At 42.4% G+C, this 65,223-nt stretch overlaps 1 long non-coding RNA gene and 81 other non-coding genes across 82 annotated transcripts; all 82 read right to left on the bottom strand.

Annotated features, from left to right (window-relative positions):
- Positions 1–562: 562 nt before the first annotated feature.
- trnac-gca lies at positions 563–634 on the bottom strand. Its single transcript has one exon. It is a non-coding gene; the product is annotated as a tRNA-Cys (tRNA).
- Positions 635–956: 322 nt separating this feature from the next.
- Positions 957–1,029, bottom strand: trnar-acg. The gene has a single exon. It is a non-coding gene; the product is annotated as a tRNA-Arg (tRNA).
- Positions 1,030–1,128: 99 nt separating this feature from the next.
- trnah-gug lies at positions 1,129–1,200 on the bottom strand. The gene has a single exon. It is a non-coding gene; the product is annotated as a tRNA-His (tRNA).
- Positions 1,201–1,257: 57 nt separating this feature from the next.
- On the bottom strand, positions 1,258–1,329 carry trnac-gca. The gene has a single exon. It is a non-coding gene; the product is annotated as a tRNA-Cys (tRNA).
- Positions 1,330–1,651: 322 nt separating this feature from the next.
- trnar-acg lies at positions 1,652–1,724 on the bottom strand. The gene has a single exon. It is a non-coding gene; the product is annotated as a tRNA-Arg (tRNA).
- Positions 1,725–1,823: 99 nt separating this feature from the next.
- On the bottom strand, positions 1,824–1,895 carry trnah-gug. The gene has a single exon. It is a non-coding gene; the product is annotated as a tRNA-His (tRNA).
- Positions 1,896–2,346: 451 nt separating this feature from the next.
- On the bottom strand, positions 2,347–2,419 carry trnar-acg. Its single transcript has one exon. It is a non-coding gene; the product is annotated as a tRNA-Arg (tRNA).
- Positions 2,420–3,203: 784 nt separating this feature from the next.
- trnah-gug lies at positions 3,204–3,275 on the bottom strand. The gene has a single exon. It is a non-coding gene; the product is annotated as a tRNA-His (tRNA).
- A 57-nt stretch (positions 3,276–3,332) lies between these two features.
- trnac-gca lies at positions 3,333–3,404 on the bottom strand. The gene has a single exon. It is a non-coding gene; the product is annotated as a tRNA-Cys (tRNA).
- A 494-nt stretch (positions 3,405–3,898) lies between these two features.
- On the bottom strand, positions 3,899–3,970 carry trnah-gug. Its single transcript has one exon. It is a non-coding gene; the product is annotated as a tRNA-His (tRNA).
- Positions 3,971–4,027: 57 nt separating this feature from the next.
- trnac-gca lies at positions 4,028–4,099 on the bottom strand. Its single transcript has one exon. It is a non-coding gene; the product is annotated as a tRNA-Cys (tRNA).
- Positions 4,100–4,592: 493 nt separating this feature from the next.
- On the bottom strand, positions 4,593–4,663 carry trnah-gug. The gene has a single exon. It is a non-coding gene; the product is annotated as a tRNA-His (tRNA).
- Positions 4,664–5,287: 624 nt separating this feature from the next.
- trnah-gug lies at positions 5,288–5,359 on the bottom strand. Its single transcript has one exon. It is a non-coding gene; the product is annotated as a tRNA-His (tRNA).
- A 57-nt stretch (positions 5,360–5,416) lies between these two features.
- Positions 5,417–5,488, bottom strand: trnac-gca. The gene has a single exon. It is a non-coding gene; the product is annotated as a tRNA-Cys (tRNA).
- A 323-nt stretch (positions 5,489–5,811) lies between these two features.
- trnar-acg lies at positions 5,812–5,884 on the bottom strand. The gene has a single exon. It is a non-coding gene; the product is annotated as a tRNA-Arg (tRNA).
- Positions 5,885–5,983: 99 nt separating this feature from the next.
- Positions 5,984–6,055, bottom strand: trnah-gug. Its single transcript has one exon. It is a non-coding gene; the product is annotated as a tRNA-His (tRNA).
- A 57-nt stretch (positions 6,056–6,112) lies between these two features.
- Positions 6,113–6,184, bottom strand: trnac-gca. Its single transcript has one exon. It is a non-coding gene; the product is annotated as a tRNA-Cys (tRNA).
- Positions 6,185–6,506: 322 nt separating this feature from the next.
- trnar-acg lies at positions 6,507–6,579 on the bottom strand. The gene has a single exon. It is a non-coding gene; the product is annotated as a tRNA-Arg (tRNA).
- A 99-nt stretch (positions 6,580–6,678) lies between these two features.
- trnah-gug lies at positions 6,679–6,750 on the bottom strand. Its single transcript has one exon. It is a non-coding gene; the product is annotated as a tRNA-His (tRNA).
- A 57-nt stretch (positions 6,751–6,807) lies between these two features.
- On the bottom strand, positions 6,808–6,879 carry trnac-gca. The gene has a single exon. It is a non-coding gene; the product is annotated as a tRNA-Cys (tRNA).
- A 322-nt stretch (positions 6,880–7,201) lies between these two features.
- Positions 7,202–7,274, bottom strand: trnar-acg. Its single transcript has one exon. It is a non-coding gene; the product is annotated as a tRNA-Arg (tRNA).
- Positions 7,275–7,373: 99 nt separating this feature from the next.
- Positions 7,374–7,445, bottom strand: trnah-gug. The gene has a single exon. It is a non-coding gene; the product is annotated as a tRNA-His (tRNA).
- Positions 7,446–7,896: 451 nt separating this feature from the next.
- Positions 7,897–7,969, bottom strand: trnar-acg. The gene has a single exon. It is a non-coding gene; the product is annotated as a tRNA-Arg (tRNA).
- Positions 7,970–8,068: 99 nt separating this feature from the next.
- On the bottom strand, positions 8,069–8,140 carry trnah-gug. Its single transcript has one exon. It is a non-coding gene; the product is annotated as a tRNA-His (tRNA).
- A 451-nt stretch (positions 8,141–8,591) lies between these two features.
- On the bottom strand, positions 8,592–8,664 carry trnar-acg. Its single transcript has one exon. It is a non-coding gene; the product is annotated as a tRNA-Arg (tRNA).
- Positions 8,665–8,763: 99 nt separating this feature from the next.
- On the bottom strand, positions 8,764–8,835 carry trnah-gug. Its single transcript has one exon. It is a non-coding gene; the product is annotated as a tRNA-His (tRNA).
- A 452-nt stretch (positions 8,836–9,287) lies between these two features.
- Positions 9,288–9,360, bottom strand: trnar-acg. Its single transcript has one exon. It is a non-coding gene; the product is annotated as a tRNA-Arg (tRNA).
- A 99-nt stretch (positions 9,361–9,459) lies between these two features.
- Positions 9,460–9,531, bottom strand: trnah-gug. The gene has a single exon. It is a non-coding gene; the product is annotated as a tRNA-His (tRNA).
- A 622-nt stretch (positions 9,532–10,153) lies between these two features.
- On the bottom strand, positions 10,154–10,225 carry trnah-gug. The gene has a single exon. It is a non-coding gene; the product is annotated as a tRNA-His (tRNA).
- A 451-nt stretch (positions 10,226–10,676) lies between these two features.
- On the bottom strand, positions 10,677–10,749 carry trnar-acg. Its single transcript has one exon. It is a non-coding gene; the product is annotated as a tRNA-Arg (tRNA).
- A 99-nt stretch (positions 10,750–10,848) lies between these two features.
- Positions 10,849–10,920, bottom strand: trnah-gug. The gene has a single exon. It is a non-coding gene; the product is annotated as a tRNA-His (tRNA).
- A 57-nt stretch (positions 10,921–10,977) lies between these two features.
- On the bottom strand, positions 10,978–11,049 carry trnac-gca. The gene has a single exon. It is a non-coding gene; the product is annotated as a tRNA-Cys (tRNA).
- Positions 11,050–11,542: 493 nt separating this feature from the next.
- Positions 11,543–11,614, bottom strand: trnah-gug. The gene has a single exon. It is a non-coding gene; the product is annotated as a tRNA-His (tRNA).
- Positions 11,615–11,671: 57 nt separating this feature from the next.
- On the bottom strand, positions 11,672–11,743 carry trnac-gca. Its single transcript has one exon. It is a non-coding gene; the product is annotated as a tRNA-Cys (tRNA).
- A 323-nt stretch (positions 11,744–12,066) lies between these two features.
- On the bottom strand, positions 12,067–12,139 carry trnar-acg. The gene has a single exon. It is a non-coding gene; the product is annotated as a tRNA-Arg (tRNA).
- Positions 12,140–12,238: 99 nt separating this feature from the next.
- On the bottom strand, positions 12,239–12,310 carry trnah-gug. The gene has a single exon. It is a non-coding gene; the product is annotated as a tRNA-His (tRNA).
- A 57-nt stretch (positions 12,311–12,367) lies between these two features.
- trnac-gca lies at positions 12,368–12,439 on the bottom strand. Its single transcript has one exon. It is a non-coding gene; the product is annotated as a tRNA-Cys (tRNA).
- A 322-nt stretch (positions 12,440–12,761) lies between these two features.
- On the bottom strand, positions 12,762–12,834 carry trnar-acg. The gene has a single exon. It is a non-coding gene; the product is annotated as a tRNA-Arg (tRNA).
- A 99-nt stretch (positions 12,835–12,933) lies between these two features.
- On the bottom strand, positions 12,934–13,005 carry trnah-gug. The gene has a single exon. It is a non-coding gene; the product is annotated as a tRNA-His (tRNA).
- Positions 13,006–13,062: 57 nt separating this feature from the next.
- Positions 13,063–13,134, bottom strand: trnac-gca. The gene has a single exon. It is a non-coding gene; the product is annotated as a tRNA-Cys (tRNA).
- A 323-nt stretch (positions 13,135–13,457) lies between these two features.
- On the bottom strand, positions 13,458–13,530 carry trnar-acg. Its single transcript has one exon. It is a non-coding gene; the product is annotated as a tRNA-Arg (tRNA).
- A 99-nt stretch (positions 13,531–13,629) lies between these two features.
- trnah-gug lies at positions 13,630–13,701 on the bottom strand. The gene has a single exon. It is a non-coding gene; the product is annotated as a tRNA-His (tRNA).
- A 57-nt stretch (positions 13,702–13,758) lies between these two features.
- trnac-gca lies at positions 13,759–13,830 on the bottom strand. Its single transcript has one exon. It is a non-coding gene; the product is annotated as a tRNA-Cys (tRNA).
- Positions 13,831–14,152: 322 nt separating this feature from the next.
- trnar-acg lies at positions 14,153–14,225 on the bottom strand. Its single transcript has one exon. It is a non-coding gene; the product is annotated as a tRNA-Arg (tRNA).
- A 99-nt stretch (positions 14,226–14,324) lies between these two features.
- Positions 14,325–14,396, bottom strand: trnah-gug. Its single transcript has one exon. It is a non-coding gene; the product is annotated as a tRNA-His (tRNA).
- Positions 14,397–15,136: 740 nt separating this feature from the next.
- On the bottom strand, positions 15,137–15,208 carry trnac-gca. The gene has a single exon. It is a non-coding gene; the product is annotated as a tRNA-Cys (tRNA).
- A 323-nt stretch (positions 15,209–15,531) lies between these two features.
- Positions 15,532–15,604, bottom strand: trnar-acg. Its single transcript has one exon. It is a non-coding gene; the product is annotated as a tRNA-Arg (tRNA).
- Positions 15,605–15,704: 100 nt separating this feature from the next.
- trnah-gug lies at positions 15,705–15,776 on the bottom strand. Its single transcript has one exon. It is a non-coding gene; the product is annotated as a tRNA-His (tRNA).
- Positions 15,777–15,833: 57 nt separating this feature from the next.
- trnac-gca lies at positions 15,834–15,905 on the bottom strand. Its single transcript has one exon. It is a non-coding gene; the product is annotated as a tRNA-Cys (tRNA).
- Positions 15,906–16,227: 322 nt separating this feature from the next.
- Positions 16,228–16,300, bottom strand: trnar-acg. Its single transcript has one exon. It is a non-coding gene; the product is annotated as a tRNA-Arg (tRNA).
- Positions 16,301–16,399: 99 nt separating this feature from the next.
- Positions 16,400–16,471, bottom strand: trnah-gug. The gene has a single exon. It is a non-coding gene; the product is annotated as a tRNA-His (tRNA).
- Positions 16,472–16,528: 57 nt separating this feature from the next.
- trnac-gca lies at positions 16,529–16,600 on the bottom strand. Its single transcript has one exon. It is a non-coding gene; the product is annotated as a tRNA-Cys (tRNA).
- Positions 16,601–16,923: 323 nt separating this feature from the next.
- trnar-acg lies at positions 16,924–16,996 on the bottom strand. The gene has a single exon. It is a non-coding gene; the product is annotated as a tRNA-Arg (tRNA).
- A 98-nt stretch (positions 16,997–17,094) lies between these two features.
- trnah-gug lies at positions 17,095–17,166 on the bottom strand. The gene has a single exon. It is a non-coding gene; the product is annotated as a tRNA-His (tRNA).
- Positions 17,167–17,223: 57 nt separating this feature from the next.
- trnac-gca lies at positions 17,224–17,295 on the bottom strand. Its single transcript has one exon. It is a non-coding gene; the product is annotated as a tRNA-Cys (tRNA).
- Positions 17,296–17,617: 322 nt separating this feature from the next.
- trnar-acg lies at positions 17,618–17,690 on the bottom strand. The gene has a single exon. It is a non-coding gene; the product is annotated as a tRNA-Arg (tRNA).
- A 99-nt stretch (positions 17,691–17,789) lies between these two features.
- trnah-gug lies at positions 17,790–17,861 on the bottom strand. The gene has a single exon. It is a non-coding gene; the product is annotated as a tRNA-His (tRNA).
- Positions 17,862–17,918: 57 nt separating this feature from the next.
- Positions 17,919–17,990, bottom strand: trnac-gca. Its single transcript has one exon. It is a non-coding gene; the product is annotated as a tRNA-Cys (tRNA).
- Positions 17,991–18,483: 493 nt separating this feature from the next.
- On the bottom strand, positions 18,484–18,555 carry trnah-gug. The gene has a single exon. It is a non-coding gene; the product is annotated as a tRNA-His (tRNA).
- Positions 18,556–18,612: 57 nt separating this feature from the next.
- Positions 18,613–18,684, bottom strand: trnac-gca. Its single transcript has one exon. It is a non-coding gene; the product is annotated as a tRNA-Cys (tRNA).
- A 495-nt stretch (positions 18,685–19,179) lies between these two features.
- trnah-gug lies at positions 19,180–19,251 on the bottom strand. The gene has a single exon. It is a non-coding gene; the product is annotated as a tRNA-His (tRNA).
- A 452-nt stretch (positions 19,252–19,703) lies between these two features.
- On the bottom strand, positions 19,704–19,776 carry trnar-acg. Its single transcript has one exon. It is a non-coding gene; the product is annotated as a tRNA-Arg (tRNA).
- Positions 19,777–19,875: 99 nt separating this feature from the next.
- On the bottom strand, positions 19,876–19,946 carry trnah-gug. The gene has a single exon. It is a non-coding gene; the product is annotated as a tRNA-His (tRNA).
- A 57-nt stretch (positions 19,947–20,003) lies between these two features.
- Positions 20,004–20,075, bottom strand: trnac-gca. The gene has a single exon. It is a non-coding gene; the product is annotated as a tRNA-Cys (tRNA).
- Positions 20,076–20,568: 493 nt separating this feature from the next.
- On the bottom strand, positions 20,569–20,640 carry trnah-gug. Its single transcript has one exon. It is a non-coding gene; the product is annotated as a tRNA-His (tRNA).
- A 451-nt stretch (positions 20,641–21,091) lies between these two features.
- trnar-acg lies at positions 21,092–21,164 on the bottom strand. Its single transcript has one exon. It is a non-coding gene; the product is annotated as a tRNA-Arg (tRNA).
- A 99-nt stretch (positions 21,165–21,263) lies between these two features.
- trnah-gug lies at positions 21,264–21,335 on the bottom strand. Its single transcript has one exon. It is a non-coding gene; the product is annotated as a tRNA-His (tRNA).
- A 57-nt stretch (positions 21,336–21,392) lies between these two features.
- Positions 21,393–21,464, bottom strand: trnac-gca. The gene has a single exon. It is a non-coding gene; the product is annotated as a tRNA-Cys (tRNA).
- A 322-nt stretch (positions 21,465–21,786) lies between these two features.
- trnar-acg lies at positions 21,787–21,859 on the bottom strand. The gene has a single exon. It is a non-coding gene; the product is annotated as a tRNA-Arg (tRNA).
- Positions 21,860–21,957: 98 nt separating this feature from the next.
- Positions 21,958–22,029, bottom strand: trnah-gug. Its single transcript has one exon. It is a non-coding gene; the product is annotated as a tRNA-His (tRNA).
- Positions 22,030–22,086: 57 nt separating this feature from the next.
- On the bottom strand, positions 22,087–22,158 carry trnac-gca. Its single transcript has one exon. It is a non-coding gene; the product is annotated as a tRNA-Cys (tRNA).
- Positions 22,159–22,480: 322 nt separating this feature from the next.
- Positions 22,481–22,553, bottom strand: trnar-acg. Its single transcript has one exon. It is a non-coding gene; the product is annotated as a tRNA-Arg (tRNA).
- A 99-nt stretch (positions 22,554–22,652) lies between these two features.
- On the bottom strand, positions 22,653–22,724 carry trnah-gug. The gene has a single exon. It is a non-coding gene; the product is annotated as a tRNA-His (tRNA).
- Positions 22,725–22,781: 57 nt separating this feature from the next.
- trnac-gca lies at positions 22,782–22,853 on the bottom strand. Its single transcript has one exon. It is a non-coding gene; the product is annotated as a tRNA-Cys (tRNA).
- A 493-nt stretch (positions 22,854–23,346) lies between these two features.
- On the bottom strand, positions 23,347–23,418 carry trnah-gug. The gene has a single exon. It is a non-coding gene; the product is annotated as a tRNA-His (tRNA).
- Positions 23,419–23,475: 57 nt separating this feature from the next.
- Positions 23,476–23,547, bottom strand: trnac-gca. The gene has a single exon. It is a non-coding gene; the product is annotated as a tRNA-Cys (tRNA).
- A 322-nt stretch (positions 23,548–23,869) lies between these two features.
- On the bottom strand, positions 23,870–23,942 carry trnar-acg. Its single transcript has one exon. It is a non-coding gene; the product is annotated as a tRNA-Arg (tRNA).
- Positions 23,943–24,041: 99 nt separating this feature from the next.
- On the bottom strand, positions 24,042–24,113 carry trnah-gug. Its single transcript has one exon. It is a non-coding gene; the product is annotated as a tRNA-His (tRNA).
- A 57-nt stretch (positions 24,114–24,170) lies between these two features.
- Positions 24,171–24,242, bottom strand: trnac-gca. The gene has a single exon. It is a non-coding gene; the product is annotated as a tRNA-Cys (tRNA).
- A 494-nt stretch (positions 24,243–24,736) lies between these two features.
- On the bottom strand, positions 24,737–24,808 carry trnah-gug. Its single transcript has one exon. It is a non-coding gene; the product is annotated as a tRNA-His (tRNA).
- A 57-nt stretch (positions 24,809–24,865) lies between these two features.
- Positions 24,866–24,937, bottom strand: trnac-gca. Its single transcript has one exon. It is a non-coding gene; the product is annotated as a tRNA-Cys (tRNA).
- Positions 24,938–37,562: 12,625 nt separating this feature from the next.
- Positions 37,563–38,129, bottom strand: LOC117541606. Its single transcript, XR_004568331.1, has 3 exons — positions 38,117–38,129; positions 37,891–38,005; positions 37,563–37,680 (listed from the first exon to the last, which is right to left on the bottom strand). It is a non-coding gene; the product is annotated as an uncharacterized LOC117541606 (long non-coding RNA).
- Positions 38,130–65,223: the final 27,094 nt, after the last annotated feature.

The raw sequence follows: 65,223 nt of genomic DNA on the forward strand, positions 1-65,223 counted from the left end.
AAGCTCAAATGACCAGAAGTCAAAAGCCCACGTAGGCTAAAAACGAAATATTTCACATTAGCTTGGTTTCATGTTGAAGGGCCATAATAGTGTTGTTCCTCGTTTCAAATGTTCATTGACTTTGATGGACTGTTTGTTGAGAAGTACTGTTGGAAATGTTGAAAGCCCATTGACCCATCATTATGTCAATCCCTCATTCCAGGTGTACTTTGACGGACAGATTTTTGAGAAGTACATTAGGAAATGAGGAACAATTGATTTACTAAAGCGAGACGAGCTAGCCAGGAGTCGATCCTGGAATCTTCTGATCCGTAGTCAGACGCGTTATCCATTGCCCCACTAACCCTTTGTTTTTGCTTTCGTAGCAGCTTTTAAACTGTTGAAAATGAACTAAAAATGCAGTAGGTAGGTTGAAGCAAAAACATAAAAGCAGACTGCAACTGCTGCCGTGACCCGGATTCAAACCGGCCACAACGCAGAGTACTAACCACTATACGATCACGGCCACTGTAGTTCTCACAGTATTGCAAACATACCATTCTGAAGGAAAGTACACTTACAAAGGGGGCACCCAGATTTGAACTGGGGACCTCTTGATCTGCAGTCAAATGCTCTACCACTGAGCTATACCCCCAATGACTGACAGAGTTCAGACACATACTCATAGGCTGGGAATTACTGTAAAGCTCAAATGACCAGAAGTCAAAAGCCCACGTAGGCTAAAAACGAAATATTTCACATTAGCTTGGTTTCATGTTGAAGGGCCATAATAGTGTTGTTCCTCGTTTCAAATGTTCATTGACTTTGATGGACTGTTTGTTGAGAGGTACTGTTGGAAATGTTGAAAGCCCATTGACCCATCATTATGTCAATCCCTCATTCCAGGTGTACTTTGACGGACAGATTTTTGAGAAGTACATTAGGAAATGAGGAACAATTGATTTACTAAAGCGAGACGAGCTAGCCAGGAGTCGAACCTGGAATCTTCTGATCCGTAGTCAGACGCGTTATCCATTGCGCCACTAACCCTTTGTTTTCTCCTTTCGTAGCAGCTTTTAAACTGTAGAAAATGAACTAAAAATGCAGTAGGTAGGTTGAAGCAAAAACATAAAAGCAGACTGCAACTGCTGCCGTGACCCGGATTCGAACCGGGGTTGCTGCGGCCACAACGCAGAGTACTAACCACTATACGATCACGGCCACTGTAGTTCTCACAGTATTGCAAACATACCATTCTGAAGGCAAGTACACTTACAAAGGGGGCACCCAGATTTGAACTGGGGACCTCTTGATCTGCAGTCAAATGCTCTACCACTGAGCTATACCCCCAATGACTGACAGAGTTCAGACACATACTCATAGGCTGGGAATTACTGTAAAGCTCAAATGACCAGAAGTCAAAAGCCCACGTAGGCTAAAAACGAAATATTTCACATTAGCTTGGTTTCATGTTGAAGGGCCATAATAGTGTTGTTCCTCGTTTCAAATGTTCATTGACTTTGATGGACTGTTTGTTGAGAAGTACTGTTGGAAATGTTGAAAGCCCATTGACCCATCATTATGTCAATCCCTCATTCCAGGTGTACTTTGACGGACAGATTTTTGAGAAGTACATTAGGAAATGAGGAACAATTGATTTACTAAAGCGAGACGAGCTAGCCAGGAGTCGAACCTGGAATCTTCTGATCCGTAGTCAGACGCGTTATCCATTGCGCCACTAACCCTTTGTTTTCTCCTTTCGTAGCAGCTTTTAAACTGTTGAAAATGAACTAAAAATGCAGTAGGTAGGTTGAAGCAAAAACATAAAAGCAGACTGCAACTGCTGCCGTGACCCGGATTCGAACCGGGGTTGCTGCGGCCACAACGCAGAGTACTAACCACTATACGATCACGGCCACTGTAGTTCTCACAGTATTGCAAACATACCATTCTGAAGGAAAGTACACTTACAAAGGGGGCACCCAGATTTGAACTGTGGACCTCTTGATTTGCAGTCAAATGCTCTACCACTGAGCTATACCCCCTATGACTGACAGAGTTCAGACACATACTCATAGGCTGGGAATTACTGTAAAGCTCAAATGACCAGAAGTCAAAAGCCCACGTAGGCTAAAAACGAAATATTTCACATTAGCTTGGTTTTATGTTGAAGGGCCATAATAGTGTTGTTCCTCGTTTCAAATGTTCATTGACTTTGATGGACTGTTTGTTGAGAGGTACTGTTGGAAATGTTGAAAGCCCATTGACCCATCATTATGTCAATCCCTCATTCCAGGTGTACTTTGACGGACAGATTTTTGAGAAGTACATTAGGAAATGAGGAACAATTGATTTACTAAAGCGAGACGAGCTAGCCAGGAGTCGAACCTGGAATCTTCTGATCCGTAGTCAGACGCGTTATCCATTGCGCCACTAACCCTTTGTTTTTCTCCTTTCGTAGCAGCTTTTAAACTGTAGAAAATGAACTAAAAATGCAGTAGGTAGGTTGAAGCAAAAACATAAAAGCAGACTGCAACTGCTGCCGTGACCCGGATTCAAACCGGCCACAACGCAGAGTACTAACCACTATACGATCACGGCCACTGTAGTTCTCACAGTATTGCAAACATACCATTCTGAAGGCAAGTACACTTACAAAGGGGGCACCCAGATTTGAACTGTGGACCTCTTGATTTGCAGTCAAATGCTCTACCACTGAGCTATACCCCCTAATGACTGACAGAGTTCAGACACATACTCATAGGCTGGGAATTACTGTAAAGCTCAAATGACCAGAAGTCAAAAGCCCACGTAGGCTAAAAACGAAATATTTCACATTCGCTTGGTTTTATGTTGAAGGGCCATAATAGTGTTGTTCCTCGTTTCAAATGTTCATTGACTTTGATGGACTGTTTGTTGAGAGGTACTGTTGGAAATGTTGAAAGCCCATTGACCCATCATTATGTCAATCCCTCATTCCAGGTGTACTTTGACGGACAGATTTTTGAGAAGTACATTAGGAAATGAGGAACAATTGATTTACTAAAGCGAGACGAGCTAGCCAGGAGTCGAACCTGGAATCTTCTGATCCGTAGTCAGACGCGTTATCCATTGCCCCACTAACCCTTTGTTTTTGCTTTCGTAGCAGCTTTTAAACTGTTGAAAATGAACTAAAAATGCAGTAGGTAGGTTGAAGCAAAAACATAAAAGCAGACTGCAACTGCTGCCGTGACCCGGATTCGAACCGGGGTTGCTGCGGCCACAACGCAGAGTACTAACCACTATACGATCACGGCCACTGTAGTTCTCACAGTATTGCAAACATACCATTCTGAAGGAAAGTACACTTACAAAGGGGGCACCCAGATTTGAACTGGGGACCTCTTGATCTGCAGTCAAATGCTCTACCACTGAGCTATACCCCCCAATGACTGACAGAGTTCAGACACATACTCATAGGCTGGGAATTACTGTAAAGCTCAAATGACCAGAAGTCAAAAGCCCACGTAGGCTAAAAACGAAATATTTCACATTAGCTTGGTTTCATGTTGAAGGGCCATAATAGTGTTGTTCCTCGTTTCAAATGTTCATTGACTTTGATGGACTGTTTGTTGAGAGGTACTGTTGGAAATGTTGAAAGCCCATTGACCCATCATTATGTCGATCCCTCATTCCAGGTGTACTTTGACGGACAGATTTTTGAGAAGTACATTAGGAAATGAGGAACAATTGATTTACTAAAGCGAGACGAGCTAGCCAGGAGTCGAACCTGGAATCTTCTGATCCGTAGTCAGACGCGTTATCCATTGCCCCACTAACCCTTTGTTTTTGCTTTCGTAGCAGCTTTTAAACTGTAGAAAATGAACTAAAAATGCAGTAGGTAGGTTGAAGCAAAAACATAAAAGCAGACTGCAACTGCTGCCGTGACCCGGATTCGAACCGGGGTTGCTGCGGCCACAACGCAGAGTACTAACCACTATACGATCACGGCCACTGTAGTTCTCACAGTATTGCAAACATACCATTCTGAAGGAAAGTACACTTACAAAGGGGGCACCCAGATTTGAACTGGGGACCTCTTGATCTGCAGTCAAATGCTCTACCACTGAGCTATACCCCCTATGACTGACAGAGTTCAGACACATACTCATAGGCTGGGAATTACTGTAAAGCTCAAATGACCAGAAGTCAAAAGCCCACGTAGGCTAAAAACGAAATATTTCACATTCGCTTGGTTTTATGTTGAAGGGCCATAATAGTGTTGTTCCTCGTTTCAAATGTTCATTGACTTTGATGGACTGTTTGTTGAGAGGTACTGTTGGAAATGTTGAAAGCCCATTGACCCATCATTATGTCAATCCCTCATTCCAGGTGTACTTTGACGGACAGATTTTTGAGAAGTACATTAGGAAATGAGGAACAATTGATTTACTAAAGCGAGACGAGCTAGCCAGGAGTCGAACCTGGAATCTTCTGATCCGTAGTCAGACGCGTTATCCATTGCCCCACTAACCCTTTGTTTTTGCTTTCGTAGCAGCTTTTAAACTGTTGAAAATGAACTAAAAATGCAGTAGGTAGGTTGAAGCAAAAACATAAAAGCAGACTGCAACTGCTGCCGTGACCCGGATTCGAACCGGGTTGCTGCGGCCACAACGCAGAGTACTAACCACTATACGATCACGGCCACTGTAGTTCTCACAGTATTGCAAACATACCATTCTGAAGGCAAGTACACTTACAAAGGGGGCACCCAGATTTGAACTGTGGACCTCTTGATCTGCAGTCAAATGCTCTACCACTGAGCTATACCCCCTATGACTGACAGAGTTCAGACACATACTCATAGGCTGGGAATTACTGTAAAGCTCAAATGACCAGAAGTCAAAAGCCCACGTAGGCTAAAAACGAAATATTTCACATTAGCTTGGTTTCATGTTGAAGGGCCATAATAGTGTTGTTCCTCGTTTCAAATGTTCATTGACTTTGATGGACTGTTTGTTGAGAAGGTACTGTTGGAAATGTTGAAAGCCCATTGACCCATCATTATGTCGATCCCTCATTCCAGGTGTACTTTGACGGACAGATTTTTGAGAAGTACATTAGGAAATGAGGAACAATTGATTTACTAAAGCGAGACGAGCTAGCCAGGAGTCGAACCTGGAATCTTCTGATACGTAGTCAGACGCGTTATCCATTGCGCCACTAACCCTTTGTTTTCTCCTTTCGTAGCAGCTTTTAAACTGTAGAAAATGAACTAAAAATGCAGTAGGTAGGTTGAAGCAAAAACATAAAAGCAGACTGCAACTGCTGCCGTGACCCGGATTCGAACCGGGGTTGCTGCGGCCACAACGCAGAGTACTAACCACTATACGATCACGGCCACTGTAGTTCTCACAGTATTGCAAACATACCATTCTGAAGGAAAGTACACTTACAAAGGGGGCACCCAGATTTGAACTGGGGACCTCTTGATCTGCAGTCAAATGCTCTACCACTGAGCTATACCCCCTAATGACTGACAGAGTTCAGACACATACTCATAGGCTGGGAATTACTGTAAAGCTCAAATGACCAGAAGTCAAAAGCCCACGTAGGCTAAAAACGAAATATTTCACATTAGCTTGGTTTCATGTTGAAGGGCCATAATAGTGTTGTTCCTCGTTTCAAATGTTCATTGACTTTGATGGACTGTTTGTTGAGAGGTACTGTTGGAAATGTTGAAAGCCCATTGACCCATCATTATGTCAATCCCTCATTCCAGGTGTACTTTGACGGACAGATTTTTGAGAAGTACATTAGGAAATGAGGAACAATTGATTTACTAAAGCGAGACGAGCTAGCCAGGAGTCGAACCTGGAATCTTCTGATCCGTAGTCAGACGCGTTATCCATTGCGCCACTAACCCTTTGTTTTTGCCTTTCGTAGCAGCTTTTAAACTGTAGAAAATGAACTAAAAATGCAGTAGGTAGGTTGAAGCAAAAACATAAAAGCAGACTGCAACTGCTGCCGTGACCCGGATTCGAACCGGGGTTGCTGCGGCCACAACGCAGAGTACTAACCACTATACGATCACGGCCACTGTAGTTCTCACAGTATTGCAAACATACCATTCTGAAGGAAAGTACACTTACAAAGGGGGCACCCAGATTTGAACTGGGGACCTCTTGATCTGCAGTCAAATGCTCTACCACTGAGCTATACCCCCAATGACTGACAGAGTTCAGACACATACTCATAGGCTGGGAATTACTGTAAAGCTCAAATGACCAGAAGTCAAAAGCCCACGTAGGCTAAAAACGAAATATTTCACATTAGCTTGGTTTCATGTTGAAGGGCCATAATAGTGTTGTTCCTCGTTTCAAATGTTCATTGACTTTGATGGACTGTTTGTTGAGAGGTACTGTTGGAAATGTTGAAAGCCCATTGACCCATCATTATGTCAATCCCTCATTCCAGGTGTACTTTGACGGACAGATTTTTGAGAAGTACATTAGGAAATGAGGAACAATTGATTTACTAAAGCGAGACGAGCTAGCCAGGAGTCGATCCTGGAATCTTCTGATCCGTAGTCAGACGCGTTATCCATTGCGCCACTAACCCTTTGTTTTCTCCTTTCGTAGCAGCTTTTAAACTGTTGAAAATGAACTAAAAATGCAGTAGGTAGGTTGAAGCAAAAACATAAAAGCAGACTGCAACTGCTGCCGTGACCCGGATTCGAACCGGGGTTGCTGCGGCCACAACGCAGAGTACTAACCACTATACGATCACGGCCACTGTAGTTCTCACAGTATTGCAAACATACCATTCTGAAGGAAAGTACACTTACAAAGGGGGCACCCAGATTTGAACTGGGGACCTCTTGATCTGCAGTCAAATGCTCTACCACTGAGCTATACCCCCTATGACTGACAGAGTTCAGACACATACTCATAGGCTGGGAATTACTGTAAAGCTCAAATGACCAGAAGTCAAAAGCCCACGTAGGCTAAAAACGAAATATTTCACATTCGCTTGGTTTTATGTTGAAGGGCCATAATAGTGTTGTTCCTCGTTTCAAATGTTCATTGACTTTGATGGACTGTTTGTTGAGAGGTACTGTTGGAAATGTTGAAAGCCCATTGACCCATCATTATGTCAATCCCTCATTCCAGGTGTACTTTGACGGACAGATTTTTGAGAAGTACATTAGGAAATGAGGAACAATTGATTTACTAAAGCGAGACGAGCTAGCCAGGAGTCGAACCTGGAATCTTCTGATCCGTAGTCAGACGCGTTATCCATTGCGCCACTAACCCTTTGTTTTCTCCTTTCGTAGCAGCTTTTAAACTGTAGAAAATGAACTAAAAATGCAGTAGGTAGGTTGAAGCAAAAACATAAAAGCAGACTGCAACTGCTGCCGTGACCCGGATTCGAACCGGGGTTGCTGCGGCCACAACGCAGAGTACTAACCACTATACGATCACGGCCACTGTAGTTCTCACAGTATTGCAAACATACCATTCTGAAGGAAAGTACACTTACAAAGGGGGCACCCAGATTTGAACTGTGGACCTCTTGATTTGCAGTCAAATGCTCTACCACTGAGCTATACCCCCTATGACTGACAGAGTTCAGACACATACTCATAGGCTGGGAATTACTGTAAAGCTCAAATGACCAGAAGTCAAAAGCCCACGTAGGCTAAAAACGAAATATTTCACATTAGCTTGGTTTCATGTTGAAGGGCCATAATAGTGTTGTTCCTCGTTTCAAATGTTCATTGACTTTGATGGACTGTTTGTTGAGAGGTACTGTTGGAAATGTTGAAAGCCCATTGACCCATCATTATGTCGATCCCTCATTCCAGGTGTACTTTGACGGACAGATTTTTGAGAAGTACATTAGGAAATGAGGAACAATTGATTTACTAAAGCGAGACGAGCTAGCCAGGAGTCGAACCTGGAATCTTCTGATCCGTAGTCAGACGCGTTATCCATTGCGCCACTAACCCTTTGTTTTCTCCTTTCGTAGCAGCTTTTAAACTGTAGAAAATGAACTAAAAATGCAGTAGGTAGGTTGAAGCAAAAACATAAAAGCAGACTGCAACTGCTGCCGTGACCCGGATTCGAACCGGGGTTGCTGCGGCCACAACGCAGAGTACTAACCACTATACGATCACGGCCACTGTAGTTCTCACAGTATTGCAAACATACCATTCTGAAGGCAAGTACACTTACAAAGGGGGCACCCAGATTTGAACTGTGGACCTCTTGATTTGCAGTCAAATGCTCTACCACTGAGCTATACCCCCTATGACTGACAGAGTTCAGACACATACTCATAGGCTGGGAATTACTGTAAAGCTCAAATGACCAGAAGTCAAAAGCCCACGTAGGCTAAAAACGAAATATTTCACATTCGCTTGGTTTCATGTTGAAGGGCCATAATAGTGTTGTTCCTCGTTTCAAATGTTCATTGACTTTGATGGACTGTTTGTTGAGAGGTACTGTTGGAAATGTTGAAAGCCCATTGACCCATCATTATGTCAATCCCTCATTCCAGGTGTACTTTGACGGACAGATTTTTGAGAAGTACATTAGGAAATGAGGAACAATTGATTTACTAAAGCGAGACGAGCTAGCCAGGAGTCGAACCTGGAATCTTCTGATCCGTAGTCAGACGCGTTATCCATTGCGCCACTAACCCTTTGTTTTCTCCTTTCGTAGCAGCTTTTAAACTGTTGAAAATGAACTAAAAATGCAGTAGGTAGGTTGAAGCAAAAACATAAAAGCAGACTGCAACTGCTGCCGTGACCCGGATTCGAACCGGGGTTGCTGCGGCCACAACGCAGAGTACTAACCACTATACGATCACGGCCACTGTAGTTCTCACAGTATTGCAAACATACCATTCTGAAGGCAAGTACACTTACAAAGGGGGCACCCAGATTTGAACTGTGGACCTCTTGATTTGCAGTCAAATGCTCTACCACTGAGCTATACCCCCTATGACTGACAGAGTTCAGACACATACTCATAGGCTGGGAATTACTGTAAAGCTCAAATGACCAGAAGTCAAAAGCCCACGTAGGCTAAAAACGAAATATTTCACATTAGCTTGGTTTCATGTTGAAGGGCCATAATAGTGTTGTTCCTCGTTTCAAATGTTCATTGACTTTGATGGACTGTTTGTTGAGAAGGTACTGTTGGAAATGTTGAAAGCCCATTGACCCATCATTATGTCAATCCCTCATTCCAGGTGTACTTTGACGGACAGATTTTTGAGAAGTACATTAGGAAATGAGGAACAATTGATTTACTAAAGCGAGACGAGCTAGCCAGGAGTCGAACCTGGAATCTTCTGATCCGTAGTCAGACGCGTTATCCATTGCGCCACTAACCCTTTGTTTTCTCCTTTCGTAGCAGCTTTTAAACTGTTGAAAATGAACTAAAAATGCAGTAGGTAGGTTGAAGCAAAAACATAAAAGCAGACTGCAACTGCTGCCGTGACCCGGATTCGAACCGGGGTTGCTGCGGCCACAACGCAGAGTACTAACCACTATACGATCACGGCCACTGTAGTTCTCACAGTATTGCAAACATACCATTCTGAAGGCAAGTACACTTACAAAGGGGGCACCCAGATTTGAACTGTGGACCTCTTGATCTGCAGTCAAATGCTCTACCACTGAGCTATACCCCCAATGACTGACAGAGTTCAGACACATACTCATAGGCTGGGAATTACTGTAAAGCTCAAATGACCAGAAGTCAAAAGCCCACGTAGGCTAAAAACGAAATATTTCACATTCGCTTGGTTTTATGTTGAAGGGCCATAATAGTGTTGTTCCTCGTTTCAAATGTTCATTGACTTTGATGGACTGTTTGTTGAGAGGTACTGTTGGAAATGTTGAAAGCCCATTGACCCATCATTATGTCGATCCCTCATTCCAGGTGTACTTTGACGGACAGATTTTTGAGAAGTACATTAGGAAATGAGGAACAATTGATTTACTAAAGCGAGACGAGCTAGCCAGGAGTCGAACCTGGAATCTTCTGATCCGTAGTCAGACGCGTTATCCATTGCCCCACTAACCCTTTGTTTTTGCTTTCGTAGCAGCTTTTAAACTGTAGAAAATGAACTAAAAATGCAGTAGGTAGGTTGAAGCAAAAACATAAAAGCAGACTGCAACTGCTGCCGTGACCCGGATTCGAACCGGGGTTGCTGCGGCCACAACGCAGAGTACTAACCACTATACGATCACGGCCACTGTAGTTCTCACAGTATTGCAAACATACCATTCTGAAGGAAAGTACACTTACAAAGGGGGCACCCAGATTTGAACTGTGGACCTCTTGATCTGCAGTCAAATGCTCTACCACTGAGCTATACCCCCAATGACTGACAGAGTTCAGACACATACTCATAGGCTGGGAATTACTGTAAAGCTCAAATGACCAGAAGTCAAAAGCCCACGTAGGCTAAAAACGAAATATTTCACATTAGCTTGGTTTCATGTTGAAGGGCCATAATAGTGTTGTTCCTCGTTTCAAATGTTCATTGACTTTGATGGACTGTTTGTTGAGAGGTACTGTTGGAAATGTTGAAAGCCCATTGACCCATCATTATGTCGATCCCTCATTCCAGGTGTACTTTGACGGACAGATTTTTGAGAAGTACATTAGGAAATGAGGAACAATTGATTTACTAAAGCGAGACGAGCTAGCCAGGAGTCGAACCTGGAATCTTCTGATCCGTAGTCAGACGCGTTATCCATTGCGCCACTAACCCTTTGTTTTCTCCTTTCGTAGCAGCTTTTAAACTGTTGAAAATGAACTAAAAATGCAGTAGGTAGGTTGAAGCAAAAACATAAAAGCAGACTGCAACTGCTGCCGTGACCCGGATTCGAACCGGGGTTGCTGCGGCCACAACGCAGAGTACTAACCACTATACGATCACGGCCACTGTAGTTCTCACAGTATTGCAAACATACCATTCTGAAGGAAAGTACACTTACAAAGGGGGCACCCAGATTTGAACTGGGGACCTCTTGATCTGCAGTCAAATGCTCTACCACTGAGCTATACCCCCTATGACTGACAGAGTTCAGACACATACTCATAGGCTGGGAATTACTGTAAAGCTCAAATGACCAGAAGTCAAAAGCCCACGTAGGCTAAAAACGAAATATTTCACATTCGCTTGGTTTTATGTTGAAGGGCCATAATAGTGTTGTTCCTCGTTTCAAATGTTCATTGACTTTGATGGACTGTTTGTTGAGAGGTACTGTTGGAAATGTTGAAAGCCCATTGACCCATCATTATGTCGATCCCTCATTCCAGGTGTACTTTGACGGACAGATTTTTGAGAAGTACATTAGGAAATGAGGAACAATTGATTTACTAAAGCGAGACGAGCTAGCCAGGAGTCGATCCTGGAATCTTCTGATCCGTAGTCAGACGCGTTATCCATTGCCCCACTAACCCTTTGTTTTTGCTTTCGTAGCAGCTTTTAAACTGTTGAAAATGAACTAAAAATGCAGTAGGTAGGTTGAAGCAAAAACATAAAAGCAGACTGCAACTGCTGCCGTGACCCGGATTCGAACCGGGGTTGCTGCGGCCACAACGCAGAGTACTAACCACTATACGATCACGGCCACTGTAGTTCTCACAGTATTGCAAACATACCATTCTGAAGGCAAGTACACTTACAAAGGGGGCACCCAGATTTGAACTGGGGACCTCTTGATCTGCAGTCAAATGCTCTACCACTGAGCTATACCCCCCAATGACTGACAGAGTTCAGACACATACTCATAGGCTGGGAATTACTGTAAAGCTCAAATGACCAGAAGTCAAAAGCCCACGTAGGCTAAAAACGAAATATTTCACATTAGCTTGGTTTCATGTTGAAGGGCCATAATAGTGTTGTTCCTCGTTTCAAATGTTCATTGACTTTGATGGACTGTTTGTTGAGAGGTACTGTTGGAAATGTTGAAAGCCCATTGACCCATCATTATGTCAATCCCTCATTCCAGGTGTACTTTGACGGACAGATTTTTGAGAAGTACATTAGGAAATGAGGAACAATTGATTTACTAAAGCGAGACGAGCTAGCCAGGAGTCGAACCTGGAATCTTCTGATCCGTAGTCAGACGCGTTATCCATTGCGCCACTAACCCTTTGTTTTTTCCTTTCGTAGCAGCTTTTAAACTGTTGAAAATGAACTAAAAATGCAGTAGGTAGGTTGAAGCAAAAACATAAAAGCAGACTGCAACTGCTGCCGTGACCCGGATTCGAACCGGGGTTGCTGCGGCCACAACGCAGAGTACTAACCACTATACGATCACGGCCACTGTAGTTCTCACAGTATTGCAAACATACCATTCTGAAGGAAAGTACACTTACAAAGGGGGCACCCAGATTTGAACTGGGGACCTCTTGATCTGCAGTCAAATGCTCTACCACTGAGCTATACCCCCTATGACTGACAGAGTTCAGACACATACTCATAGGCTGGGAATTACTGTAAAGCTCAAATGACCAGAAGTCAAAAGCCCACGTAGGCTAAAAACGAAATATTTCACATTAGCTTGGTTTCATGTTGAAGGGCCATAATAGTGTTGTTCCTCGTTTCAAATGTTCATTGACTTTGATGGACTGTTTGTTGAGAGGTACTGTTGGAAATGTTGAAAGCCCATTGACCCATCATTATGTCAATCCCTCATTCCAGGTGTACTTTGACGGACAGATTTTTGAGAAGTACATTAGGAAATGAGGAACAATTGATTTACTAAAGCGAGACGAGCTAGCCAGGAGTCGAACCTGGAATCTTCTGATCCGTAGTCAGACGCGTTATCCATTGCGCCACTAACCCTTTGTTTTTTCCTTTCGTAGCAGCTTTTAAACTGTAGAAAATGAACTAAAAATGCAGTAGGTAGGTTGAAGCAAAAACATAAAAGCAGACTGCAACTGCTGCCGTGACCCGGATTCGAACCGGGGTTGCTGCGGCCACAACGCAGAGTACTAACCACTATACGATCACGGCCACTGTAGTTCTCACAGTATTGCAAACATACCATTCTGAAGGAAAGTACACTTACAAAGGGGGCACCCAGATTTGAACTGGGGACCTCTTGATCTGCAGTCAAATGCTCTACCACTGAGCTATACCCCCTATGACTGACAGAGTTCAGACACATACTCATAGGCTGGGAATTACTGTAAAGCTCAAATGACCAGAAGTCAAAAGCCCACGTAGGCTAAAAACGAAATATTTCACATTAGCTTGGTTTCATGTTGAAGGGCCATAATAGTGTTGTTCCTCGTTTCAAATGTTCATTGACTTTGATGGACTGTTTGTTGAGAGGGTACTGTTGGAAATGTTGAAAGCCCATTGACCCATCATTATGTCAATCCCTCATTCCAGGTGTACTTTGACGGACAGATTTTTGAGAAGTACATTAGGAAATGAGGAACAATTGATTTACTAAAGCGAGACGAGCTAGCCAGGAGTCGAACCTGGAATCTTCTGATCCGTAGTCAGACGCGTTATCCATTGCGCCACTAACCCTTTGTTTTTTCCTTTCGTAGCAGCTTTTAAACTGTTGAAAATGAACTAAAAATGCAGTAGGTAGGTTGAAGCAAAAACATAAAAGCAGACTGCAACTGCTGCCGTGACCCGGATTCGAACCGGGGTTGCTGCGGCCACAACGCAGAGTACTAACCACTATACGATCACGGCCACTGTAGTTCTCACAGTATTGCAAACATACCATTCTGAAGGAAAGTACACTTACAAAGGGGGCACCCAGATTTGAACTGGGGACCTCTTGATCTGCAGTCAAATGCTCTACCACTGAGCTATACCCCCTATGACTGACAGAGTTCAGACACATACTCATAGGCTGGGAATTACTGTAAAGCTCAAATGACCAGAAGTCAAAAGCCCACGTAGGCTAAAAACGAAATATTTCACATTCGCTTGGTTTTATGTTGAAGGGCCATAATAGTGTTGTTCCTCGTTTCAAATGTTCATTGACTTTGATGGACTGTTTGTTGAGAAGTACTGTTGGAAATGTTGAAAGCCCATTGACCCATCATTATGTCAATCCCTCATTCCAGGTGTACTTTGACGGACAGATTTTTGAGAAGTACATTAGGAAATGAGGAACAATTGATTTACTAAAGCGAGACGAGCTAGCCAGGAGTCGAACCTGGAATCTTCTGATCCGTAGTCAGACGCGTTATCCATTGCGCCACTAACCCTTTGTTTTCTCCTTTCGTAGCAGCTTTTAAACTGTAGAAAATGAACTAAAAATGCAGTAGGTAGGTTGAAGCAAAAACATAAAAGCAGACTGCAACTGCTGCCGTGACCCGGATTCGAACCGGGGTTGCTGCGGCCACAACGCAGAGTACTAACCACTATACGATCACGGCCACTGTAGTTCTCACAGTATTGCAAACATACCATTCTGAAGGCAAGTACACTTACAAAGGGGGCACCCAGATTTGAACTGTGGACCTCTTGATCTGCAGTCAAATGCTCTACCACTGAGCTATACCCCCTATGACTGACAGAGTTCAGACACATACTCATAGGCTGGGAATTACTGTAAAGCTCAAATGACCAGAAGTCAAAAGCCCACGTAGGCTAAAAACGAAATATTTCACATTAGCTTGGTTTCATGTTGAAGGGCCATAATAGTGTTGTTCCTCGTTTCAAATGTTCATTGACTTTGATGGACTGTTTGTTGAGAGGTACTGTTGGAAATGTTGAAAGCCCATTGACCCATCATTATGTCAATCCCTCATTCCAGGTGTACTTTGACGGACAGATTTTTGAGAAGTACATTAGGAAATGAGGAACAATTGATTTACTAAAGCGAGACGAGCTAGCCAGGAGTCGATCCTGGAATCTTCTGATCCGTAGTCAGACGCGTTATCCATTGCCCCACTAACCCTTTGTTTTTGCTTTCGTAGCAGCTTTTAAACTGTAGAAAATGAACTAAAAATGCAGTAGGTAGGTTGAACCAAAAACATAAAAGCAGACTGCAACTGCTGCCGTGACCCGGATTCGAAACGGCCACAACGCAGAGTACTAACCACTATACGATCACGGCCACTGTAGTTCTCACAGTATTGCAAACATACCATTCTGAAGGAAAGTACACTTACAAAGGGGGCACCCAGATTTGAACTGGGGACCTCTTGATCTGCAGTCAAATGCTCTACCACTGAGCTATACCCCCTAATGACTGACAGAGTTCAGACACATACTCATAGGCTGGGAATTACTGTAAAGCTCAAATGACCAGAAGTCAAAAGCCCACGTAGGCTAAAAACGAAATATTTCACATTCGCTTGGTTTTATGTTGAAGGGCCATAATAGTGTTGTTCCTCGTTTCAAATGTTCATTGACTTTGATGGACTGTTTGTTGAGAGGTACTGTTGGAAATGTTGAAAGCCCATTGACCCATCATTATGTCAATCCCTCATTCCAGGTGTACTTTGACGGACAGATTTTTGAGAAGTACATTAGGAAATGAGGAACAATTGATTTACTAAAGCGAGACGAGCTAGCCAGGAGTCGAACCTGGAATCTTCTGATCCGTAGTCAGACGCGTTATCCATTGCGCCACTAACCCTTTGTTTTTCTCCTTTCGTAGCAGCTTTTAAACTGTAGAAAATGAACTAAAAATGCAGTAGGTAGGTTGAAGCAAAAACATAAAAGCAGACTGCAACTGCTGCCGTGACCCGGATTCGAACCGGGGTTGCTGCGGCCACAACGCAGAGTACTAACCACTATACGATCACGGCCACTGTAGTTCTCACAGTATTGCAAACATACCATTCTGAAGGAAAGTACACTTACAAAGGGGGCACCCAGATTTGAACTGGGGACCTCTTGATCTGCAGTCAAATGCTCTACCACTGAGCTATACCCCCAATGACTGACAGAGTTCAGACACATACTCATAGGCTGGGAATTACTGTAAAGCTCAAATGACCAGAAGTCAAAAGCCCACGTAGGCTAAAAACGAAATATTTCACATTAGCTTGGTTTCATGTTGAAGGGCCATAATAGTGTTGTTCCTCGTTTCAAATGTTCATTGACTTTGATGGACTGTTTGTTGAGAGGTACTGTTGGAAATGTTGAAAGCCCATTGACCCATCATTATGTCGATCCCTCATTCCAGGTGTACTTTGACGGACAGATTTTTGAGAAGTACATTAGGAAATGAGGAACAATTGATTTACTAAAGCGAGACGAGCTAGCCAGGAGTCGAACCTGGAATCTTCTGATCCGTAGTCAGACGCGTTATCCATTGCGCCACTAACCCTTTGTTTTCTCCTTTCGTAGCAGCTTTTAAACTGTAGAAAATGAACTAAAAATGCAGTAGGTAGGTTGAAGCAAAAACATAAAAGCAGACTGCAACTGCTGCCGTGACCCGGATTCGAACCGGGGTTGCTGCGGCCACAACGCAGAGTACTAACCACTATACGATCACGGCCACTGTAGTTCTCACAGTATTGCAAACATACCATTCTGAAGGAAAGTACACTTACAAAGGGGGCACCCAGATTTGAACTGGGGACCTCTTGATCTGCAGTCAAATGCTCTACCACTGAGCTATACCCCCAATGACTGACAGAGTTCAGACACATACTCATAGGCTGGGAATTACTGTAAAGCTCAAATGACCAGAAGTCAAAAGCCCACGTAGGCTAAAAACGAAATATTTCACATTAGCTTGGTTTCATGTTGAAGGGCCATAATAGTGTTGTTCCTCGTTTCAAATGTTCATTGACTTTGATGGACTGTTTGTTGAGAAGGTACTGTTGGAAATGTTGAAAGCCCATTGACCCATCATTATGTCAATCCCTCATTCCAGGTGTACTTTGACGGACAGATTTTTGAGAAGTACATTAGGAAATGAGGAACAATTGATTTACTAAAGCGAGACGAGCTAGCCAGGAGTCGAACCTGGAATCTTCTGATCCGTAGTCAGACGCGTTATCCATTGCGCCACTAACCCTTTGTTTTTGCTTTCGTAGCAGCTTTTAAACTGTAGAAAATGAACTAAAAATGCAGTAGGTAGGTTGAAGCAAAAACATAAAAGCAGACTGCAACTGCTGCCGTGACCCGGATTCGAACCGGGGTTGCTGCGGCCACAACGCAGAGTACTAACCACTATACGATCACGGCCACTGTAGTTCTCACAGTATTGCAAACATACCATTCTGAAGGAAAGTACACTTACAAAGGGGGCACCCAGATTTGAACTGGGGACCTCTTGATCTGCAGTCAAATGCTCTACCACTGAGCTATACCCCCAATGACTGACAGAGTTCAGACACATACTCATAGGCTGGGAATTACTGTAAAGCTCAAATGACCAGAAGTCAAAAGCCCACGTAGGCTAAAAACGAAATATTTCACATTCGCTTGGTTTCATGTTGAAGGGCCATAATAGTGTTGTTCCTCGTTTCAAATGTTCATTGACTTTGATGGACTGTTTGTTGAGAAGTACTGTTGGAAATGTTGAAAGCCCATTGACCCATCATTATGTCAATCCCTCATTCCAGGTGTACTTTGACGGACAGATTTTTGAGAAGTACATTAGGAAATGAGGAACAATTGATTTACTAAAGCGAGACGAGCTAGCCAGGAGTCGAACCTGGAATCTTCTGATCCGTAGTCAGACGCGTTATCCATTGCGCCACTAACCCTTTGTTTTCTCCTTTCGTAGCAGCTTTTAAACTGTAGAAAATGAACTAAAAATGCAGTAGGTAGGTTGAAGCAAAAACATAAAAGCAGACTGCAACTGCTGCCGTGACCCGGATTCGAACCGGGGTTGCTGCGGCCACAACGCAGAGTACTAACCACTATACGATCACGGCCACTGTAGTTCTCACAGTATTGCAAACATACCATTCTGAAGGAAAGTACACTTACAAAGGGGGCACCCAGATTTGAACTGGGGACCTCTTGATCTGCAGTCAAATGCTCTACCACTGAGCTATACCCCCTATGACTGACAGAGTTCAGACACATACTCATAGGCTGGGAATTACTGTAAAGCTCAAATGACCAGAAGTCAAAAGCCCACGTAGGCTAAAAACGAAATATTTCACATTAGCTTGGTTTCATGTTGAAGGGCCATAATAGTGTTGTTCCTCGTTTCAAATGTTCATTGACTTTGATGGACTGTTTGTTGAGAGGTACTGTTGGAAATGTTGAAAGCCCATTGACCCATCATTATGTCAATCCCTCATTCCAGGTGTACTTTGACGGACAGATTTTTGAGAAGTACATTAGGAAATGAGGAACAATTGATTTACTAAAGCGAGACGAGCTAGCCAGGAGTCGAACCTGGAATCTTCTGATCCGTAGTCAGACGCGTTATCCATTGCCCCACTAACCCTTTGTTTTTGCTTTCGTAGCAGCTTTTAAACTGTAGAAAATGAACTAATAATGCAGTAGGTAGGTTGAAGCAAAAACATAAAAGCAGACTGCAACTGCTGCCGTGACCCGGATTCGAACCGGGGTTGCTGCGGCCACAACGCAGAGTACTAACCACTATACGATCACGGCCACTGTAGTTCTCACAGTATTGCAAACATACCATTCTGAAGGCAAGTACACTTACAAAGGGGGCACCCAGATTTGAACTGGGGACCTCTTGATCTGCAGTCAAATGCTCTACCACTGAGCTATACCCCCCAATGACTGACAGAGTTCAGACACATACTCATAGGCTGGGAATTACTGTAAAGCTCAAATGACCAGAAGTCAAAAGCCCACGTAGGCTAAAAACGAAATATTTCACATTAGCTTGGTTTCATGTTGAAGGGCCATAATAGTGTTGTTCCTCGTTTCAAATGTTCATTGACTTTGATGGACTGTTTGTTGAGAGGTACTGTTGGAAATGTTGAAAGCCCATTGACCCATCATTATGTCAATCCCTCATTCCAGGTGTACTTTGACGGACAGATTTTTGAGAAGTACATTAGGAAATGAGGAACAATTGATTTACTAAAGCGAGACGAGCTAGCCAGGAGTCGAACCTGGAATCTTCTGATACGTAGTCAGACGCGTTATCCATTGCGCCACTAACCCTTTGTTTTCTCCTTTCGTAGCAGCTTTTAAACTGTAGAAAATGAACTAAAAATGCAGTAGGTAGGTTGAAGCAAAAACATAAAAGCAGACTGCAACTGCTGCCGTGACCCGGATTCGAACCGGGGTTGCTGCGGCCACAACGCAGAGTACTAACCACTATACGATCACGGCCACTGTAGTTCTCACAGTATTGCAAACATACCATTCTGAAGGAAAGTACACTTACAAAGGGGGCACCCAGATTTGAACTGTGGACCTCTTGATCTGCAGTCAAATGCTCTACCACTGAGCTATACCCCCTAATGACTGACAGAGTTCAGACACATACTCATAGGCTGGGAATTACTGTAAAGCTCAAATGACCAGAAGTCAAAAGCCCACGTAGGCTAAAAACGAAATATTTCACATTAGCTTGGTTTCATGTTGAAGGGCCATAATAGTGTTGTTCCTCGTTTCAAATGTTCATTGACTTTGATGGACTGTTTGTTGAGAGGTACTGTTGGAAATGTTGAAAGCCCATTGACCCATCATTATGTCGATCCCTCATTCCAGGTGTACTTTGACGGACAGATTTTTGAGAAGTACATTAGGAAATGAGGAACAATTGATTTACTAAAGCGAGACGAGCTAGCCAGGAGTCGAACCTGGAATCTTCTGATCCGTAGTCAGACGCGTTATCCATTGCGCCACTAACCCTTTGTTTTCTCCTTTCGTAGCAGCTTTTAAACTGTAGAAAATGAACTAAAAATGCAGTAGGTAGGTTGAAGCAAAAACATAAAAGCAGACTGCAACTGCTGCCGTGACCCGGATTCGAACCGGGGTGCTGCGGCCACAACGCAGAGTACTAACCACTATACGATCACGGCCACTGTAGTTCTCACAGTATTGCAAACATACCATTCTGAAGGAAAGTACACTTACAAAGGGGGCACCCAGATTTGAACTGGGGACCTCTTGATCTGCAGTCAAATGCTCTACCACTGAGCTATACCCCCAATGACTGACAGAGTTCAGACACATACTCATAGGCTGGGAATTACTGTAAAGCTCAAATGACCAGAAGTCAAAAGCCCACGTAGGCTAAAAACGAAATATTTCACATTCGCTTGGTTTCATGTTGAAGGGCCATAATAGTGTTGTTCCTCGTTTCAAATGTTCATTGACTTTGATGGACTGTTTGTTGAGAGGTACTGTTGGAAATGTTGAAAGCCCATTGACCCATCATTATGTCGATCCCTCATTCCAGGTGTACTTTGACGGACAGATTTTTGAGAAGTACATTAGGAAATGAGGAACAATTGATTTACTAAAGCGAGACGAGCTAGCCAGGAGTCGATCCTGGAATCTTCTGATCCGTAGTCAGACGCGTTATCCATTGCCCCACTAACCCTTTGTTTTTGCTTTCGTAGCAGCTTTTAAACTGTTGAAAATGAACTAAAAATGCAGTAGGTAGGTTGAAGCAAAAACATAAAAGCAGACTGCAACTGCTGCCGTGACCCGGATTCGAACCGGGGTTGCTGCGGCCACAACGCAGAGTACTAACCACTATACGATCACGGCCACTGTAGTTCTCACAGTATTGCAAACATACCATTCTGAAGGCAAGTACACTTACAAAGGGGGCACCCAGATTTGAACTGTGGACCTCTTGATCTGCAGTCAAATGCTCTACCACTGAGCTATACCCCCTATGACTGACAGAGTTCAGACACATACTCATAGGCTGGGAATTACTGTAAAGCTCAAATGACCAGAAGTCAAAAGCCCACGTAGGCTAAAAACGAAATATTTCACATTAGCTTGGTTTCATGTTGAAGGGCCATAATAGTGTTGTTCCTCGTTTCAAATGTTCATTGACTTTGATGGACTGTTTGTTGAGAGGTACTGTTGGAAATGTTGAAAGCCCATTGACCCATCATTATGTCGATCCCTCATTCCAGGTGTACTTTGACGGACAGATTTTTGAGAAGTACATTAGGAAATGAGGAACAATTGATTTACTAAAGCGAGACGAGCTAGCCAGGAGTCGAACCTGGAATCTTCTGATCCGTAGTCAGACGCGTTATCCATTGCGCCACTAACCCTTTGTTTTCTCCTTTCGTAGCAGCTTTTAAACTGTAGAAAATGAACTAAAAATGCAGTAGGTAGGTTGAAGCAAAAACATAAAAGCAGACTGCAACTGCTGCCGTGACCCGGATTCGAACCGGGGTTGCTGCGGCCACAACGCAGAGTACTAACCACTATACGATCACGGCCACTGTAGTTCTCACAGTATTGCAAACATACCATTCTGAAGGAAAGTACACTTACAAAGGGGGCACCCAGATTTGAACTGGGGACCTCTTGATCTGCAGTCAAATGCTCTACCACTGAGCTATACCCCCTATGACTGACAGAGTTCAGACACATACTCATAGGCTGGGAATTACTGTAAAGCTCAAATGACCAGAAGTCAAAAGCCCACGTAGGCTAAAAACGAAATATTTCACATTAGCTTGGTTTCATGTTGAAGGGCCATAATAGTGTTGTTCCTCGTTTCAAATGTTCATTGACTTTGATGGACTGTTTGTTGAGAGGTACTGTTGGAAATGTTGAAAGCCCATTGACCCATCATTATGTCAATCCCTCATTCCAGGTGTACTTTGACGGACAGATTTTTGAGAAGTACATTAGGAAATGAGGAACAATTGATTTACTAAAGCGAGACGAGCTAGCCAGGAGTCGAACCTGGAATCTTCTGATCCGTAGTCAGACGCGTTATCCATTGCGCCACTAACCCTTTGTTTTTCCTTTCGTAGCAGCTTTTAAACTGTTGAAAATGAACTAAAAATGCAGTAGGTAGGTTGAAGCAAAAACATAAAAGCAGACTGCAACTGCTGCCGTGACCCGGATTCGAACCGGGGTTGCTGCGGCCACAACGCAGAGTACTAACCACTATACGATCACGGCCACTGTAGTTCTCACAGTATTGCAAACATACCATTCTGAAGGAAAGTACACTTACAAAGGGGGCACCCAGATTTGAACTGGGGACCTCTTGATCTGCAGTCAAATGCTCTACCACTGAGCTATACCCCCTATGACTGACAGAGTTCAGACACATACTCATAGGCTGGGAATTACTGTAAAGCTCAAATGACCAGAAGTCAAAAGCCCACGTAGGCTAAAAACGAAATATTTCACATTAGCTTGGTTTCATGTTGAAGGGCCATAATAGTGTTGTTCCTCGTTTCAAATGTTCATTGACTTTGATGGACTGTTTGTTGAGAGGTACTGTTGGAAATGTTGAAAGCCCATTGACCCATCATTATGTCAATCCCTCATTCCAGGTGTACTTTGACGGACAGATTTTTGAGAAGTACATTAGGAAATGAGGAACAATTGATTTACTAAAGCGAGACGAGCTAGCCAGGAGTCGAACCTGGAATCTTCTGATCCGTAGTCAGACGCGTTATCCATTGCGCCACTAACCCTTTGTTTTCTCCTTTCGTAGCAGCTTTTAAACTGTTGAAAATGAACTAAAAATGCAGTAGGTAGGTTGAAGCAAAAACATAAAAGCAGACTGCAACTGCTGCCGTGACCCGGATTCGAACCGGGGTTGCTGCGGCCACAACGCAGAGTACTAACCACTATACGATCACGGCCACTGTAGTTCTCACAGTATTGCAAACATACCATTCTGAAGGAAAGTACACTTACAAAGGGGGCACCCAGATTTGAACTGGGGACCTCTTGATCTGCAGTCAAATGCTCTACCACTGAGCTATACCCCCAATGACTGACAGAGTTCAGACACATACTCATAGGCTGGGAATTACTGTAAAGCTCAAATGACCAGAAGTCAAAAGCCCACGTAGGCTAAAAACGAAATATTTCACATTCGCTTGGTTTTATGTTGAAGGGCCATAATAGTGTTGTTCCTCGTTTCAAATGTTCATTGACTTTGATGGACTGTTTGTTGAGAGGTACTGTTGGAAATGTTGAAAGCCCATTGACCCATCATTATGTCAATCCCTCATTCCAGGTGTACTTTGACGGACAGATTTTTGAGAAGTACATTAGGAAATGAGGAACAATTGATTTACTAAAGCGAGACGAGCTAGCCAGGAGTCGATCCTGGAATCTTCTGATCCGTAGTCAGACGCGTTATCCATTGCCCCACTAACCCTTTGTTTTTGCTTTCGTAGCAGCTTTTAAACTGTAGAAAATGAACTAAAAATGCAGTAGGTAGGTTGAAGCAAAAACATAAAAGCAGACTGCAACTGCTGCCGTGACCCGGATTCGAACCGGGGTTGCTGCGGCCACAACGCAGAGTACTAACCACTATACGATCACGGCCACTGTAGTTCTCACAGTATTGCAAACATACCATTCTGAAGGAAAGTACACTTACAAAGGGGGCACCCAGATTTGAACTGGGGACCTCTTGATCTGCAGTCAAATGCTCTACCACTGAGCTATACCCCCTATGACTGACAGAGTTCAGACACATACTCATAGGCTGGGAATTACTGTAAAGCTCAAATGACCAGAAGTCAAAAGCCCACGTAGGCTAAAAACGAAATATTTCACATTAGCTTGGTTTCATGTTGAAGGGCCATAATAGTGTTGTTCCTCGTTTCAAATGTTCATTGACTTTGATGGACTGTTTGTTGAGAAGTACTGTTGGAAATGTTGAAAGCCCATTGACCCATCATTATGTCAATCCCTCATTCCAGGTGTACTTTGACGGACAGATTTTTGAGAAGTACATTAGGAAATGAGGAACAATTGATTTACTAAAGCGAGACGAGCTAGCCAGGAGTCGAACCTGGAATCTTCTGATCCGTAGTCAGACGCGTTATCCATTGCGCCACTAACCCTTTGTTTTTTCCTTTCGTAGCAGCTTTTAAACTGTAGAAAATGAACTAAAAATGCAGTAGGTAGGTTGAAGCAAAAACATAAAAGCAGACTGCAACTGCTGCCGTGACCCGGATTCGAACCGGGGTTGCTGCGGCCACAACGCAGAGTACTAACCACTATACGATCACGGCCACTGTAGTTCTCACAGTATTGCAAACATACCATTCTGAAGGAAAGTACACTTACAAAGGGGGCACCCAGATTTGAACTGGGGACCTCTTGATCTGCAGTCAAATGCTCTACCACTGAGCTATACCCCCAATGACTGACAGAGTTCAGACACATACTCATAGGCTGGGAATTACTGTAAAGCTCAAATGACCAGAAGTCAAAAGCCCACGTAGGCTAAAAACGAAATATTTCACATTAGCTTGGTTTCATGTTGAAGGGCCATAATAGTGTTGTTCCTCGTTTCAAATGTTCATTGACTTTGATGGACTGTTTGTTGAGAGGTACTGTTGGAAATGTTGAAAGCCCATTGACCCATCATTATGTCGATCCCTCATTCCAGGTGTACTTTGACGGACAGATTTTTGAGAAGTACATTAGGAAATGAGGAACAATTGATTTACTAAAGCGAGACGAGCTAGCCAGGAGTCGAACCTGGAATCTTCTGATCCGTAGTCAGACGCGTTATCCATTGCCCCACTAACCCTTTGTTTTCTCCTTTCGTAGCAGCTTTTAAACTGTAGAAAATGAACTAAAAATGCAGTAGGTAGGTTGAAGCAAAAACATAAAAGCAGACTGCAACTGCTGCCGTGACCCGGATTCGAACCGGGGTTGCTGCGGCCACAACGCAGAGTACTAACCACTATACGATCACGGCCACTGTAGTTCTCACAGTATTGCAAACATACCATTCTGAAGGAAAGTACACTTACAAAGGGGGCACCCAGATTTGAACTGGGGACCTCTTGATCTGCAGTCAAATGCTCTACCACTGAGCTATACCCCCTTATGACTGACAGAGTTCAGACACATACTCATAGGCTGGGAATTACTGTAAAGCTCAAATGACCAGAAGTCAAAAGCCCACGTAGGCTAAAAACGAAATATTTCACATTAGCTTGGTTTCATGTTGAAGGGCCATAATAGTGTTGTTCCTCTTTTCAACGGGACAGGACAAAGGGTTGGCAGGACCCCCGGCAGGAGAGTAGTCGGCGGGGCCTCCAACGGGACAGGACAAAGGGTTGGCAGGACCCCCGGCAGGAGAGTAGACGGCGGGACCTCCAACGGGACAGGACAATGGGTTGGCAGGACCCCCGGCAGGAGAGTAGTCGGCGGGGCCTCCAACGGCACAGGACAAAGGGTTGGCAGGACCCCCGGCAGGATAGTAGTCGGCGGGACCTCCAACGAGACAGGACAAGGAGCTGGCAGGAGAGTAGACGGGCGGGACCTCCAACGGGACAGACACAGGATTGGCAGGACCCCCGGCAGAGGAGCAGTCGACGGGGCCCCCAACGGACCAGGACATTGGGTAGGGACTTGAGACGTGACTCGAGAGGGGACTCGAGAGGAGACTCGAGAGGAGACTCGAGAGGGGAACCAAGGGGGAACTCGAGAGGGGACTCAAGAGGAGACTCGAGAGGGGAACTAGAGAGGGGACTCGAGAGGGGACTAGAGGAGAGACTATAGGAGGGACTAAAGGAGGGACTAGAGGAGGGACTAGAGGAGGAACTTGAGAGGGGACTCGCGAGGGGAACTAGAGGAGGGACTAGAGAGGGGACTAAAGGAGGGACTAGAGACGGGACTAAAGGAGGGACTAGAGGAGGGACTAGAGGAGGGACTAAAGGAGGGACTACAGGAGGGACTAAAGGAGGGAACTCGAGAGGGAACTGGAGAGGGAACTCGAGAGGGAACTGGAGAGGGGACTCGAGAGGGGACTCGGGTAGGAACTTGAGAGGGGACTTGGGTAGGAACTTGAGAGGTGACTAGAGAGGGAACTGGAGAGGGAACTGGAGAGGAGACTTGAGAGGGGACTCGAGAGGGGACTCGGGTAGGAACTGGAGAGGGGACTGGGGTAGGAACTTGAGAGGGGACTCGGGTAGGAACTTGAGAGGGGACTTGAGAGGAGACTGGAGAAGGGAATGGAGAGAGGACTCGAGAGGGGACTCGAGAGGGGTCTCGGGTAGGAACTTGAGAGGGAACTTGTGTCGGTCGGTACGCCGACAGGACACGGGGAGCTGGCGTCGTCTGGGGAGCCAGCAGGAGACGAGGTGCTGGAGTCGGCCGGTACGCCGACAGGACACGGGGAGCTGGCGTCGTCTGGGGAGCCAGCAGGAGACGAGGTGCTGGAGTCGGCCGGTACACCGACAAGACTCGGGGAGCTGGCGTCGGCTGGGGAGCCAGCAGGAGACGAGGTGCTGGAGTCGGCCGGTACGCCGACAGGACACGGGGAGCTGGCGTCGTAGATAATGAAGTACTTTGTATCCGTAGATTTCGTTAAGAATCTTTGACAGATGTATGCTTAAATTCTCTGAGAAAGTTACTGAAGGATACACTTTTGTGTATAAAAGCTGAAAAGTAGATAATTAAGTACTTTGTATTAGTAGATTTGGTTAAGAATCTGACTCTTAATGGCAGTTTGTGATTTTGAGGCTATTTCAGTGAAACAAAGTTGTTTTGAACATTTGACAGATTTATGCTTAAATTCTCTGAGAAAGTTACTGAAGGATACACTTTTGTGTATAAAAGCTGAAAAAGTAGATAACGAAGTAGACTTTGTGTCCGTGTGAAACCCCCATACAGAATGTCAGTCCCTGTGTAAAACTTTTTCGTGACACTCTGCAGATTTGTGTGTAATTCTCTCACAAAAGGAACTGTAAGATACACTTTTTATGTATGCCAAACCTTAAACATTTCTGAAAATAAAATACTTTATCTGAATACATTTTCTTTAGAGACATTTTTTGATTTTAACACTGTTTCGATGAAACACAGCAGTCTTGATAACTTGACATGACTAACATTACTTTTCTAAAATATATGTTTCTTAGAAGCGTTACTTTGATTTCTTCATGTTATTTGAACACATTACTTTTTCATATTTTTCAACATACTGTGATATTTTGTTATTTGTCTTTCTCTCCTTTTTCCATTATACTTTACTGAAGGATACACTTTTCTTTTTTAAAAGCTGACCACTGTCATGAAAGTACTCTGTTTTATTAGATTCCGTAAAGCATCTGACTCTAAATGGCAGTTTGTGATTTTGAGGCTATTTCAGTGAAACAAGGCTGTTTTTTTAAACATTTGGCAGATTTATGCTTAAATTCTCTGAGAAAGTTACTGAAAGATACACTTTTGTGTATAAAAGCTGAAAAAGTAGATAATGAAGTACTTTGTGTCCGTAGATTTCGTTAAGAATCTTTGACAGAGTTATGCTTAAATTCTCTGAGAAAGTTACTGAAGGATACACTTTAGTGTATAAAAGCTGAAAAGTAGATAATTAAGTACTTTGTATTAGTAGATTTGGTTAAGAATCTTACTCTTAATGGCAGTTTGTGATTTTTTAGGCTATTTCAGTGAAACAAGGTTGTTTTGAACATTTGACAGATTTATGCTTAAATTCTCTGAGAAAAGTTACTGAAAGATACACTTTTGTGTATAAAAGCTGAAAAAGTAGATAATGGAGGTGTTTCATTTCACAGATCCACCTTGATTGCTGTGTGAGGGGTGAAGGAAGAGGGACGGGGGAGGAAAATTCAGAGGATGAAGAAGCAGAAAACATAACTTGTTTTGTAAAAACGGACAGCACGTCAGTTTCAAGAAAGACGACCCCTTGTTTATGCATGACATGCAAAATATCAGTACTTTATTAATTGTAGAGCGTCCCTAATGGCCGTATTGAACCGAATGAACGCCAAGTTGTTGATTCCCCAAAAGAAAAAATGTATTCAGATAAAGTATTTTGGTAGACTATTAAGTCCAAGATGGTTACATTTACCCCTTAAACCATTTGTATTATATTTTTGTTTTCCTAATAAAGACAGAGTCACCTGAATTAATTTAGTCTCCCGACCTCCAGATTGTTACATTTTGTAACAATCTTTAAACATTTGTAGAGAACAAACACTGAGGTTAAAATGAGTGTCTTTATGAGTTGGTATTTTTCACAAAATTCATTTTTAAAACACATCATCTTGATACAGAGATAACACATTTTCGTAAGACAACCCTCGACGCTCTTTTTACATTGGTAACACACTGCTTTTCTTTGAGGGGTCCATAGTTTTAAATGATCTGGTGAGGAGGGTGTGACTTGTTATGTTGATTGGGAGGCTGAGGCCTCTGCAAAAGTGAGAGTCTTTTTCACCAGTATAATGTCGATCGATGTCTGACTCTGTTTAAAAAGTTCTTTAAGCTTTGTAGCTTTTCCATCAATCATTTTCAGCCAAGCAGTCAGAGGCACCCGCAAGGATGTCTGAAAAACCCAGCATGTAGAGTTGAAATACTCCAAAACAAAATCATCATAGGGGTCCTTCCCCAGCGTCACCATACGGCTTGCGCGGTAATACCATCGCCCCGATGGTCCGCTTTTAGTTTCCCAGACGGTGCTTGTCAGGACTCTTCTCACTTCTGGCGGCGGGGAAATATCTCCTTCTTCTTCCTCCACCTTGAGGGGCAGCGGTGCAAACTCTTCTTTGATCTCGCATGCTGTCTGCGTTTCTTTGCTTTTCTTTGCAAATATCTTGTACACCGCTGGTTCTTGATGCACTACTTCTTCCGATACAGTGGTTGCGTGGAGATCTCTGGAGGACACCAGAGTTAACACAGCCCAATCTGTTGAGGTCAGTGTCGCTTTAACACTACGGGGTCCATACGTTTCTCCATTCTTCAGATTGTAGAAATGCAGTTCATTCGCCATATAGTTGAATACATAACCCCAAACATCACCATTTTTCAGAGTCCATTCTTCATGAAGTTCTTCGGCTGGAGGCGTCTGAACCCGGCCCAGATACTGCATTAGTTTCTTGATTGGCGCTCCGGACTGGTGGCGGTAAGTTGTCACTGGAGTCTCACTGATTAAACCCATATCTAGGGTTCTCTTGGCCATTTTTCTTTTTTGAAAAGTGACTGGGTAAATGGAAATGACTGGCTTGTATTTAGTTTGAGCGTATTTATTTTTCATCTATTTCCACCCCCTTACTTTTAAATGATCTGGTGAGGAAAAGGCAGGGCTTGTTATGTTAAGGGAGGAGGCGGAGCCCTCTGTAAAAAGTATTTTGCAGTCAAACCAGGGAAAGTCTGTCACTTCCTCACAGAGCCCCTCCTCCAACACACATGAACACATGACCAAAAGAGGGCACGAGATAAGTTTGTGCACAGGCTGTAGGCGTCTGAACCCCCCGCACTGCTGCATTCGTTTCTTGACTGATGCTCCGGACGGATGGCGGTAAGTTGTCACAGGCTGATTAAAAACCCCATTCGAGGCGTCTCTTGGCCATTTTTCTTTTTTGAAAGGTGACTTGGTAAGTGGAAATGCCTGTCTTTTTATTTAGTTTGAGCATATTTCTATCTTCATCTAATTCCACCCCCACTATTTGCTGGCATCATAGCCACAGGAAGGGGTGGAGAAAAGGGGGAGAGGCTGGGAGGGGCGGGTAGACAGTCTCACGCATAACTTCAAAGAGACACCTAGATTAACATCAAAGGCTTATAACACACCAGTGTGAAGTCACACCTGCCTGTTATAACACCTCACATCAAAGGGCAAACATCAAAGGCTAATTATTCAACTCTGAGGGGCAGGGGCCAGACATCATAACTTCAAAGAGTCTGCCTTAATCAACACCTAGATTAACATCAAAAGCGTATATCACACCTACCTGTTATAACACACATCAAAGGACTAGACTACAAAGGGGTGTGAGGGGGCAGGGGCCATACAACACAACTTCAAAGAGACTTAATCAACACATCAAATAATTAGACAACAAAGGCGCTACCCAGGGGGCTTTTCACCCCTACCTGTTATAACACACTCAAAACTGTTACGGTTATCTGAGAGGACCCAAACGCAGGACACGGCAGAGTGTTACAAAGGTTTTATTTTGAGGAGAAGGAGCGTGGAGAGTAATCCGGTTGCTGGCGGCTGTTGAGGTGGAGGAGCGTGGAGAGTAATCCGGTTGCTATCGGCTGTTGAGGTGGAGGAGCGTGGAGAGTAATCTGGCTGGAGAGTAATCCTGGAGCACAAGAAGAACAGGTAAGAAGAACATTCAAGTGTAGCGGAAATAGCTAACTAATTCTAAGAAGGCTGAGAAGGCTGAGAGTTTTACCACTGGGGTTTAAACAACGATCTGGCGCTGACAGGTTGTGGAGCCTCCGCTGATATGCCATTAGTAATGGCTGATGGAAATCAGGTGTGTAGCAGAGGAGGGTGCCCAACTGATTGCAGCAGGTGGAGGTTGAGCCGGGAGCCAGGAGTGACAGCCACCACGCCCACACAGACAGGGGAAGGGAAAACACACACAAGGGAGGTGGCTGGAGAATACAACCGCCACACCAACAAAGGCGCTACACAGGGGGGCATTTCACACCTACGTGTGATGACACCTCACCCCTCACATCAAAGGATCTCGAACAATGGGAGGCGGGACTTAGCTCATTTGCATAATTGGGGGCGTGTCCATCTGTCACTTTTCATGCATACTAATGAGACGAAAGCGGCATGATTAATACTACTATCCTCCCTCTCGTCCCAGCCTCCCCCATCCAAAAAGAGTCGAAGAGGTTCGATTTGCACTACACTAAATACATATTTTTAAATTATTGTTTGGAAGACTTATTACCTAATTATTAAAATTGTGTTTTTTATTTTTAGAATGCAGGAAACACAGGACCCAGAAGGTGTTCCTGTATCAAAGCATTGTGGACAGAAGAATTGTACATGTAAGTATGTTTTAATTTCTTCCTTTTTGTTTTTCTAGTTAAATAACATAAAAACTTAACAGAACATTATTGGTACCATCTACACTGTGTACTGTGGGCAATCCCCACAGGAGCAATTTGGGGTGAAGTGTCTCAGGGACACAACGACATGCGGACTGCAGTGGGGTTTGAACCTGTGACCATCTGAACCCAACACCAACGCACAACCCACTGCACCACACGCCTCCATCAGTGAGCCCAAACGATACTAACATATAACCGCCTCTGAATCCAGAGATACACAAGTATCCACTATCGTACCAGTATGGAGCGGTGAGGTTCCTCAGTCCATCCTCGACACTGCACCTTTTTTTGTCATTGTAAGCATTACAGGACTACGTTTTGCATCACCTTATAACCTTGTGTTGTAGGAAACTCCCAGTCTTAAAGAAGCTGCTCCACACTGGTACAACAGTGGATTCTTCTGTATCTCTGGTTTCAGATGCTGTTGTCTGTTAGTATTGTTTGTGTAGAAATCTAACCTTATTGATGGTCTATAAATGGTACAAATAATGTTCTGTAAAGTTGTATCACCTAACTTTGGAAAGTATCTCATTAATATTTCTGTCCATTTCATGTCATGCCTTTCAGCAAAGAGAAGAAGTCAAAATTCGCTGAACACCATGCTCCGAGTGGTAAGTTTTTCGTTAATGTAGGCTCATCTGAATTGAATATTTCACCTCCTCCTTTCCCTCACTTGCGTCCCTTCCTTGCATCTTAGCTCCGCCTCCGTAAGACGCGAGCGAGAGACACGAGGAAGAGACGCGAGGGGAGAGGAGTCCTCAGGTATGAGTTGGGATGTCCTCGTTCACTCCAGCATCACCATAAACAACGCCCCAACTGGACTCCCCTCCACATCAATCCCTTCAAACCTGGGATTTAGTTTCACATTGAAATTATTTCATCCATCTTTTCCATTCATTTCTTTTATTATAGTTTTCTATGCATTACTTTCGGCATTTTTTTTTTTTCCAGCTATATCATTTGATTTAAGTTATAAATATAATCATAACAATAATAATAATTGATGGATTCATTTCATTATAGTATTTGAGCTTGTTTCAGATCAACTTTTGTATTGGATGTTGTTATGTAATTTGTCCTACAGAAGAGAGACACAAATCACTAAAATATGTATTAGTTATGCTACCCGTATTTGTATATATCCTAAATGTTTGACGTTCTGTGGGTCTACCACACATGCATCACAAACCACAAGTAAGAACTGTACGTAATTATTTTATAATCTAAACATTATTATTGAATTTGTAAGTATATTTCACCGACTTTAATGTTTTTATAGATTTCGATCTCTCATTCATTTAAGATATTTAATATATTTTACTCTTAATGAAGAACTTTAAACATTTAATGACTCTGATCCTCCTTTAACGGTAAGAACAGCTGCAGTGAGCAGAGGCTGTGCAGCTGGGGGCGGGGCTCTGATGCGCGAGTAGTGTGCTCTCGTGTATCCTACCTTTCGTCTCCTCTGGAAGCCTCCTCCCTTACCCCTCCTCGACTCCTCCGTTTGCATTGAATCGATTGTGATGTCCTTCAACATAGCGTGTCTTGATTGATTTCCGGGTCAAGTCCCGGAGGAGGGGGAGAGAGGAGTCGAGGAGGGGTACTGAGATTAACCTAGTGTTTCAAATCCTATTTTAAATTGACTTACTTGCCTGATTAAGTATCAGAAATATATATAGCATGACATATTAATAATTATTCAATTGTTCTTTATGTGTGTTTTGCAGTGGCAAGGACTGGGAGGACACATGGGAGCCTGCCCAACAGTATAGCAGCTCAAAATGATCACACAGACACATACATACACATACACACACATACACACTCACACACACACACACACACACACACACACACACACACACACACACACACACACACACACACACACACACACACACACACACACACACACACACACACACACACACACACACAATAAGTTGTTTCAATAAATTGTTTCATTAAAATGTTGTTTCTGTTGTGTATTTTTTGTAAAATTATTTCTCAATAGGGTAAAGCCTTTTAAAATGTTTGGTATGTTAATGAAAATGTGACAATCATTATTTGCAAGATAGATATCCATTTTTGTTATGGTCTTCTGTTTATGTCATATGAATAATACTGGTACAATTTGAATTTGCCCAAAAACGTGGAAATGAGAGCAGACCAGATTTTCTAAATGCCAGGGCCTGGAACATCAGGAGCATCTCTAAAAGACGATATGTGACAGTCCTGCAGCAACGGACCATATGAGAAACATTATGTTTTGTAGCATTAAAACCTAGAAACGTATTCTAAACCTACTATCAAAGTATTCACCTGAAATGTAGCACAATTTGCCTCCTGTGAAAAGCACTATTTGAAAATGTGGATTTGTCAGGTCAACATGTGACTTATCTGGTTTGCTATAACAGTTTCACTCCCCAGTTGAACTGTATTTGACAATCATTAAATCCACAAACATAATTTGGTAAATAAATCAAAGACAATAGTGTAAATAAGAAAGGTTTAGTTTTTGAAACTAGTAATGGGGACATTGATACATTAACTGTCAGCAAGTACATTTCTGTCATATTTGGAAGATAGGAAAAAAGGTGAATAAGTATTCTCTCTAATGTCGATTGATTTTACAGTGATATTTGCATTACTCATCAACTCCAAAACACAAGATTACACAACATTGATTGGTTTAAATTGTGTACAATGATGTTGTGTTTTTCCCCCTTCGATTCGGAGATAGTTTTTTCTGAGTTTAAGACGGCCGAAGACACTACACTACCCATAATCATCAGCTATAATACACAGCAACATGTAAAACATGCAATTTATTGTTACTTTGTAATTCTACTCCACTACAATTCAGAGGTTAACCTGGTATTTTTACTCCACTACATTTATTTGAGTTACTTTGCAGATTCTGATTAATGTGAAATATAAACAACATCGTCAACATCAGACTTTAGTTACACCTGAGTAAAATTCAGGGAAAGGTGATTGTCAAGTGCAAACAATCAGGAGAGATATTTGGTAGTGGGTGCTTGAGAAGACTAAACATTTATCTCCAGATCCCTATAAAGCTATTCATTACTCTTTATTCTCTAATCGTTAATTAAAGACTGTATGAAATGGCTATTTTACACATCCCTTTCAAGATTTTTCGACATTTGCTATCGATATTATTTCTGTTATGTTGTGTAACTGTTTAATGGTGTTATCTTTATTGCTACCCCCTTCCCCGTCAATGTATAGTGTTGGTCCACAAAGCAAACGTATTAGTTTAACAAAATCCGCATCTAAAATGGTGGCATAGATACGTTATTTTCCCCTATGCAATTCCAGTCTCACATCTCACAGCACATCGTCATAAACAAATATCGGAAACAGACCGAAAACACTTTATTTCCGAGTGTGCTTGCTTTTCTCTTTGGAAGTCATCACATAACGGCATTGTAATACACGGTTCGGCTGCATTAAATATTACATATCTGCCGTAGTTCTTTATTTATAGAGCCCTGATGAGAAGACTTCTAGACAAACATGAGGAACTGCCGCAACACTGAAAACGTGACGTGGATCATAAATATATCAGTAATTAAACAACATCTTACATTTATTTTCACACAATACGTCTCCTTGCAGTATCAACACTAATTCGGCTGACTTTTATATTTGATCCAATTGGTAGATAGGCTATATTTACACCATAAAGGTGCACAGCTGATATAAAGGGACACCTGGTGGTTGAAGAACGTTATTGAATTTCATTATTTGTATCATTAGATATTAATAGGATCCCTATAAAGTATATTCATTACTTGTTATTCTCTACTAATAGTTAATTAAAGACTGTATATAATGACTATTTTGCACATCCCTATCAAGATTTCAAGAATTTCTAAGGTTTATTGACATATCCACAAATGGTGTAGTTATGCAATGAATGAAAAACTTGGCAGGTTCGTCAACACTGCATAACAAGACATCTATCAATATGTGTGTATACCTCCACCATTAAACAGTCATATTCTGCACATTTCTTATCTACATACATCTTATAAGAGTATAATTAATATGTAATATCAGTTAAAATAAGTGCTTAAACATAGTTAACATTGCAGGACAGTTGATTGCCTAGTCCCAAAACAAATTATGCAATATATTAGACTTTAAGTACTTTGTCAGGCTTAATATTTATCTGTAGATTTACCAAAGCTTTTTGCTTACATGTATTTAAAAGAAGACCTTAACTTAAAGTATTATTTAATGTTTTAATAAAGCCTGATTAGTTTGTCTGATTTGCACATCCTCTATATTAATATCTGTGTACATCCAGCACTAAACTTGTATTGTAGAGATCTCTTACAGTAGCCTATCTTCTTGATATTTGCTATTCTATATTTCTATCATTGACCTTCTACTTTCCCCCTATTTTGTATGTACTCTTAATATTTACATATTTTCATCAAATGTAACCCATTCAACCAAACAAGCAGCAGAGATTAGCAACACAACCTTACCTGCATTGCAACGACTCTAAACGTGTAATAACGCGCTTTAACCACTAGGTGAATAATACAGACGTATAAAGTACACATGGTATACAATGCTATCAAAAACACATGTTAATTTACATATCTAACTATCATTATCAAGCACAATATGGACTATATGAGGCTTATGCATTGTACCAGGTGTAGGCTAAGTCAAAAACAGGCAACTGATGGTGTGTGAAAGGTCATTTATGAGGATGAAACAAATGAGGTATACAGAATACAATGCCATTTGATCTGTTTTATTATTAGTGTAGGACAGATATGTATAACACCTGAAGATGTTTTATTCATGTTATCACATAATTGTAGAGGATATAGCTATATTATTGCACATATTTGAGTTCTATCTACACATGAATATCTGATTTGTAAAACATCACACAAAAAGGTTTATCCGCCCCCTCATGGTGCTAATCAATATGTGTGTTTGCTAAACAGAGATACAAACAGAACATGAGTGAACAGTCAAAACAATTGTTATCAACTTTATTGTTATGGGACATTGTTTACATAGTGTTTCAGAGTAGACATGTAATAACATCTGAATAAAATGAAATGATAGAAAATGCCTTCAACAACCTGAAGAATAACTTACTGGACATACATATTAAGACATTAGGAAATGTGTCTTTTTTTTTTGTCGGAGGGCCGCAGCTGACGAGAGGGGGTTTAGGGCTGAAGGAAGTCAGCGATGTATGCAGGGGCTAGGGAGTGGAGAAATGTGTAGGTTAGCAGGAGGAGTCTGTACTGGATGCGTGACTTGACCGGGAGCCAGTGAAGGTGGAGGAGAGTGGGGTGATGTGTTGCCAGGGCTTAGTGCGGGTGAGGAGCCTGGCTGCAGAGTTCTGGACGTACTGGAGCCTGTCCGGGGATTTGCTGGTGACCCCGAACAGAACTCCATTGCAGTAGTCCAGACGAGAGGAGATGATGGTATGTATTAATGTTTCTGCAACGGGGTCGGGGAGAGAGGGCTGGAGTCTGGAGATGTTTCGAAAGTGAAAAAAAGCGGTTTTGACAGTAGACCTTATGTGGGAGTTGAAGGTGAGGCTAGAGTTCAGAGTGACGCCCAGGCTGGATGGAGCAGCCATCGACGGTGAGGAGCAGATCTCCAACCTTCCGGAGCAGTGTTTTTGAGGCCACAGCCATGAGCTCTGTTTTGTTTTTGTTGAGTTTCAGTAGGTTTGTTGACATCCAGGTTTGGATGTCGCAGAGGCAGTTGACTAGTGACAGTGGGGGTAGCTGGGATGATGGATTGGTACTGATGTAGAGTTGGGTGTCGTCGGCATAGGAGTGGAAGTTGAGACCATGTTGGCGGAGTATTTTACAGAGGGGGAACATGTAGATGATAAATAGAAGGTAGTCTGGAGGGGGCTTCACCGTGTGTCATCAGAGCTGTCAGAGTCGCAGTCAGAAGACTCATCTGAAACACTTTGCAAGAAGCTGATGGTCTCTGCTCCAGTCAAAACGTGCTGGTAGCATCGTCTCGCATGAGTCTTCATTTCTCCGATGTCGTGCTGCTTTTTCCTGAACATGCTCTGGAGACAATATCAGTTACTTCATCACCTATCACTGATGTGTAAAGTCATGCAAAGTAAAAATGTAATATATACTGTACTTTGCAGGCAGGACAGCTCTTTCAGTGAATCACTGCGGGTTGAAAGGACCTTCCAGTGGTGGTTCATTTCTGTGACGAGAATCTTCTTCTCCTGCTGTAATCTCTTCACTGCCATGACCAGGTCAAACGCTCTTCTCTTTGTCCTGAGGTCGAAAGACTCTGGAAAGCATTTATGACAAAACATGAATTCATGTGTATGAAAGATCAACATTCAAAGAATCTATGAAGTCTTACATAGTTTTATATATCAGACATGAAGGTTTTCCATATTTGCTGTGAGCATTCAGCAGACTTGTGTACTTACCACTGTTTGGTAGCTGCCATGGCCAAGCTTTCTCCACGACAGAATGGCTTCGAGGCACAGAGCTTCTGTGCTTGGAACCATTGAGTTGTATTTCTCAACTGTGGCTGTCAGGACCCCTTTCTCATCCCTGATCTTGCGGCGGATCCGGGAACGACCTTTGTTGCTGTCTGTGTCTTTGTAGAGACGCTGCGAACGTCTCTTGACACTTACTGTCAGCATTTCGATCTTGCTGGCCAAGGCAGCAGCATCCCTTGGGTTGTTTGTTGTTGCTTTTTAGACAACATAGGCGTATTAAGCACAGTAATTCACAATAACAGTGACATTTGATCAAATGTTTTAAGATTATTTTATTACATGTTTCATGAAAAATAAGTCATGCAAATGTCAATAGAGGGTTATCACTAATTCTGAAAATTAAAAATAAATTGATAAATCATGACTCCAAAAAAGTTGAAAAACTTCATTAAGATTGTCCTCACTTTCTGCCCACTCATTCACATCTCTGATCCAGTCTTCCAGCTGCTTTTCAGTCACTGCCAACTCAGCCTTCATGGACTCCAGGTTCTGCAATTGCTTTTCCAGAGCTTTTGTGGTCTACAAACGTCAAACAATTAAAGACAAGTAAATACAGAAATCTACATTTAGGCTGCAGCCACAAATAATTCTAACTAAGAATATGTCATTCTTCTAAAACTATGTTATTACCTTCAGATATCTGTGGGACAGTGAGTTGGCCAAGTTGCTGACTTTTTGCTGATTCCAGCGCATGGCCATCAGCGTCAGCATGTCTGTACGTACTGCAAAAGAGAATATCACGTTATTACTATTCCTCTTACTTCTTATACTGTAACTGCGGTTTATACTATATTGCCATCCTACATTGTGCTCTATGGTCATAACCGTCAATGAGCTTTTATGAGTTTGTGTTGTTGGTGTAATTTGCTAGTGTAATCTGTGCCATTCTGAATTTTTTTTTAAAACTGACAGTAAAGGTTCTATTGTAACTCACCTGCTTTTGACATGTGTTTTGTGGTCACTGCTATCCGAGAGAGGAAGGCATTGACCTGTTCCACCTCCTCCCCTAGGGTTAGTCCAGCCCCCTCTTGATATGCCCCACTCCATTTCACCTGTTTAAAATATATTCAAAAGTACGACTCGTTACAACTTGTCACTATTCACAAGGAGGTTTTTACATAAAGTGATTGTGTCACATGGTAACAATTCCTTACTTCACATTTGAAGTCATGCGCTTTGGCATGAAACACTGAGAGAAAGGGCTTCATGTCGAGAAGATGCTGGAGCTCTGGACAGCTTTTTGTGATTCTATGGAGGTAGGGCCAATATTTGCAGGTCACATCCATGCAAAAGAACATACTACTGGCCAGCTTTTTCTGTAGGTACAAGGGATAAGCAAAGATTTCTCCCCTGTACATATTGAGAGCACTGAGGAGCACTCCATGTCGACAGACGGCAAGCTCTAGTCCCTCCTCATCCAGCTTGCTGGCAGATTTTAGGGAGGTCTCTCTGGCTGCCGACCACTGTCCTCCACAAACACCTCTTCCGGAGACCTAATATATACAAATGTATTGATGAAAATGGTGCAAAGACTTACATAACCAAACCCTTCATTAGGATATTATATTCTATTATACGTAATTAGAGTCTGCAATATTACATGTTTGGTTGTGGTGTGTATATAGTCCACAAATCTTGAGACGTCTTCATCCCTGGCTATAAAGACACCGTCAAAGATGGCCTGTTCCTCAGATCTAAATAAATCAAAGGAGCAATGTATGACATCTCCGATTATATGGTTGATTAGTTCACATCAAGATACTTTTGTTTCGTTATCTGTTCAAATACTGTGACATTATATATTTTCTATGGTACCTAGCTGCATTCTTGAAACGGTAATGCTTGCGGTTTCCATCCACGGAAACTGCAAACATATCAGGGCTGCACGCAGGACAGGTGAAGGGCTCCTCCTTGCACATGATGTCCACCTCATAACGCACAGCCTCCCACTCAAAGAAACTTTTGATGAAGCTGTCAATTGAGATCTTTCCAGTCTATAACAAAATAAGGACATCAACAGTCAATATGTCAAAAATAAATTATAAATTATAAGGACACAGCTTACAATTTGTACAATACAAATAGATTAAAAAGGACAAGTAACTTCAATATGCACTCGGCCGAAGCGCAACGGTCGCTGATCTAGCATCTGAAACAATCATCAGCATGATGACAGCCTCTGAAACAACAACAGTTGAAGTTGAGGCCATCATCAAAAAGATGAAACCCTCCACCTGTGCCCTGGACCCCTTTCCCACAGCTTTGGTTAAATCGAACATTGGTGCCATAAGTCGGCTGATCACTTCAGTGATAAACCAGTCCATCCAGTCTGGTCATGTTCCACCACCATTAAAAGCTGCTGTCATCAAACCACTCCTCAAAAAACTCACTTTAGACCCTGAAGTCCTAGCCATTTACAGACCCATCTCCAACCTGTCATTCCTATCCAAGGTACTGGAGAAAGTAGTTGCCATTCAGATCCAGGAACATCTAACACTGAATAAACTCTTTGAAAAATTCCAGTCTGGTTTTCGCCAGGGCCACAGTACAGAAACTGCCTTAGTCAGGGTGACCAATGACCTGCTGATGACAGCTGACACCGGATCTCCATCTCTCCTCATCCTCCTGGATCTAACTGCAGCATTTGATACCGTCGACCATGACATCCTACTCCACCGTCTTCACACTACAATTGGACTCTCTGACTCTGCCTTAAACTGGTTCACCTCCTATCTCACCAGGAGGACTGAGCACGTCACCTTGGGAGCGGCTAAATCAAGAACTCACTCTGTGACTTGCGGTGTCCCCCAAGGATCAGTCCTCGGCCCCACCCTTTTCACCATATACATATCCCCCCCTTGGTCGTGTCATCAGCCGGCATGGAATATCTTTCCATTGCTATGCTGATGACACACAGCTCTACATCAGAGCAAACCCAACCCCCTCTGCACCTCTGCCATCATCCACAATAACCACATGCCTGGAGGAGATAAAGGTGTGGATGAAGCACAACTTCCTCCAGCTAAACAGCTCCAAGACTGAAGCCATTCTTATTGGCACTCCACATCAGGTCCGTTCATCCGCCATCACCAGCATCACCTTCTCCGATCAGAACATTCCACTCTCACCTACGTTTACCAATCTGGGAGTTAAAATGGATCCTCACCTGACCTTTGAGGCCCACATCAAGCAAATATGCAAGACCTCTTTCTACCACCTGAGAAATATTGCGAAACTCCGCCCCACACTCAGTCTGCCAGATGCTGAAAAGCTTGTCCACGCCTTTGTCTCCTCCAGGCTGGACTACTGTAACGCACTTCTCATTGGGATTCCTAGCAAGAACATCCAGAAGCTGCAATACATCCAGAACAGCGCTGCTAGGATCCTGATGAGAGTACGGAAGTACGAACACATCACACCCATCCTCAAATCACTGCACTGGCTCCCTGTCTCACTCAGGATTGACTACAAAATCACCCTCTTCACTCATCAGTGCATATATGGAAATGCTCCCTCCTACATCAAGGAATTGCTCACCCCACAAACCTCCACGAGGAACCTACGTTCAGTAAAGGCAAACCTCCTCATCCCACCAAGGACAAAACTGAAGACCATGGGAGACCGAGCCTTCTGCTCCGCTGCTCCGAGACTGTGGAATGCCCTCCCAAACCAGCTGAGGACACCACAGACTGTGGAAGCTTTCAAAAAAGGCCTAAAAACGCATCTTTTTAGAATAGCCTTTAACTAGATTTTTAAATCCCCCACATTATGCCATGCCGGCATAAATGTCACAGCTGTTATTATGTTGTTTTAATTGTTTTTAAATTGTTTTTTTATTGTTTTTATTGTTTTGTTTCACCCTTTTTAATTTTTAATTTTGTAGCACTTTGAGTTTTGTTTACGCAAATGAAAAGTGCGCTTATAAATAAAATATATTATTATTATTATTATTAAACTTGTAATCAAGGCTTTGGATCCAGAAGGAGTCGAACTACGACAAGCAAGACGTCTACGGCGCCGACAGTCCCACAACCTTCTGGTTGAAAGACGACCGCACTCCCTCTTAGCCACAGTCGCCCACGTGACACAAATAGTTCCAGTTTGTGATTGACAGATGATGTTATCCTCTCCATTTTGTAAATGTCCATTGTAATATCCATCCATGCGTTTAAAGTTGGGGTGATCGGGTGATAACCACTTCTTTGTAAGAGCTTTTTTACTCGCCACCAAGAACAGATTTAATAAATATTTGTCTTTTTTAGTCCATTCTTGAGGTATGAGTCCAAAGAACAAAGTTTTACTCTCCATGGGCACATGACATTTGAAAATATCTTGTAAGGCTTTATGTATCCCTCCAAAAGACCTCAATAACAGGTCAGTCCCAGAAAACGTGATAATGATTTGCATTTGAATTTCCACATTTTCTCCAGCAGTCTGGGGAGTTACCACCATAGTGAGACTTCTGAGAGGGTGTTATAACATATATTATCAGGCTTTTCCCACCAAACTCCCTCCAGTTATGTGAACTGGTACATTTCCACTGATATTTCCATATTGTTGTCCATTCCTCCTCAGATATGATAACCCCTCCTTCCTTCTCCCACTTGGATTTCACATATATGGTTGAGTGTATTTTAAGATTCAATAGCCCTTTATACATACATGAAATAACTTTGCTATCTGTTTTTGAATCGTATGCTTTTTTAAATAGTTCTATCACACTTGACTCTGTTATAGTTTTAACCTTTTGGTTAACATAATGCCGCATCTGTAAGTATCGATAGAAGTCTTGTTTTTCTAAAAGGAATTTCTCTTTAAGCATTTCAAAACTAAACAGCGTTCCCTCTTTAATTATGTTGCAAAGAGCAGTTATTCCTTTGGCTGTCCAATCCTTGAATCTAGTGTCTAATTTATTAGGAGTAAAGTTGGTGTCATATGCACACCATTTCAGAATTGTAATATGTTCCTCTAATTTATACTCAGTTATGACTGTTTTCCATACTTTAAGAGTCAGTTTTACCCATGGATTTTCAATGTTATTTATGTAGCCCTGTAGGTCGCTGGGCTACATTTTCCTCTTCCATGGTTTTCCATTGGGCAGCATATGATGGATTGCACCAGCATACCATGGGCCTCAGCTGTGCTGCCCGGTAATACTCTTTAAGGCGAGACACCCCAGGTGAATAGGGTAATTTTTTTAACTTAAATGTATCAGCTAGAAATTTCTCCAGTTAATTACTTACAATAAGGCAATTGTTTTTTGTATTACAAGTTTTCTGAAATAGCATTTTTAAATCTACAAATTAGCCATTATCTCATTAAATATGAACATATTTTAAGTCTAGGGCTGTCAGTCGATTAAAATATTTAATCGCGATTAATCGCATGATTGTCCATAGTTAATTGCGATTAATCGCAAATTAATCGCACATTTTTTATCTGTTCTAAATGTACCTTAGAGGAATATTTTTTAAGTTTTTAATACTCTTATCAACATATGAGTGGACAAATATGCTTTATGCTAATGTTTATTATCATTTGAACAATGACAAATATTCTCATGAATATTAAACACAACAACCTCTGAACATTACAAATATTCGCCTCAATTCAACCTGGAACCTCTCTCATTCAATAATACAATACAACTGGTGTGTGTGTGTATGTGTGTGTGTGTGTGTGTGTGTGTGTGTGTGTGTGTGTGTGTGTGTGTGTGTGTGTGTGTGTGTGTGTGTGTGTGTGTGTGTGTGTGTGTGTGTGTGTGTGTGTGTGTGTGTGATGGATCGTTGGAGCTATGTGCAACTCAAGGCATATGCTCGAACGGGAGCTGCCCTAACTTGACAGCCCTAATTTTAACACATTTCAGGAATCGAAATCTGAACTTTGGATAAAGCCAGGTTCAAAATTCTTGTTTCATTTTGTAGTCATATTAGTATCTAAGGCTTTTACAGAAGGGATATTGGATATCTCTTTTTATCACTCCATAAATCAGAAAATACTGTCAACAGCCCTAAAATATCAATTTTCGCCATGTTTTTAGTTATACAATGTTGTATAATTCAGGCTATGAATGATATATGGAAAAAACCCTTCTGTAAAAGCCTTCATAATATTGATAGGGATATAACTGGAAGGTTTGGTGTATCTACGTGCTACTGAAGTTGACATTTTGAACTCAGAGTAGGAGAAAAAACTCATTTTGAGAAAACTAACTTTAAAGATTGCAGTGAGGCGCTAGCTAAACCCTCCTGTTCTTTGGATGATAGCTTGCGCATCGACGCACTCCGTGAAGGTATTTCATGTTCGGGGTCATTTCTTTTTTGTATAACCTTGCTTTGTGCAAGTGACAATTGTTGTCGTCTTCTCTGTGAACGTTTTTTTCGCTGTTCTTTTGCCATTTTGAGATTTCAATTTCTAGCGGAAAGCTAACCAGGAAGTGTTTTAGCACATCACGTGACGCATCTGAACGAATCACGTTGTCAGAAATTGACACCAGCCAATGAGATTTTGTTTCTTGGTTTAAGACCCCTTTGTGCTTTCACGATTGGTTGCTGATACAAAGGAAATGACCATATTTGGATCCAATGAGATTATGCAGGAGAGACACAGCTTTCCAACGATATCTCTGTTGATATGGTGCACACAGCGGTCGCGGTACTTTATGTTACGTTAGAATGCTAACTTTTGGTGAATTTAAGAGAAATCTACAGACGCAAATAGACAAACTATAGTCAAATAAACACTTAAATGTGTATTTTGTACGTTTTCCTTCCAAAAGCCTGAAAGAAAACATGTTATAGAATCAAAATAGCACAAAATCTCAAAATTGACCAGTACTTGAAAAACGATGTTTTTGCCTGCCGTGTCTCGCCTTAAAGGCCCTGTCACACTGTCCCGAAATTGACACCCGATGGACACACGATAAAGGAAATGTTCAAATTCGGCTGTGATCGTAGCAACATCGGGCCATTCGTGAGGGCATCTTAAGCCATCGTATGACCGCCGGTGCAGTTTCTCAGGCTCCGGCAGCAACTTCGTGAGCGGCAACTTCGTAAGGCATCGTGAGGGCATCTTGTCAAATCGTGTCATCTTCGTGTTATCATCGGTGCATTCACCCTCACTCTGATCGGGGCGAATGCCCGATGGCACCGATGATAACAAGATGCCCTTACGAAGGGCACAATTGACACACAAATTCAACACGAAAATGAACCTTCGCAAGGTCCTTCGGCAATTTTTTGGCATGCCAAAGATTTTGCCACCGCTCACGAAGTTGCTGCCGGAGCCTGAGAAACTCCACCGGCGGTCATACGAAGGCTTAAGATGCCCTCACGAATGGCCCGATGTTGCTACGATCACAGCCGAATTTGAACATTTCCTTTATCGTGTGTCCATCGGGTTGTTTAATTGCACAACAAAATCATGTAAATATATTATGTAAATAACCCAATTTGTGTTCTGTGAAACTAAAAAGGATATCATATATTATTTTGAAGGACAGTTGACAGGAAGTTGTTGTTGTTATGGAAACAACATTACGGAGAAAACGTAATATTTTCTACATATAACGACGGATAAAGTAAAGAACAAAGTCTGAAGATATCAGTACAGTATCATAGTACTGTAACATAATTGTTTTTGGTACTTTCATTGCAGTTGTATGTCTTAAATGTAATGTAAATGTTGCCTTCGTGTGTGGTTCGGGACCATCTTCGTGCGAAATTCACAATTCCATATTCGTGTGTCCATCGGGTGTCAATTTCGGGACAGTGTGACAGGGCCTTAAGGGAAGGTAGGGCCCACCCCCCCTTTTCTTTTGCAAATAACATCACTCAATAATAACAAGTAACATCAATAACAAATTACAACAGTTCAAAATGGAGAAAATCAATAACAAATCAATACATTCATGGAAATACATTCAGCAATGCAAATGACCAATTGAATACATGAGTCTCATCACTAGATTATTAGTGACTGCAATGAGTGCATAAATAAGGCATCTTATCTTATCTTAATAACATCTTCATATTAATAATAATAATAAATCATACGGTATGTGTCCGAAAGGGAGCAGGAGGAAGCAAACACAAAAATATACAAAAAATATACTGCATATTAAAGCAAACAATTGTAAAGGTAAAAGTATGAGAATAACAAAACAATAAGTGTAATGTAAACATTTACATTATTATTATGATTATTTAATATATAAAGACTATATATTATTGAATTACAAGATTAGATATACTTTAGTTGATCTAAAATATTGATGTGTTCAAATACTCTTCAAAACACAAGCGCCATCTCCTGGTTAAAACCTGAAATTGAAAATCTGGCAACGCCCTCTTGGAAAATAGTGGGAGGGCTTAACATTCCTCGATACTGGTTTTAGGCAGGTCGTAGGCAGGAAGCTGTAAACTGGAGTCTGAAATGAGGTGCTACATCTGTACTGCAAAATAAAAAAAATTGGTTGATGTATGGAACCTTCCCATAACCAAAAATAGTGAAAATGTAGGCTCCTCTGAAGGGGGCCATGTCAACCTTATCACGTGTATATCTGGAAATAAGGATCAGAATGTCACCAACTTTGGTTTATATGTTCAGGGTGAGGCAAAGCATACACTAAAGCACATTTTGTACCAATACCTTTGTCCATCTTTGTAAAATATACAATTAAACACTGATACAATTTAGGCGGAAATTAAATTTGAAAGGAACAATCCAAAAGGTATATTTATACTTTTCTGTCATTATTATAGTTAGGAGACCAAGCCCCAAAAAACCTTATTTATATGTACCAAAGAGTGTTATCTTATGATAAAAGTTGGTTATTTGACTATTAGGGGCTGGTAATCTCTTCTGTCACCAGCCCCTAACAGGTTGCTAGTGCAGCAAGGTCTTCAAACTGACAAATAGAATGGGCCCTATAGGTGTAAATGGATTAATGAAAGGACACAGACCATAGATTAAGGCAAAAAACAAGATTTAATATAATTATTTGTATATAATATATTGTTCTTACATTTAAACCAGGTATATCAGGGACGACATTTAGCCTATAGGATTTAGACTACTTTTTATCATTCCTAAAATTTGCCTTAACATTAACATATATATATATATATATATACACATACATACACACACATATATATAATATATATATATATACACACATACATACACATATGTAGGGAGACCAATCACCAAAGAAAGTCAAAATATACAATAAATATAATAATACTGTTTCATATAATAAAACAGAAAGGAAGTGAGTGCACACACGGAATCGAGTGCTGCTACAACATCTGAGAGATAACTGCCTCAAAACCTGACAGATATCGAAAATAAACATAACAAAAGAGCAAAACTGAAAAGGGGCTTTAAAAATGGCACCCAAGAAAAATGCAAACCTCCCTGACGAGGTGGAGGACATTAAGAAATCTCTCGACTTCTTGTCAGCCGAAATCAAAACAGTCGCAAAATAAAATCATGGAGCTGATGGGAGAAGTACAATCTCTGAAAATACAAAACATTGAAAAGGACAAAAATATCACTTTTCTGGAGAATCGAGTGGCCGACCTCGAACAACACACCAGGATGAACGATCTGATTATCAGCGGTCTGAAGACCAGACACCGGAGCTATGCCAGGGCGGCAGCGGCCTCAGAGGACACCGCCGCCGGGAGAGGGGCAGCCGACGCTCCGGAGGTGGACCGTGAGTCGCTGGAGCAACAGGTGCTTTGCTTTTTGGACAGCAAGGGCATATCTGTTGACAGCGGAGATATTGAGGCCTGTCATGCCCTGTGGAGCAAGAACACAACAGCCACACCAGCAGTAATAATCCGGTTCATCAACAGGAAAAATAAATATGCACGCCTCAAACAAGGAAGGAAACTAAAAGGGACCAATGTTTACATTAACGAACACCTTGCAAAGAAGAACGCGGACATCGCAAGGAGAGCACGTTGTAGAGTTATATTTGTATTTATTCATGTTAGCAAACTATGGATAAGCTTAAAATGGGAATAATTTGGGTAAAACTGTGAGCTGGATTTGGGGCCTGTTGACATGTGTTTTTGAGGACAAAGGAAGATGGGGGGGAAGGTGAGAGCATGTCTTGATTTGCATTCACCTTAGATCTTGCTACAGTGATTGGGGAAACCTAAGATTTGAGGTGTTAGTGATATTTGGGGCTGCTAATCAAGGAGGTCCAAATGGGAGGATCTGATAACTCCTCCCATTGTTAAAGAGTATAAACACAGACACACACGCGGTGTTCAGTCTCTTTCCTCTGGCTGGCTCACGTGCAGGTAAATGCGGGATCCCAAAGATTAACTGTATTGAATTTGTACTGTATTGATTGTATTGTCATATTACCATTAAAGTAGATTATTGTTTACTTGGTAGCTCTGGATTCCTTCCTGTATTAACCAGCTTGATAGGGACGCGCGGAGATTTGAAAAGCGGACCAGATATCCCTTTTAATCTCTAACAAAGTGGTGACCCCTGACGTGCCAGATATAACGAAGCTGAGGAAGAATCCAGACGACCGGAATGGGTCGGGAACAAACGCTTTCAAACATCTCAGACAATCGGCAGGGCCCTGCAAAACTATACAAATGAGGTACGCAGACGCCTGTTATGAAAATCGACTGTCTGTAATTGGATACACTAAAACTTTAGGATTGTCTGTAGGCGTTTCACAGTGTTTTTAAAGTTTAAATGGAATATACAATGCATATTTTACTATGTTAGGAAAGTTATATACAAAACGTAAACGTTGATCGCCAGGTAGACGGAAAGTCCTGCGTAACGTAAATAGAGCAGTTTGGCGCGGATCTGCAGGTAGTTTATTCCTGAGTGGCGTGGAGACGGTGCAGTTTGTCGGTGCGAGGTTCGATTCCTGCACGACAAAACCTGGAAACTCGATATATCAGATCGGGTCGCCGTTTAAAACTGGGGTTAAATAACAGACCAAGGCTGAAAGCTAAAAGCCAGAGGTCTGTTATATGTTAAATCGAGGGAGAGAACGCGTACCTCACCAAAAATTGTGACGGGACCGTCTCTCGTTTTCCCTTTGTCTGTAAACTTAATTTGAAAAGCTAAACGTGTGATAAAGGGCTTTTCACGACCTGGGAGTTCCCCATGGAATGGTCACATTCTTTAAGAGTGTCGAAGCATCATTCGGGTCCACTAGCCTGTTGAAATAAACATCACATTATAAAAGCTGGACAAACTACGGGGAATAAATCTGTGTGATTTTTCAATTGTCTCCGGGGCTCAAAAAGGCACTCAGAAGAGTGAAGCTCATTTGTGGTCTGCTGCTGCCATCTAGTGGCTGAAAGGGGGTAACACACCCTTGACATTTTTATATAGTTTAGCTTCAAACTTAGAGTTTCATCATTACATTGCTGGCCGGTATTGAAGACGGGAAGCACGTTAATAGTAACAACGACAATAGCCCAGTATATTAATACAAGTGAACACATATTAATTAAGTCAGATAGATAAAAGCGAAGTGAATATGGAACGACAGAATGGTAAAGACTATTCTGAAATTCCAGGGAGTTACCGGGAGCAATGGGAACAGATTAAGAGATTGATTTTAAGTGGAATCGAACAGGGGGCTAAAGAAAAGGCTTGTACGGATCTCCGATTCCTACACGATAAAATGATAACAGAGAATAGAGTGGGGGATGACGACACCGTAGGTAATTTGGGCACAGCATTGAATTTATATGAAAGACAGATTGTAAAGCAACTTGCACACCTAAACGAACAGAAGCCCAGATGGTTTGCCCGTAGCAAATGGAACAAACAAAAACAGGCACTAGATAGATTGAGGAGGGTTTGTCACAATGCTGCCCTCGCAATGATTGGAATTAATATTCCTCCCGTCACAGACGAAAATCTCCTGGGTGCAATGGCAATCCAAAGCCCCATAAAAACAGATGAAGTTAACACTCTTCTGTTCCCTCATGGTATTAAAGACACGGAGGTGCCTACACATGGAGACATTCTTGACTATGTAGCAGAACGAGTCGAATATTTTAAAAGAATGCAAAATAATGTTGTCTCTAACTCAGAGCAGAAATCTCAAACGACGCCCATACAAAATCCGGCTATTCCCACCCGCTCCTCTCTCCTTTACCCGGATTTAGGTAGTCTGACTACACAGCCCCCTCCCCCTTATTCTCTACCCGACGAAAGCGCAAATAAATTGCAAATGATGGTGGCAGATGCATCGGACACAGAAGGAGAGGAGGCGGCCATGAGCGTAGGGAACTATAGAATGGTGGGAACAGTAGCGTTGAGTCCGTTAAGGGGCGTCCCTACTCCAAAGAAAAGACTAAATGTTAAACAAAAACAAGTTTCCTCCCCGTTAGACAGAATAGACAGCGCACACACCACGCGGAGGCCTGGTTTTAACACAGACCAGGAGGGGGTTTCCCCGAGAAGGGACAGTCGACCACTTGATAAGGAGCTCACCTCAGAACAATTGACTTCCCTTCTGACAGATCTTACAAAGAGCCACTCAGGCGCTACACGGACAGACATAACATACACAACTGACCTCCTAGATGAGAGGGAAATGCGAGAAAGGCGGTGCTATGAACAACAGATTCAAGATAGACGCAAGGAGGAAGACAGGAGACAGGAACAGAGCGGATATGAAGGCTCGGTAGAAGATATAGAGGAAAATAGGGAGAGGAGAGGCCAGCACACAGGTGTACGCAGGCGCGCTGAGGAGGGGGAGAGATGTGATCCTTTTCAGAACGTCTTATTACCCAGGTGTTGAGGGGGGGGCATCGGGCCATGAAAGTGGGGAAGAGACAGCGAACCACAGAAGTGATAGAAAGACAGTGGGCCATAAAAGTGAGGGAGAGATAGCGGGCCATAAAAGGGATAGGGAAACAGCAAGCCATGAAACTGGGGGGTTTTACAATGAAGCAAGAGGCCAGGGTCGTAAAGACAGCTATCAGGACACTTTTCAGCAGGAACAAGCAGGACAGGAAGAGGAAGACAGCAGGAGGGCGAGGTGCAAAGTTAAGCAGATATCTCTGACAGGAACAATAAGTGAACTAGTGGAAGTAGATCAGGTTCTTTCAATGCCCCTTAACAGATTAAGGTCTCACCACACCGCAGAAGACCCCACCGAGCATGCTTTTATTTTTCCAGTATTACAGGCGCCTTTAGTGGCCGCGCAAAACGGGAAAACGGCTTATCATCCTTTCACACTAGGGGACATACATGCGCTGATCGATAAAATGCCGTTGCCTACTGAGGGAGGGAGACATTGGATGCGAAGGTTTGCGGACATGGCTGTAGGACAGACTATCTGTCTGGGAGATTTCAGGAGAATACTAGCACAACAGACTTCCTATTATGAGGTAGAAAGAGTTGAGGATAGATCAGGAACATCGACAATGAAAGATGACGTGCCTATTTCCTTTAACGATGTTCACAGCAAGCTGGGCAAAGCAATGAGAGAACATTTCCCACAGACAGGGGGAGGTTACGGTTCACTGTCATTTACATTTACACCTGGAGAGGCTGCAGCAACCATGTTGCTCAGGGCACGCCAACAATACACAATGGCAACTGACTACAGTCCAGATAATAATGACCAACATATACAGATGTTCCGTAAGGCAGTGCTTGCAGCGGTGCCGAAATAAATTAAAAGTCTGATGGAGGACAATCCAGAGGTAGATCAGTTAAACACACAGACGTGGGAACGTCATTTAGCCCATCATTTGAGTAGATTTAACAAACAACATACAGAGGTTAAAACTGAGGAAGAGGAGTTGAGGGTGCAGTTACTGCGAACGCAGCTGGAAATAGCCCGGAAAACAGTTCAGAATGACAAAAAGAATGCCAAACAGTTGATTGTTCACCCAGTAGCGCCGGCCGTGCAGCCACAGGGGCAGCAAAACCCAAAAGGGGGCCTTTCCAACCAGGGTCTGCCCTATAGTCAGCCCCAATTTGGCTACGATAATAGCTCTTGGCAACAGAGGGGCGGGTTCAGAGGCGGGGTCAGAGGTCGAGGTGGCTTTGGAATGACTCCTGGATTGGAATACGTGAAGGTGTGTTTCATTTGCGGACAGCCAGATCACTTGTTCAAGCAGTGCCCACATAAAGCCCCACCAGGAAGGGGGCGGGCTAAAGGGGGACAGAGAGGATACGGAGGGTCGAACGGATCAGAGAGACCATATATCCAGACACCCCAGGAGGCTGTCCCATTGCCGCAACAACCGAACCAGGGTCACATTGCCCCTAATGCTATGGCCGCCCCCTATGGCCAGTTTGTCCTGTATGATGGGGAGTACTACGAAGAATGAAGACGCCCAGGGAACTCTGGATGTACGGGCCTGGCGGATCCATACATTAATATGACTGTTAAAGACTCAAACCTACCATTCCTTGTTGATTCAGGAGCAAGATATTCCACCATCAATTCTCCCGTCTTCAAGGCGTCCCTTTCATCTACAACAGTCTCAGTCATAGGGTTTTCGGGAAAAATAGAAAAAATACCGCTTTCCACGCTGTTATCCACCAAGATAGCAGGACAGACATTCTTACACCAGTATATTCTTGCACATAAAAGCCCGGCTAACCTCATGGGTAGGGATATTCTGATCAAAACGAATGCCTCCATCCTCTGTTCCCCGGATGGACTGATAATATCATTCCTGAATGGCACAACCATCAATTGTTCGTTATCTACCATAAAATCAGGTTCTCAGATGATGTTGGCCCAGTCCACTGAGGCAGAAGCAACCCAACATGCCACTATATTCTGGGGACTGTTGGACCGACCTCGGGACAACACACCTGGACTATATTCCATTTTTCAACAATGGAAGCCATGGATTAACCTTCTCAGGCCTTATGGCCCCCCTCCAGACCCCCCCCACCTGACGCTGAATTATGATAGAAGAGACGACCAAAGTTATGAATATGAGTATGATAATGAGGTGTCTATGGCCGTTTGGGACGTTACCACGACAAATCTCTTTGTGGGACAGGCGGGTGTGGCTGCGTCGGTTGAGCTCTCTGATAAACAACTGTACTGGTACCGTTTGTCTGCTGAGTCCACACCACACATTTCATTAGCTATCAGAAAGGGTTATGAAGCTAAACAACTTGGTCCCATGGTAAAGACGCTGCTAGAAGTCGAAGATTGGGAACCTACGCAGATCGCGGCACTGACATACTCTCCCTCACACAGAGCTTATCGTCTTAAAATCTACACACAAGAATGCATCCACATGGAGAGACACGAAGTAGATAGACATCATGGTAGGGAAAAAACTGACCATGCATATACAGTTGACATGTTGCGTGATCTCCCGTCTGACCTGTGGGCGTCGCACTCTCATGATGTAGGTTTCTGCTTAAAAGCCACACCAGTAACATTTGAGGTGAGCAGCTCTGTGCCTGTGAGCCGGTCACAATACCCGATCAAACCACAGGCAAAAGGGGGTGTTGACAAGGCAGTTGAGGGACTGAAGAGAGCAGGGGTGTTAGAACCCTCACAAAGCCTTTAGAATACTCCCATACTTCCTGTATCAAAATCTAGCGGGGAGTACAGAATGGCTCATGATTTGAGAACCATTAATGCTATTACGACTACAGCTCTGATACCAGTTCCTAACCCCTACATGGCTATCTGTAATGTCTCACCTGAACATACATGGTTCACCTGTATTGACCTAGCCAACGCTTTCTTCTGCATACCTCTGGCAGAGAGTATGAGACCTATTTTTTATTTTACAATAGGAGGGGAGAAACTACAATACACAAGACTACCACAAGGCTTCAGTTTGTCTCCAGGAATATTCAACAAAGTACTCAGGGAACAGCTAGAGGGCGTTACATTGCCAGTGGGGGTAGTATTAATACAGTATGTAGACGACCTTCTCATCGCAGCACCTTCTGCAGCCTCTTGTTTGGAGGCCACCAGAAACCTACTGGTGCGCCTCCACACATCAGGGTTCAAAGTCTCCAAGAAAAAGCTACAATGCACCCGTAAAGAGGTGACATTTTTGGGCAGAGTGATTTCCCCAGCAGGCACGGGCATGTCAGCAGCGCATCAGGAACACATTTTGAACCACCCGAAACCCAAGACAGTCAAAGACATGTTGTCTTTTTTGGGCCTCACAGGCTACAGCAGACACTACATCCCAGAGTATAACCCAAGAACAGCTGAACTCAGAAAACTCATCAATGAGAAAGGCATGCGCAATCTCACTGCCACACTAGACTGGACACAAGCGGCAGAAGCTGCGTTCATTTCTCTCAAACAATCCATGTCCCAAGTCAGGGCTCTCGCCGCTGCATCCTATGCATTACCATTCTTTCTTGATGTTTCTGAAAATGAAGACACAGTAAATGGGATTCTTTTTCAGAAAAAGGGGGGTTGTAGGACAATATTGATGTATGTCAGTGTTACACTGGACAGAGTGGAAAACAGAGAACCTCCCTGCATGAGACACGCGGCAGGTACAGCACGTATCTTAAACAAGATTTCACACATTGTGATGAGCCATCCTTTGACAGTACTGACAACACACAGCATTGTCTCTTTTGTGAACTCAAGTGCATTCACAATGACTTCAACGAGACAAACAAGGCTGGAGAAAACTCTGACAAAGGCACACATCACATACACACACGAAGGAGTTAACAGCGCAGACACCATAGGTAGCGGAGAGCCCCATAGGTGTGAGGAAAGAATCATCCAAGATGTGAAGCTAAGAATAGATCTCAGAGACGAGCCCATCCCACAGGCAGAAAACCTGTTCACAGACGGCTGTTGTTTTAGACACCCCCAAAACGGCCTCCAAGCAGCCTATGCCGTGGTAAAACAAAAACCTGAGGGAAACTTTGAGGAAGTATCAGCTGGGGAAGTAACAGGGAAAGTATCAGCACAGTTGGCAGAAGTAATGGGAGTCATTGCAGCATTAGAGCTATCAAAAGGAAAGGATGTAAACATCTACACTGATTCAGCATATGTCCACGGCGTAATTCACGTGGAAATGCGACAATGTTTGAGAGCAGGATTTGTAACTTCCACAAATACCCCCATCAAACATGAGAAAGAGATCAAAAGGCTTGCAGAAGCAGTAATGTTGCCCAACAAGTTAGCTTTACTTAAGTGTAAAGGTCATAACGCAGAAAACAACTACTTGGCTTGGGGTAACAATGCAGCAGACAAAGCAGCTAAAGAGAAGGCAGGATATACACCATGGTATCAAATGCTTGTCTTAAAATCTGCTGACTTGCTGCCCGCAATAACAGATGAGACGCTTAAAGAAGCTCAAGAAGCGGGGTCTCCTCAAGACAAAAAACTATGGTCAAACAGGGGAGCTACCAACAAAGAGGGGATATGGTACTCCCCAGATGGGAGACCGGTTATACCCCCAGAGTGGATAAGATCCATGCTTAAAGAAGCACACGGCCCAACGCATTGTGGTAAAACTCAGATGAACAGGCACCTGACCCACTGGTGGCACCCATACCTACCAGACATGATAGCAAATCACCTAGAAGAGTGTGTAATTTGCTTAACCCATAACATCAGAGCCACTGTGAAACCACACCAGGGAAAGTTTCCTTTACCTAAGATGGCAGGAGAAGAAATCATCATTGACTACACTGACATGATTGACAAAGTAAGAGGATTCAGATATTTGTTAGTAGTAGTAGATGGATACACAGGTTGGCCAGAAGCTATCCCTTGCAGAAGAGAAGATGCAGACTCAGTGATCAAATTCCTAGTCACGCATTACATTCCATTACATGGATTTCCTAGGAAAGTGAGGTCAGACAATGGCAGCCATTTCAAGAACCATGACCTACGCACAGTAGAAGAGTCCCTAGGACTAAGACACAGTTTTGGAGCAGTTTATCATCCACAGTCTCAGGGAAAAGTGGAAAGGCTGAACCAGAACTTAAAACAAAAACTCAGCAAAGCATGTGAAGAGACAGGCATGAAATGGTTAGACGCATTGCCTCTAGCTCTTATGTCAATCAGGAGCTCAATTAACAAAGGGACAGGTTTCTCTCCATTTGAGCTCACTTATGGTCACCAGTTCCCAGGTCCAGGAGCCCTAAGTGTAGGAAAGGAAGTAGAGGTTCTGAGTTTGAAACCATACTTCCAGCAACTTAAGGGATTGGTGGCAGATTTTTCCACCCAGGTTGCAGAGGCAAAAGGGGGACCCGAGAAACACGAAGCGAACACTGCGGAGTTCGTCTGGCTGAAAGCGATCAGACCCAAGTGGCTGAGACCCAGGTTCTCTGGACCCCATCGGGTGATGCAGAGGACATCTCACGCTGTCCGCTTGGAAGGGAAAGGAGACATCTGGTACCACTGGAATCAGTGCGCAGTGGGGAAACCTCCCGGGAAGGACCCTAGACGACATCATCACGGACGTGGTCCGCGCAGAGGAGGAGGAACCAGAGGACGTCGAGGAACGGCCCTGAGGGAACGAGGCAGAGCGGGGTGGATCAACGCTTCCAGATGGCGTCTGTCTCCTCCACCGGAGGCTGGCGTGTGAAAGCTGTCATCATCCTCCTCGTGCTGGGCCTGCTGTACCTGTCCAAGGTAGCCCCGCTTGATGAAGCGGTGACCATTCCAACGACAGGTGGCGAGGGCTCTCGCCCCTCGGGGGGAGAAATTAAGGTACTCTTATCTAAGGGCCCAGACCCTGAGGGCAAAATCACACCAACGGGCCAATCAGTGCCTAGCGACAAAGACAGTTTGTTTCCAATCACCACACAAACATTCAGTACGATGAGAGAGAGACACAGAGAGAGAAGAAGGAGGAATGCCCCTCTCTCTGCTCACGAACCACAGAAGGTTTCTTTTAACTGCCCAACTGCAATATGTAACTCACCAAACTGTGTTATTACGTACCCTGTGTTTTTTAGCAAGGGTGGCGACTCCACGGTGTGGAAAGCGTATCCAAGGACGCAGTATCAGGAGTTCCGGGTCTCGTCACGGATGGTAAGAATAACACTCAACACCATTGCAAATATGCCCCCAGAACTGTGGTGTAGCACGGCAGAACAGTTAAAATATGAGTCCCAGTGCACGGCACGGAAACCAGATTACAAAGCTCCCAATTCGGGGGTCACTGGATGTGCATTTATTGAACCAGAGCATGAAACATATTTTTCTAATTTAGGGGTCGCCGGACACGCCTCTATTAGAACATATATTGAACCATATCATGAAACAGGTTTTCCGAAAAATGCCCTAATATCCACTCCACCTAAACAAACAGGAGAGGATGTAGATTCTTCAAAAAAGGCCTTAATCGCTCCACCTAAACTAACTAAGACCAATTCGGCAATGAGTTTAATGTTAGACTATGCACATGAACGCAATGTTAGCAACTGTTGGCTGTGCCAAAACATGCCAGAATCCGTACATTCTCCCATGTTTAGCCCAATTCCTTTCACGAAAGCTGACTACGGTTTAGTTAGCTGGAATGACATAGCATCCCGCATTGGAGATGAGGCCGAAGATTGTTACACTCCTTCGTATCCAATAAACTCTGAGAAACCTCTACAATACAAGGGTTTAATCTCGCTCATTGTTGAGACAGTAAATAAAGATTACCTGCCAGAGGGGTTCAAACAGTTGACGGTCCTAAGACTAATATATGTGAAGAAATATATTAACCTAGCTTTTGAATACAGATTCCAATTAGCTCTAGCCCAGACTAATTGCTCGGTTAACTTTACCAGTCCAATATGTACACTGCAACCACACACTCCATCTTTATTAGTTGAGGCTTTGGTAACAGTAGTGCCCTGGTTTGGCTCCAGAACAGTGGACTCAGTTGAGGTTAAAATACATGACTGTTCGCAGCCATTACCCTTAGGTAAGTCCCCTACCCGTGACTGTTCTGTCTATGTTCCCCCAGTTGTAGTACATGAGTGGAAGAATGTGTCCATCTGTTTCCAGAATGAAAGAGGATCTCTTACCTCTCCAGATGTGGGACACAGCGACTGTAATACCGTAATAAAGGTGCAGTTAGCCAGAACGCCCCTCCCGCAGAGGGTTTACTTAGTTTGTGGGGACCGAGCCTATGGCTGTATGCCTTATGACATTTTCTATGGCACCTGTTACCTGGCCTATCTAATCCCTTTAATCCGTAAAGTAAAGACTGATGAGATTGCAGCTATACTTCCCTCTCTACATAGAAACAGCAGGTCGATTACAGAAGGACAGCGGATGGCTAGTCTATTTTTACCATGGTACGGTATTTATGTTTCTCAGCAGGAAATTGTGGCGTTGTCCAAAGTAGTGGAAAATCACTTAAATACATCTAACACAGCCATGTTAGCCGAACATAAAGAATTACAGGAGGTTAGGACTGTAGCATTACAGAATCGTATGGCACTGGATCTTTTATTAGCCGCCCAGGGGGGCACATGCAAGGTGATTGGATCTGAGTGTTGTTCTTTCATCTCTGATGCTACACCTGAGGTCATGGATATGGCTCATGATACCGCCAGGGGGATAAAAGAGTTGCATGAAACTCATGGGTTTACCCTTGGGGATTTAACTGGAACTTTTGGATCGTGGGGTGCGGGGTTGGTTACATTTGCAGTAACCGTTTCAATGTTTATCTTAGTTGTGCTAATTGTGATAATCTGCTTGGTCACTGTAGTTAAACTAGCCATACGAAAGATGACCAAAACCGCCCTCCAGGCTCCACAGAGACTAGTAGGATATTCCACAGTTGATGACTCCGTGTTGATGTACGACGCCCAGCTTTCAGATCCGTGGGGCTCAATCACGGCTTCTGCGCCATGGGGACCCCCACACAATGAATGACAAGTTGATTAAAATTGACACTCAGAATGTAGAAGATGTATATAGATTTTACCTTTTCAGGTTTTTACACTACGCAATAAATGTCTGATTCTTCTTTTTCAGATTTTTGAACAATGTATTTGACTAAAATAAATGTATAGATAAGTGCCTTACTTTTGACTAAAGCGTAATGAAGTATACGTGAAGTAATGTTAAAGCTTGAAGACACTGCAATTTTGCAGATTACAGATTAATTGAATCACCACTGTGAATGTTATACTTTGAACTGTGAATTTCAACTGGACCTTTACAATCCAGATTTTATACCTCAGGTGGATTGCTAATAATCCTAAATGTTAAATGTGTTTTTACTATAATTGTCTTGAAGCAAATCTTTGAGATGCAAGCTATTTTTAAAGTTTGTAATTTGATGATTAAGGAGGACTGAATGATAAATGATAAAAGAGGTTATTTGGAAACATATATTTTACTATTTTCTTCTATATTTTTTGGTATGTTTATTTTTGTGCTATTGATGAACGATTTGTCTAAACACTGAGGACATATTTTGGTATTTCTACACGGTCATATGAAGTTGATATGTGGAGCCATTCCTGAATGTTTAAATAGTCTGAATCCCAGGTTATAATGTGAATGTCTTGAAATAGTTGATCTCTTAAAATGAGACCAAAAGGGGGATTTGTAGAGTTATATTTGTATTTATTCATGTTAGCAAACTATGGATAAGCTTAAAATGGGAATAATTTGGGTAAAACTGTGAGCTGGATTTGGGGCCTGTTGACATGTGTTTTTGAGGACAAAGGAAGATGGGGGGGAAGGTGAGAGCATGTCTTGATTTGCATTCACCTTAGATCTTGCTACAGTGATTGGGGAAACCTAAGATTTGAGGTGTTAGTGATATTTGGGGCTGCTAATCAAGGAGGTCCAAATGGGAGGATCTGATAACTCCTCCCATTGTTAAAGAGTATAAACACAGACACACACGCGGTGTTCAGTCTCTTTCCTCTGGCTGGCTCACGTGCAGGTAAATTCGGGATCCCAAAGTTTAACTGTATTGAATTTGTACTGTATTGATTGTATTGTATTGTCATATTACCATTAAAGTAGATTATTGTTTACTTGGTAGCTCTGGATTCCTTCCTGTATTAACCAGCTTGATAGGGACGCGCGGAGATTTGAAAAGCGGACCAGATATCCCTTTTAATCTCTAACAACGTATACTAAGGAAACAAAACAAGATTCAAGCAACATGGTCGACACATTGTAGAAATGTTATCAAACTAAATGGATCAACAGCAGAGATGGCGAAAGTGCTCATGATCCGGGACATCACCGAGCTGGATCAGTTTGAGGAATGAAACATCAAAATCAACATAAGGTAACTGAATAGCTACACACTGAAATGAACACACTAAGAACACCCATGATAAGCTTGGACAAAAACCACTCACCTGCTGTATATGAAAAACTGGACTTGAAATGTTTCAAATACACGGAACATAAATCACAAGACATTGAAAAGGATATTGAGCCTGAAAATAATTTCTACAATAACATCCATAACCAATGTGAATACTACACAGAAGATCAACTCAAAAGAAATGGAATAATGGATGGATCAATATCAATATTACATTTTAATAGCAGAAGCCTCATTTCAAGTGTATCAAATATCGAACACTGTTTAAGGCAACTCGAGAAACAAGTTACAGCCCTAGCAACATCAGAGACCTGGCTTAGTGAGGAGCAGTGTTGGGCAAGTTACTTCCAATATATTACATATTACTTATTACTGTCTTTTGAAAGTAATAAGTTACATTACAATATTACTGTCTCTGAAATGTAATGAGTTACACTACTTTTTAGTTACTTTCACCAAAATAACCGCAAAATAACGGCTAGGTATTTTAAATGCTAAAATGTAGTTTAGTGCAGCTCATTATACATCCAGTGAAGGGCAATGTGGTATAGCATAACAACTGTGTAGGCCCTTAAGGCTACTAACAACTTGTATTAAGCGGCTTAGTTGAATACTCGATTCTGATTGTAAATTCTTAACATGTGACACGTTGTTAATACAGCAGTACAGACCACTGTCAAGGACTATAATGAAGGTTGCTAAGGAGGATCAAGAAAGAAAGGAAAAGAGGTTAAAAGACGGAGCGCTGGACGTCAGATAAATCACCAGAAGAAGGCAGAGAGGAAGTAAACACTAACAGGACACGGAATGGGCTCTGTATTTTGTTTAGTATATGGCCATGTACAGGCCCGGTTCCAGAACAAAATGACTTATATATAAACATATATTCCAAAGTGGACTATGGCAAAGAAAAGCACAAAAGCTTCAAAACTGTACTGATAAAACAAATGAGAACATATTGTAAATCAAGGCAAATATTATTTGAACCAGCTCATGGTTTGAAATGGCAAACATTGAAAAGCAAAAGTATTATTAAAACCATGTACTAAATCATCACCTTGGTCCCATCATATACTCTGGGAAGAGCATATTTACTGTGCTTGAAAACTGGTATCACATCATCATGTGAGGTTGACTTTGTGACCTGGAGAACATTTCAGCTGCAACATTAGCACGTTGATAAGCTTGGGATATGAGATCTTTTTGTAGCCATTCGTGGTGAAGGCATCTGTGCTATTGGATGCATTATTTTTGACCCAACATTTCTACAGGCATGGCAGAATATGGCACTGTTTTCACATGAATATTCCCTTGTCTATTTTAATACCAGAAGCTGCAAAATGACCGCCTAACCCCACTGTACAGGTGGGTACTTGTTTAGATATACCTGGGCAGGCTCTGTTTTGCCGCGCTATCCTGGCACCTGCGGGCCACAGAGGGGCAGCGTAGTTTCGGGCGACGAAGACTGCTGCTCCGGGGGCGAGGGCGGCGAGTCAGGCGGGAGTAAGCTAGTGTCCACAACGGAGGGTCACGTGATGTCCCCATCCGACCTGTTGCTACGGTCTGCAGTAGATGCAGTGTTGCTGGCATTTAGTGATGGTTGCTTTAACCATTTTCGTATAAATGATTATCCACAGATGTGTGTCACTGCTGTGGAAGCACTTTGGAAATGATGCACGTGCAGCGGAGCAGGTCACGCGCACCTGACACAATTTGTTGTTTGTATTTTTCGCTCCGTTCTCTTATTTGAATAGAGGGTGCATAACATTCAACTGCCCCGAAGATCCCGACGCGAAGCCAGAAGGAATCTACCCGCACAATTTGTCTGGTGTCGGAATGTCTCGCTATGTTAGTACATTTAAATTAAAAAAAAAACACCATTTCATTTCGGGTTAAAATGTGTTGGAACTGCGTTACTGAGCATTGTAATATATTACCCACATTTCATTAGTAATGCGTTACATTACTTCGTTACAGCAAAAAGTAATACATTACTGTAACGCGTTGCACCCAACACTGGTGAGGAGCAAGCTGACATGGTTGAAATCGAGGGATACAACATTTTATTTACTAATAGGACTAATTCTAAAGGTGGGGGGACTGCACTTTATATTAACAAAAGTTACAAAAGTAGATCTGTCAGTAATATGTATTTTGCTATAGACAACATTATGGAATGCATAACAGTAGAAACACCTTCTGATAAGCTGCGTGTATAGAAAACCAGGATCATGTATTGACACATTTGAGAAAAAGCTAGCTGAACTTTATAACTACACAAGCAGCAAGAAAATGCTCTTTGTATGTGGAGATTTTAACATTGATTTGCTGAACCCACAAGAACACAATGCAACTTTATTAGAATTTAGAATTTATTAATTCTATGTATAGCAACAGTTTGTATCCTACAATCACACGACCAACCAGAATAACATCACACAGTGCTACACTCATTGACAATATATTCACAAATGTTATGGATAGGAAAGTATGGAAGCCCATTTCCGCCATTTAAAAAAATTAAAATCCCCAAATTAAAATCCCCATGAAAAGTCATAATTATGAGATAAGAAATTCGAAATTATGAGATAAAAAGTCATAATTATGAGATAAGAAGTGCGCATGCGCTGTAGTGGCGCTGTCTTCAAAGGTCCCTTCATCACCTTGCTCTCCACCATGCAAACGGCATCTAGTCCTAAATAAGGTAACTATTACAGGTGACTTTTGTAAATGTTAGATGTTACATATAGCAGCTAAACTACAACAATGCAGTTCATAGCTTTGACATTACCTGTTATGAACTATAATATATATGCCTATAGTTTTGTGGTAACGTTCACACCACTAATGACAATAGTGTAGGCATACTGCTGCTGTGAGTTGCTAGCCTAACTCTAACCCGTAAATGTTATCTCAGCTACGGTATACCACTATTTATAGTAGCCTACATGTAACGCAGTGGTTAAAAAGTAATGCGTTAATTGTACATTGCACTGTCGTTCTTTATCGCTTTTCAGTTTGCTATTCTGGGGGAAATGCTAATGCCATAGCGATTATTCAGTAACATCACCAAACCGAAGTGGTACAGTCAGATAGCATGGATAGCATTCATTATGCATGTGTTGAACTTTCCTGTCGGCTCCCAGACCCTAGTCGAGGAAACAGGGGATTACTCTGTGGTCTCCCAGGGCCGATCAACAAGCTTCAGGTTTAATAATATCTAAATGACTGGAGAGAGGCAAGCTCTTCTTTGGAGGCCGTTGCATTTATTTAGTTCTTCTTGTTACACAAAATACTTCACAGACCTATATTTTCTGCTGCTTCGTTTTACTTCCAGAAACATAAAATCGCTCGCTCACTCGCTCACTTGATGCAGAAGGAGAGAGGATGAAAGGGAAACAGCTGCTGCCTTTAAACTGATGTTCTTCTTATCGTGATATGATACAGGACGCTCAGTGACTCAGCCATCAAAGAGCTGCTTGGAAACAATTATATCCAGTCAAAATGAAAACAGCAGTTGTGTATGCTATTTGTTAAAATAATTGAATAAATAATTCTATTAATACATGTGTGTATTTTGCATTTGTATCCTGTTTTTACACATAGTCAATCTACACATAGTCAATCTAAGGGCAACACATGACATAAACATATATGTACTGAGAATATTTGGTACATCTTTGACGTGTCTCAAACAGCTACAATTATATTTTCATTCATCACAGGTTAAAGTATATTATAATTCTGACAATTGCAATCAGTATATATATATTTCAATTTGTCCTGGAATGAAACAGGAAACAAATACACATTTCTGAAATATAAATTGTGACACTGCCCCAGGAAAGTTAATGATCCAGTTCATTGTTCATCAGTTGTCTGAGTGCGATATACAGGTTAACAGTTTCAAACACATCATTTGTTAATTTCAGATTATACTCTGACATTAGATCCACACAGATATGGAACACATCTTCATCACATGGGAAGTCCTTGAACACACACTCATCAAGGCAGACTTGAACTTTCTCCAGGTCCACGTGGTGCAAACAATCTCTGCCTCCATACAGATGAGGGACTGCATGCAATATGGAGGGACGTCCATGGGGTGATCGTGAGTTATGGACTTGACGGACTCTGTGATTGTTCCAAGTCAATACAACCTCATTAAGTTTTTCCTAGGAGGCAAATAATATTCAGTCAAATAGATTGTATACAAATACTGGGCAGTGGTGATTACTGCCTTAGTCAAGTAGTCCTGACCCATGGTTTGTTATATTTGTGAGATGTGTCTTCTAGTTGTACTATGGTAGGTTGGCACAATCATATTAATACCTGTAAAATGTAAAATGTAAATTGCAGCAGTGCAACTAATGTTATATCTTAACAGCTATAAAAATGTGGTGGATAAACCCGAAAATAAAAATTCTTAAGTACCTACTTATTTGACACAGCTACTCTGAATACCCACATATTTTTGTTAGCCAGAAACAATAACTTATTATTCACTCTCTCCACGGAAAACAGGCAATTTCTATTTTACACATGGTCATTTGTGGCTCTTTAAAAATATTCACCAAATTCAACATTTATTTATTTCATAATGTGAGAAGTACCTGTATTATTTGTAGAAAGCAGAAAGGGATCAAGGACTTGTTCAAGAAGTTGTCTGAGAAGTAGCCATCTACACTCAGTTTGTCAAAAAGGTCCATCCAAAACTGGACACACTCACTTCGCAAGGTCAGCCACCATCGTTCAATACGCTGGTTTCCAGTGCTTGGACCAAAGGTTACATTGTCTGTTTCAGCCTGGTTCTCAGAAAAATGCAAAAACTGCTGCATTTCAGCCATACAGATGTAGCACTCCAGATCAGACTCAGATGGGTGTGTCCCAATCAAAAGCCCAGCGGATGCCAGCGGCTGGGGGTGTTGCCAAATTGCTAGAGGGCGTTGCCCAATTTCCCCATTTGTTCAATTACAGGATTTAACCATGAGATGGCGCTTCATTCACAAAATACACAAAGACAACTGGGTGTTGATGAACTTAGTCTGTTTGCAATTTTTGCAGCTCTGCAGTTGTGTTTGCTGAATACTGTAGCATTTAATCACTTATTTGTTACTGTATGGTTTTCACAAGCTACTATAATGAAAAAACATCAATATTTTAGATCAAATAAAGTATATAGTTTGCTTTATGCAGTATATTTCTTGTAATATTGTTGGGGTGTTTTTACACAGTACAGTAGATTGAAGTAAATCAACTTATACATTAAGATAAGATAAGATGGACCTTTATTAATCCCGTGGGGAAATTCAGTAGTTCAAACAGCAACAGGGTGAGAGTGAAAAACAGGACAGCACAGATTCACACAGATTAATACAATCAAAAATAAGATGAGCGATACAAATAATTAAAACTGCGGTCGCACTTGTGCGCGCAGTGATGAGCGGGCCCTCG

The sequence above is a fragment of the Gymnodraco acuticeps genome, unplaced genomic scaffold (assembly GCF_902827175.1).
Source record: "Gymnodraco acuticeps unplaced genomic scaffold, fGymAcu1.1, whole genome shotgun sequence".
Classification (NCBI taxonomy): Eukaryota; Metazoa; Chordata; class Actinopteri; order Perciformes; family Bathydraconidae; genus Gymnodraco; species Gymnodraco acuticeps.